Here is a 69,110-nt window from a genome sequence, read left to right on the forward strand (position 1 = left end):
AAAAGAGAGAGAGAGAGAGAAAAAAAGAAAAGAAAAAAGAAAACGATCCTGCAATCCGAGCCTGATTAAAACCTGAAACGTGAACGTTTGAACCGCCGTCCGTAGCCAAGTGGCCACCTTCTCCTCACACAGTGGCAGGACTCCATGGAGATCACTGGATATTTAACCACGTTCAGATCAATCACAGTCACCACCTGACGGACGCCAGAAACCTCTCATACTTTATCCACCGCCCACTCTTTTTCCTCCCTCCTTCTCTCTCTCTCTCTCGCTCTCCACTCTTCTCTTCAGTTTTATCGTTTTCTGTTCTATCTCTTCCGCCCATTTTTTTTTTCCCCCTCCGGTTACTTTTCTGTTTTCCACTTTATCTAGTACTATCTTCCTTCTGTGAAAACTGTTTTTTATTCTTCTTATCTGATGTAGCAACAGTACACATTGTCATTGGACCAAACAGCAAAGACCAGAGAACTCAAGGTGTAAATGTCCAAAAGATGTTCATTTATTAACAAACTCAATTTATTCATTCAGAATTTTTTTTATTATATAGGATAAACCCCTTGAGAGGAATCCTCTCGTTTTCGAGGGGGTCCTAATATACATTACAAACCAAAAAGAGACAAGACACAATCAACAATCTACAAACATACAACAACAAAGACAACAGACATAAAAGAAATGAGTACAAAAATGGACACAACCTCTCGCTGGCCGCTAATGGCCATAGCAATAGCCTAAATGAACTAAGAGAAATGTAAAATAATAACATAATATTCAAATTAAAAATTACAGTGTGTTACAAGAAAAAAAGAAAAAAAAATATTGATATAAATCATCTGAAACATGTGCAATTTAACTCAAAATAAGAAGACAGAATATTTAAACCTATGAAAAGAGGTCAATGAGCGTAAATTTAAAGGAAGATTATTCCAGTCTGAAGGCTCTTTGTACAGAAAAAGAACAATATCAAAAGTATAATAATGAAAATACAACAATGAGGAAAAATAATATCTCTAAATGAGGGCCCTAATAACTTAAACTGAGGGCAACTTAAACAAACAGCAACTTAACTCAACATAACTGACCTGACAAATGACACACTACAGGTAGGGGTTATATAGAGAACGGCTAGCCGACAGACAATAGGTGGTGGGGGGGGGGGGCAGACAACCTATCACACTCATAATACCAACAAAACATAACGTAAACAAAGACTATGAACAGTAACCTAAACATACTAAATATAAATACCCAAATTATGACATAAACTTCAAACTACAGATCTTCTCAACTTAAATAAATCTCAAAGAAAAGGCAGTCTCCCTGCTGGCACCTCCAAGTTGGCCTCTTCCAATTGACCCTTCGCCAACCCCTCCCACAAACGGCTATTGTCCAATCCTACGTTAGCAACCGTAACTATAGGCCTGGCAAGCTTTCCGCAGTGAGTCATTACGTTTGCTTTTGTGGACACATTTTGAGACTAGGACGAAAAACATTTGTTTGTTGTTTGTTTGTAGAGAAGGATGTTGTTGTTGCTGCTGCTACTACGGCGGCGGCGGCAGCAGCAATATAGAGATGTTCAGATACGAGCGGACTTTTTTTTCGACTTGAGCAAGTGTAAATATGGGGAAAACCATATGTTCACCTCCGAAATGACAGCTGTACTTTTAGGGCTTTTACCTGGGCTTTTAGGCGAGGGATCCTCCAGGCAGGGACTGCTTTCACTGACTGATACAGCGGTGGGAGAAAACAAAACAGCAGCCAAAGCTGTATGTGGTTCACAATCGCCCAAAAACTTGCAGTTTGACAACGTTTCATGACCAGTGAGATGACGTAAGTCTTGGTGGGTTGATAGACGGTAAAATGACTGGTCCTTACTGCTGCTCTGTACCTTGTCCAGTCGTGTCGTTGAACAGATGTTTTATCCTCCTGCGCGAGTCACGTCACTGAAAACTATGAATGATCTTTGTGACTTCTTCTCTCTATTATCTCAGAACAGTTTATCCAGAAATTTGCTGATATTTCCTTTGAAATCGATACCAAATACTGCCAGGAGCATGGCTGGGAGTGAAAGCTTGCCCGCCGTAGCAACAGTAACCAAGGGGCGGGGCTTACGCGAAGGGTCAATTACTGCACGTTTATTGATCGCCGCTCCCCCGGTGATGTGTCGCTTTCTGAAATGACGCGAGGCTCGGTTTTCCCGGATCAAACACGTGTATTGATTGGACTCCCCAGACTCTTAAGGTTTGGGGTTACACACTCAGAGATCATGTTTTTCTTTTAGTGGCTTGTCAGGGTGTCGTTTATTGATCCTGAGCCGAGGCCATAAGATCGGTATCAGAGACCTTTGACTGTAAAATGCATTAGAGGTTGTTTGTGTGGGCGGTGGTGGGAAGATCTTCGTCACGGAGAGAATAAAAACAAAACAATCTGAAGAGATTTTAACAAAATGTTGCTGAAATTGGCAAAAAAAAGACAACAAATCACCAAAAACACAGAACACATAAACGTGTAAGTGGATATGCACGGTCGTTGATCAATACGATGATGTCAGACCTGTCTGAACCAGATACTAACTCAATAATTCATGATCAGCAGTGAAACACAACAACACACCAGATTTACTCATGTTCGGTTCCAATCGTGATGAAACAAAAACTGTGAACATGTGTTTTTAATAAGGTTAATGATGTTTTGATATTTGGGGAAAAAAATAACTCTTTATTTAATGATAGGCTATTTCTTTTTTATTATTATTCCAATCAACATTCACAGAAATCAATGTTTTTATTTCATGTCACTCAGCTGAAGTTGTTTTCAGTAAAATTTTATAATTGTTTTATTATCATATTTTGGAAAAACTTAACAATATGGACCCAATAAACATTATTAAATTGTTAATTGACCATTTATACAACTTTCCTCCTATATTGATACTGATCAGTGTGTATCGACTATAATAAAACACCTTTCAACTCACTTACTGACCATTAGTACATGCGTAAATCAGTCTATGTATGAGTGCAGCATGAAGGTATAATACTTGATTCATAAAAAACTGTTAAAGGGCATTTCCAGTGGTAATCAATGTTTACCTCAGATATGATCAGTTCATTTCATACCATCCATACTCCCAACTGCAGCGTGTGGACGTTCATATCCGTTCTTGTTCAAGAATCTATTGTTTAATTTAATTGTAAGGCGAATTTTAAAATTTAAATGATGGTCAAAAGGACGTTACTTGTTGCGACCACAGAACAATTTTAAAATTAGTCCGGAGCCCATTATTGAACATTGAAAAAACGATAGATTCTTGAACAAAAACTAATATAAACGTCCACACGCTGCAGTTGGGAGTATGGATGGTATGAAATGAACTGATCATCATAGGTGACCTGATATCTGAGGCAAACATTGATTACGACTGGAAATGCCCTTTAATAAAATGTGAAAATACAATCATTAAACACATTTGAAATGATCATATTAATCCAGAGTTAGTAGTTCCATAAACCAAACCATAAACGGCGATTCGGCGGCGTTATTCTCATGACCCGCCGGGCAGCGTCCACGAAACCGAAAGTAAGGAAATGCTGGTCGGCTCGCCCAGCGTTTCCACCACCACTAATAATAACAAAATAACGATAGAGACAAAACGATATATTTATCGAAAATGGGCCCATTAACAAGTGGTAACGTAGATTCATCCACATGAGACTTTTTTATTGTTGCGGAAATTTTCGTTCTGCTGATGGAGAAACTCGTCATTGTTCCTTTAAACATATGTACAACCGTGTTTAGTGTCAGTCAGATTTTTGGAAATTCACAAATATTATTTTCATTTTTATTATATTTATATAACACCCGTATTAAAAAAAACAAAAAAAAATGTCAATTATAAACAATATGTACACAGTTAATATGAATTTACAGTCAAAAATGTACATAAATAATTGATAATTAACTAGTGCTTGATATTAACTCATTGAGTGCCGCGCTCCTTTCCAAAGTTTTAGTCAAGTGTACCGGCAAATTAGACCATATTTGACTTTTTATTTTAGAGCCATAGTGTATTCTATATTATTGCCACCAACACATACTGTAGCTCATTTGAAAGGTTTAACTTTATCCTTCAAATGGCCACAAACCGTTTGTTTCTACGTGCCTCCGTTCCTGAGAAAAGTCAAGCTAAACATGGCTGGGTTTCACCAAAATCCCTCCTTTTTTTCTAGAAAAGGAGATAGAGCGTCTTTTATGAAAGGTGCGCTGTTTGTGTCTGTCGCTCTTCAGACACTCGCATTTCTGGATCAAAGGGCTCGTATAAGATAAATATACACAACAATTGTTGTTCTATTCACAAAACCACCATCGGGGGCGGGGGGGGCGCCACTAAACAACAATAACACAGACGCACCGTGCCGTGTCACAGCCTCTCGCCGCGGAACGTGAGGCTCTGCCGGCCACAGCGGCTCGCGAACACCGGTCCCGCCGGTGGTCGCGGTCCGTCTGTGGTACGGGTCGGTGGTGCCGGTCAGCTTTGACCCAGAGACCATCAGATTTTACCGCGAGAGGACTTTGGGGAGGACACGGTGTTGCTCCAGATGAAGACCGGGCGGGACAGTCGGCTGAGAGCTTCCTGGTTCAGCTCCCAGCTGCTGCAGCCTCGCGGGTGAGAGCAGAGCAGCTGCGGCGCAGCTGCGCTGCATCTGCATGCAGAACTCCGTTTGCAGAAGCTGAGTTATGATAAAAACTTCCAGATCATGAGCTGTCATGTGACTTTGATCGTCATCTATTTCAGTTCTCCTCGTCGTAGAGTCCCCAAATTTACATATAATGTGTATTAAAGTGTCTATTTTCATAATTTAAAAAAAAAGCAAAAAACGAAAAATTTCGTTTTTGGCACTCAACGCATGGGAACGAAAAACGAGAAATTACGTGGTTGGCACTCAATGAGTTAAAAAGTTGTTATAAAGTGTTGGTAATGGTAATATGAAAAAAAAACAGTATAAAACTATACGTAAAAATAATAAGGGGAAAAAAACGACATTACAAAAACATTGTATACAGCATAAATGAGAATAATACTGCACAGTAACATGTATTTGTATCTTGTTTTGTTTTTGTTTTTGTTTTTTCTTCCCTGCATGTTTCTTTCTACCCTGTGTGTCCCTGTGGGAGTTAGGTGGCGCTGTTGGGCTCTTTGTTTCTTCCTCTGCTCCTGTCAGGTCACGTAGGTCTCACATCATCAAAGGATGAGCTCATCCTGGACTCACTTCACACACACTCACACACACACGCTCACCCAACATTTTTTTTTAGACATTGTTCAAGCTACTGTTCTGCACATGTGTCCAGTTGTGTGTGTGTGTGTGTGTGTGTGTGTGTGTGTGTGTGTGTGTGTGTGTTCTTACACTTCTATCTTTGTGGGGACTTCAATCAAATTCTGGACGTTTTGAGGACTTGTCTAAACAGTGAGGACGTTTTGATGGACGGTCGAGGGCAGTTTGAAGGTTACGATAAAGAAAGGTCATTGTGAGGATTAAGGCCACAGATGTGTGTGTGTGTGTGGTCATTGGTCCTCACAAGTTTAGAAATACAAAAACAGGTGTGTCTGTGTTTGTTCTTTGAACTTGGTTTGACTCCTGCACCTGCTGCGCTTCAGACAGTTCACCTGGAGTTCATGACCTTACACACACACACACACACGCAGACACACACACACACACACCTACACACACACACACACACACCTGTGGTAATCCCCACTGTTTATCTTTGACGCTATCTTCCCATCATCACCGGTGTCTTTTGTCATATAAAACTTTTTTCCTTGTTTCAATGTGTCAAGAATATTTGTTTCCTTTTCAGTCGTTATCGCTCTCTCACACCTCTTTTCTTCTTTTTCTTTTTCTTCTTCTCATTCATCTGCAGTCAATCCTGTTACGCATCCTGTCATCATGTTTTTTTTATTAATTTCTCAGAAACTCACACCTTTTTTTTATCACTTTCTTTTTCTTCCCTACTGTAAAGAGGTTAAATAAACACGACAGTTGCGATCACTATTTCACTCTGACAGCAGCAGCGGCTCGGAACCAAAACCGAAAACTATGTGATATCGAAAAGTTTTGGGAACTTCTCGGGGTCATTGGCCGGCCTTCCCACACTCCTCGGCGAAATCACAACTACTTAAATTTCCTTGTCATGGGAGAGGAATGACTGTTTTTCATTTTCACATCAAAATCTTCTCTATTATTCAGTATTATTGGAGAAAATCTTTATTTTGACCACTCTGTTTTTAGCCATTGGATTTTTTTTCCCCCCTTCATGAAAAACCAAATGACTCATAATCAAATACATTGTTATCAATCTGTAGCTGCTACAGCTGAGTTGCAAACCTCTCCAGCGCTTGGCCTTTCTTTATCGTCTACTGGAGGAAACACAAACTGTTATCTCATCATGCGAAAAAATTCTCAACCTGACATGTTAGAAATGGAAATAACTGTGTGTTTTGGATTTGGGGCCTGGACCTCTTTATTATTAAACTTTCTTCTTTTTTTAAATATATTTTCTTTTGATTAGACACGAAAGAAACTGGCAAAATCTGGATTTTATGGAGCAGAATTTATTTGAAAATCCAGAAGAAATAACAGTGTGTGACTTGTGTTTCATTCGGCGTTTATCTGGCCGCGCACCGACTGCGGAGTGATGAATGGACAGATGGATGGATGGACGGAGGGTGCAACCTTCTCAGAGGGGAGTTTCTGGAACAGAAACGTCACATGAATCAACTCGAGAGTCCTTGACATGAAACATTTTGGAACGGCTTCTGTTGTTTGATGGGCCCTGAGAGGGCCAGCGTCCAAAAAAACTTCCAACCTTCTGCTCATTTCCTTTGATAGCGACTGCACTTGAGTACCAACACTGGGAAGTCGGGGTAAGTGTTTTCTCTGGGATGTTTCAACATCTGCACGCTGCTGCTGCTGCTGCCGATGCGAGTTGCCAGCTGCGGCCGTTGGCCCATGGTGAAGAGTTCTTCACAAAAGAAATGACACACCAGGAGCAGTTCACACAGGTTTGACAGGCCCGTCGTGCAGGAAAACCCCCACATTACTGCAACTAGGAAAATCGCACTCTGAAACTCTCAAACATGTGGCAACTCACCAACAGATGTTTCTGCCTACTTGGAAATCCTGACAATTGTGCAACAAAATGCCCCCGGGCAAAATCGTCACAGGCTGACAATGAAATGAACACATGACTTGTACGTGCACCAGGAAATCTATTGCATTCTGGCAAACAAATTGCGCTGCATGTAGCTCAGTACATTTTTTTTTTTTTTTTACATTTTATTGTACGCTCATTTGTCCCCAAACTCTTGGCCTTCGTTGCTCTTTGTTGTTCTGTCATGACATTCGACATTTCCTCCTTCTGTTGGCAGCTCGGTGCCAGAAGCTTCTGCTGCTTCCGGCTGCAGCCTCTCACTTTCTTTATGATGGAAAACCCACTCAGGGTCTTTTTACAGGAAACAGTGTTTGCTCTGAGATGAAGAAATGAAACTGGATACCGTCCAAAATCAGAAGTTTCTGGATATATTTATAACCTTTGAACAAAGGTTTTGCCCCAGAGAGACACATAGAGGGTTAAAATTGCTGCCACATCTTTAGACGTACACCTTTCAGGAAGCTCAGAAACTACAGCTAAGCTCCTTATACACACGTATTAGTCCAATTTAACTTTTAATTAACTTATTGGTTATATAAGATGAAGAAAAGTCACTGTAAATGCTGGCATTTCAAAATAAAAGCATGCAGCATATTGTCTGCATAGTGATCATGCCATGGCTGACAGAAATGTATCTGATCATAAACTACCAAACTGAACCGGCCTCTGTGAACCTCCAGTCACATAACGACTCTCAAGACGGCGAAGCTGAAGTGTTTTGACCTGACGATCGACCAAATGTGTCATTTTACTGACACGTCGTCATAAATTCAGCTCTATAAAATCCAGGAAGCCCTGTCAGTGACCCCTGACAGCCAGTCCCCAAAACTGTTGATATCAAATTGAAAACACACATCATAAAGTTACTTTTGCTTTCATTTGACCCCGGTCACGTACTGAAACACTGCGACGCAGGAAAAGTCTTGACGAGCACCGAAATGTCTCTTGGATTCATGGTGTGGGAATTGTGAAAGTGTGGAAATTTAGTGTCGATCCAGGTTCGGGATAATTTTAAAACAGTGTAAACTTTGGCCTCCCACTGGAGCTGGTGGAAAATAACTCAGTGGATTCCCAACGTTGGCAAAGTTTGTCATCTGGGAACCTCAAATATCAAAAATTTGATGAGATGATCTGTGGAAAAGACGGAGCAACACGTCAACAGACCAAGTAGGAATGACGAGTTATTGAGTCACTTCAATGGATAGAGACGTAAAAATGTATGACAAATCCTTACAAGCTAATTGAACTTCTTACTTTTCCTCCTCTGATTCGACCTAATCTGAACTAAACTCTTCAGAGCCACGGGGTTTGGATCAGATCAGACTCCTGCATCAAGTTAGCGACCATCTTTATCCAGTTTCTCGTCCTCTGGTTTCCGTCTCTTTCATCCTCCTCTCATCATCCCATCTTGAGATGGATTGTCACACTCCCGCTCCCACTGAGCTCTCGTTCTGTTGATTCAGCCCGAGCACTGATTGTTTATTGTCTGTTCTGAGTCCTAATAACCTGCAGCCGACGGTCGGGCCGTGTGCTGCTGCATCCACTTCTCTGGATAATAAACCCGAGGTTTAATCCTTCAGGCGAGGACCGAGTCACATCTGAGGAGGACGCTCTGTCTCCTCTCCGCCCCTCCCCCGACTATTTCATCTTTTACATTGGTTTTCTTTTAGTTTTCTTTTAAAAGACAAACAAGAGGACAGATCAATCACCTAAAAGACATATCCAAAAAGAAAGTGTCTCATTGCAAAGACCAGGCGAAGGTGTTTGTGGTTTCACTTTAATCGTGAAGAAGATAACGATCTGAAATGTCACCGAACCTGAACCACAGACGTGCGAGATGTGGGTCAACGTTGTTATTGAAGTCTGAGGACTTGCATGGGGTTTTTTTGGGCATGGGTTTTTTTGCACAATAGTGAAACATCTTCATCATGCATCATTACTGGGAACAGATACCTAACAGGTTCAGTAGATTAACCTTTCTATCATGTTCCTGTCTCCACACCTCAAAACTGACTCGATCTGTTTCAGCCGTCCTGTTGTCCTCCTGGGTCAAAGAAGGAAGGACAAAGGGAGAGAAGGAAGGAAGGAAGGACAAAGGGAAAAAATGAAGGAAGGAAGGCAGGAAAGATGAAGGAAAAGAAGGAAGGATTAAGGGAAAAAGGAAGGAAAGAAAGATGGAGGGAGGAAGGCAACAGATTGGGCCAATTAGATCAAGAGAGGAAGGAAGAAGAAGTAAGGACGAAGGGAAGAAAGGAAGGAAGGAATGAAGGAAGGCAGGAAAGACGAAGGAAAAGAAGGAAGGATGAAGGGAAAAAGGAAGGAAGGAAAGAAAGATGGAGGGAGGCAACAAATTGGGCCAATTAGATCAAGAGAGGAAGGAAGAAGAAGTAAGGACGAAGGGAACAAAGGAAGGAAGGAATGAAGGAAGGACAAAAGGAAAAAAACGAAGGAAGGAAGGCAGGAAATTCGAAGGAAAAGAAGGAAGGATGAAGGGAAAAAGGAAGGAAGGAAAGAAAGATGGAGGGAGGCAACAGATTGGGCCAATTAGATCAAGAGAGGAAGGAAGAAGAAGTAAGGACGAAGGGAACAAAGGAAGGAAGGAATGAAGGAAGGAAGGACAAGGGAAAAATGGAAGGAAGGAAGGCAGGAAAGACGAAGGAAAAGAAGGAAGGATGAAGGGAAAAAGGAAGGAAGGAAAGAAAGATGGAGGGAGGCAACAAATTGGGCCAATTAGATCAAGAGAGGAAGGAAGAAGAAGTAAGGACGAAGGGAACAAAGGAAGGAAGGAAGGACGAAGGGAAAAAAGGAAGGGAAAAAAGAGATTGTGGAAGGAAGGAAGGAAAGAAAGATGGAGGGAGGCAACAGATTGGGCCAATTAGATCAAGAGAGGAAGGAGGAAGAAGTAAGGACGAAGGGAACAAAGGAAGGAAGGACTGAAGGAAGGAAGGGAAAAGGGAAGGAAAGAAAAAGGGAAGAAAGGAACAGATTAGGTCAAGGAAGGAAGCAGAAGGATGGGCGAAGGGAAAGATGGGTGAAAGGAAGGAAGGAAGGAAGGAAGGAAGGAAGGAATGGAAAAATGATTGTGGAAAGAAGGAAGGAAAGAAGGAAGGATGGAGGAAGGGAACAGATTGGGTCAGTTTGACCCAGAAGGACAACAGGAGGGTTTTAATATTGAGTATATACAACTATCATTAATCAAACTTATTGTTTTGTTTTTTACTGTTTTTGATCAGTAAAACCTCACTTACATAGAATGTCAGAGAAGACTTTTATTTGTTGTGTATATGATTCAAAATGTGATAAAAACCAATTATTCATTGAATTTACAGAAAAGATGGTTGTAAAACTACCTGTATTGGGACGATACCTGTGTGATTTTGGTGATATTTACACGTCTCGTCCGGTGGATTCTCCGCTCGTACGACGAACGACACGTTTAACGATCACACGATGACATCACATCACATGGAAACACAGACTAATTATATCGTAGCTGTTATAAACGTCAACGGAGGTCGGTCGCTCCATGATCTCAGAGCTCCTCTCCATTCATGAAAACCATCAAACCGTGTCGACACACACCCACAACCAACAGGACATGGGGGAAACACACACACACACATAGACACACACACACACACATATAGATACACACACACACACACATAGACACACACATACACGCTCGGTTTCCTTGAAGTGGTTCATCTTGGAGTATTTAGTGTGGCAATAAGTCTCCTGGCGGCAAAGCAACAAACAAACAGAACTGAACTCCTTGTTCTTCCCACAAGCTGTGTGTGATTTTGAGTGTATGTGTGTGTGTGTGTGTGTGTGTGTGTGTGTGTGTGTGTGTCTATGTATGTGTGCCCACAGCGTTTCATTCAATCTTATCTTACATCCACGCTGTTAGTGAACATATGTCTATGTTAACGCCTATTTCCAGTACGTGTTGCATGTGATTGTGTATATCTGTCCATATGTGTGTGTGTGTGTGTTAGTGTGTGCACTTCAAAAACATCAAAGTCTTTGAAGTGTGTGTCGTTGTGTCATTGCTCTCTCTTTCTCTCTGTGTGTGTGTGTGTCTCTGTCTTCCATCAAGCTAAAGAAAAACTCAGAGAGAACATCACAGCCCCGTCGTTTCCTCTTGATCTTCACAAACCGCTGAGATCTGTTGGCCGGGAAATAAAAACAAATACGTCGGCATTGAGACATCAGTCAGTCAATGTGCACACAGAGCAGAGCCCCGGACCAGACCACCACCAAACCTCTGTGTGTTCCCCACATGACGAGTCTCAGGCCCATTGTTGGGCTCACTTTGAAGAAGAACAGTTGGCGGTCAACAACAAAAAAGCAAGGTTTTTTATTTCTATTTCAAGCTTCATCTGCAGAGCTTTTTTCCAGGCAATATTAAGCATGTAATGTCTGGGTTTATATATTCATACTATACTATTACTACTATCAAGGCACCTGGTGAAATGTTAGCAAGGAAGGACAGTGCACGCACATCCAAGACAGTGCAGGCAGGTGCAGGACAAAAAACGACAAGAAGAAAAAACAAACGATGTCCACACCACTGCTATAATTGAGCTCCCAAAAATTTATTAGGACAACATTTTCGACCACTTGGGTCTTCATCAGGTCATCTGATGTGTAGGGGGGTGGGGCACATACCAAGTGGACAGACCACCCAGAGGTGGCAACCACGAGCGTTTGCTTCTGCAACGAGAGGCTTATCACATCTATGCTTTAAATACTCTGTCGCCTAATGGTTTAAATGAAGAGTTTGACATTAAACCATTTCTCTAAGGGTCTTTGATAGTTATTCTCTGGTAACATTTCGATTGCTGTAACTGTTCTTCTAATAATGTTGAAATAGTTTTTTATAAAATATATATTTTTTCTATATCTTTCTACATATTTTTCTATTGATTCTTCTCTATATTAGCGTATATATTTTTTGTATCTCTTGTTACTGATTGCCTCGTGTTTAGTATCTGATAATATTTTGGGCTATGTGTATATGTGGGTCCCATCATGTTATGTGCTTTGTAATCGTTCAGATTTTTGATGTACACAATCCATGAGATGTTTTTGGATGTTTTAATTGTTCCAGGCCTGCTGTGACCTGTATATGGATTGTTATGGATGTGTAAACATGTGTTGATTTAACGACTGTGATTAGGTTAGGAGGGCAACAGGTGACATTAATTATTGGCAACCTCCTATTTATCTGCCCCACCCCCCTACACATCAGATGATCTGATGAAGACCCAAGTGGTCGAAACGTTGTCCTAATAAATTTTTGGAAGCTCGATTATATCAGTTGTGCGGACATCGTTTGTTTTTTCTACCTGGTGAAATGTTCTCTTTAATTGCGAGTATATTTCATATTCAAATGCCATTCTTATTTGTAATATCTTATATCTAAAGGATAGTTCAATCAGAGACACTTAAAATCATAGAAAAATCTGCCAGTGAAAGTAAGTTTTTTGTGCTTGTAATAAGTAAGAAAAACTTGCTACACTATCAGATTTTTTCTACTTATTCCAAGTGAAAATATGCTTGAAAGAAGTAAAAAAGTGTCTAAAAACAAGCTACTTTTAATATGATGTGTCTTATTCTAAATATAATGAGATTTGTTTTGACTAGAAATTACATTTTGACTAGAAATAAGACAAATATTCTTGCTAAGATACTTGAGTTTTTGCAGTGTAATGCTGCATTAGCATCAAAACAAAGAAGGCTAAATAAAAAACGATAATACATACGTAGTCTAAGAGAAAAAAAAGGAAAAGTTAGGGGGAGGGGCCCACTTTAGTATTCCTTAAGGGGGCCCAGAATTCCTAGCAACGGCCCTGGACATAAATATCACATCAGCATGCACTTGGATATGATGGACAGGAGGTTTCTGAACCACTGAAACATGCTAACGCTAAGTCTGTGATGCTAGTAATCGGGTCTCTTCACATGTAGTCTTATGACAGGACATAGATTTAAGTATCTGAGATGTCTTGTATATTAGAACCACACAAACTTTTGTAGTTTTTCTAGATATTTCTCTCTTTTTCTGTAAGATTTGTAGAATAGATGAGTGAGACAACAATTCAGGTATCTTTTCCACTTTATAGTTTATTACAGGAGTACATTTAACAATCACGGTAACAAAATAAAAGGAGAGGAAGAAAGTAGAACAAGACATTCATATTTAAACTAAATGAACATATTTTCCTGTAAAAAGAAATACAAATATTATGTACAGAATGACATAGGACAGGTTCATAGAGAAACCAGCAGGTGAGAGGAAGGGGGAAGTGTAGTCGCATGGCACTTAAAAAATAGACATTACCTCGCAAGTGCTTTCTGTTTTCCATAATTAATATCAAATAAAATGCAGTGATAATAAGTCTGAATAACAAAAACAAATAATAATTATTACAGTAATCAAATCAACAATATTAACATTTTAAACACTGTTTACAATATAACTGAAATACATAGCATTCTAAATACATCCAATATTTACCAAAGACCTTCTCATTTAGGCTAAAAACTCTAAATCTGTAATAGAATAAAAAATAGCATTTCAAATATCTTATAACAACAATATTAATCGTACAATAACATTAATATTAGGTTATTAGTAGACGTAATTAGCTGATTTTCCCCATGGCTTGCTAAAGAAAGAAATCTTGTACAAATTAATATACACTATAACCTATAAATGCTCTTTTTGTTTTCACAAAATGCAAATATTTCAACCACTAATTCATACACATACATATATATATATAGATATATACACACATACATTCATATATGTATATATATATACATATATATGAAGAGAAAGAAATAGCAAATCTCAATCGATACAAACTATTGCAATCTAGAACTCTCAATTAGAAAATATACACAAGAAAAGCAGCAAAAAAAATCTATTTTCATATTTTTTTATCATGAAGACATCAGTGGTGTGGTTGGTAGAAAGGAAGAAAGAGTGAATATCTGGCACAGGCAGAATTCATCTGGAATTCTATTGGACAGCATCGTCCAATAGGAAGAGCCCTGTGAGCATGACCCTGCCCTCCCCTGAAAAAAAAAAAAAAAACCCTCATTGGTCCTTCGTTTCGGAACTCGGAACTCCGCCCCTTTGAGGATTCTAGAACGTCCCAGAGTTCCGCTGACGCGTCCCAGAGTTCCGATGCGGAAGCCATTTTTTTTGTTGTTTTTTTTTGTTTTTTTCCATCGATGGAGCACACAAGGCTCTGAGAGTCCTGATTGTGCAATCACCTCGGACAATAAAATCTCTTTTTAGCTAATAAAGTTGCTCAAACCGTGGACATTGTTTTGTTTTGCATTCTTAGCGTTGATTGGAGGAGCAGCAAGACAGAACGTCACCTTCGCCACAGAACTTAAAAATGACGGCCCCAAGGAGACGGGGGGGACAAAACATACACACATACATACATACATACATACATACGAACAAACAAACAAACACAGAATGACAAAGCAACACTCAAGCAGCATGTATGTAGGTCATCGCCTCTCCACCTCCACCTTATCCCTCTCCTCTTTCCTCCTCCTCCTCCTCCTCCTCCAGCTCAGGACTTTGCAAGTTCTTCATCGTATCCTCATCGTAGGGATAAAGTCACCGTCCGAGGGAGTACAATCTCAATGCAACTTAGAAGTGTACTTCATAAATCAAAGCACAGGTTGAGAGAGTTTACAAAGCAGGGCCTGGACCTCATTACTGTTTGACCTGGATTCAGTTACTTCTATCCCGTGTGATGCCAATTGGGAATTCCTGCCGGCTGATTCTGCTCACACCACCAAAATGATCTCCTTAGGTCATCACGCGAACAGAAACCCCTGATATCTTTAGTTTTCTGTTGTGAATGGGAAACAAAGTAATTGAAAGATTTTCAAAAAGTAATCGGTCCAGCTCTGAAACTACATCAGTAAGTAAGTGATAGTCTTTTTATGTGCAGTCAGTCAGAGTTAAATATATATATATAAAAAAAGCAAAGGCTTATTCATTATTCACCACTATGTCTACTCAGCACCTGAGTTCACACACCACCAAGATTACTACTTGGATATGCCGTTTTAAAATGGGCAACAATTTGAGGCAATGCAGTCGGGCAACCTGTGGGCTGCAGAGACGAAGAGGAGAGTGACGTGAGGTTTTCACCGATAGAGGGATTGCTATATTGAGAAAACCTCGGTTCAAGGTAGACTGAAGGATGTCTAAATGTTGGCTTGCAGTTTATGTGAGCTTCTCGTGAGTCCAGTTTCTGTTTTGTCTCTTTTTACAGTTTGGAATTTGGAGCTAAAAACGAAAAATGTGGTGATTGTTAAAACTCAAAAAAAAGATTGTAACTGTGTAATGTTGGTAGTTCAAGAAGCTTATTTCACTGTATGGTGCATCAATGGAAGCATTATGGAATATGGAAACCATTTCAGTTAAATATCAGTTTGTGAAATAAAAACAGCAGGCAAAGTTGTCACGAGAAACAGAACAAACTGCTCATTTACATTAAATGTTAAGTGTTCTGCCCCTTAAATATGCAGCCAGTATATCTCCCACATCAGAACTACATCCCTTAAATGTCTAAGTTCAGCCCTTCCCTTTCCTCCACTGCCTAAATTGATACTTGACCCTAATTAGCGCTACAAGTCCTTAAACCGTATTTACTGCATCATGATACAGCTAGCTTGAAGAAACAGTCGGAGCCAATCTGACAAGCCCAGCAATGCGTCTATATCTGTGCCACAACCCGCCACCCACTGTGCTATGATCCTTTCCACTTCACCTGTAAGCTAGTAAACAATTTGAATTTTGATGGAAAACCCCTGAAGAAAAAAAACCAAAAGAAGCCAGGAGTTGAATCTCGGTGGCACCATGAACAAATCCGACCTCAAATTTGACCAGTTGTTGTTTTTTTGGACCAGAAAATATCAAACTTTCTGTCTTTATATCCAACTTCTTTACCCTGCTAGACATCTGAAATGGTCCACTATTTTTTTCTTTTTGATTAAGCACAAGCAAAATGCTAAAATATCGCTTTCCTCCTATACCCTGTTTCATCCATCTCGCCATCCATCCACAACCACCCTTATACTTTTCTTGTTTCAACTCTTCATTTCACCTCAAGTACCACCATACCTCTCTTTCTCCTGTTGTGCACTACCCACATTCTCTTTCAAATTATATTACATAGCTTTTTTTTGTACATACATTTTGTTTGTATATTTCTTTAAAAAAATACACAGAATAGAGCATAATTAGGAACTTTTTTTGGCAGCTTCTTCCTATCTCAGAGGAAAGTCTCAATCGTCATCAGTTGTAAGAAGAGACGAAGACTTCTGCTTTTCTTTTAGTCTGAAAAAGAACCTCCAACTTGGCAGAACAAAGGTGGAGAAGAAAAGATAACTCTGGTATTCCTTCTTTTCCTTCAATCTTCTCCCTAAAGACCTCTTCGATCACTCACCCCCGCCTCAACCCATCAACTCTCTGCCGTTCAAACTGTCGCTCCCAGCAGCTCTTCTGACTTGGCCATGATCTCGTTCTGGTTGGAGTCCAAGCCGTAGAACTTGACCTTCAGCCCGTCGACGGGGTGGACCACGGGTACCGTGACCACGCGGGGGAACTGGCGGGTGGCCAGCTCGAAGCGGCTGGTGCTGGCCAGCTCGATGGCGAGGATGCGGAGGAAGAGGGTGGCGAGCTGCTTGCCCAGACAGGACCGGACGCCGCCGCCGAAGGGCAGGTAGTGGAAGCGTCCTTCTTTGTCTTCTCCCCGCTCCTGGCTGAAGCGGTCGGGGTCGAAGGCGTCCACGTCCTTGAAGACCGCGGAGGTGTCGTGGGTGTCCCGGATGCTGTACATCACGCTCCAGCCTTTGGGGATCTGAACTCCCTGGAGACGAAAAGACAAAGACATGTTGACATCCAGCAGGATCGTGAAGGTACAATCATAGATTCCTTCTACGACTTCTGTCTTCTGAGGAATCGTTCTTTTGGAATTAGATGGCATTTTCTTGTGTTGACACTTTCCCTTTTTGTAGTGGACTGTAGTTTGATGGGACTGTTACTAACACCTACCACTCTACAGAGAAAAGGCACTTGAAACTAGGGTTTAAGCAATTGCTGAAACGAATGGTACTTGTGCACGTGTGACTTGCAAAGAGTGTCCTTGTTATTTGAAGCATGATGAGGTATAAAAGGGTAAATACAGTCTGAGACTGTTAGTGGCCCACTTACGTCAAGTTCGAAGGTCTGCATGGCGGTCCGGTAGGCCCCTGAGACGGGCGTAAAGAGTCTCAGCACCTCCTTGATGACACAGTCCAGGTACTTGAGGCTCACGATGGTGTCCAGCCTCAGCTCCCCCTCGGGGCAGAGGCAGCCGTTGTGGAGGAGGCCCCGGGCCCTCAGCTCCTCCCTCAGACGCTCCAGCACAGCGGGGTGGCGGAGGAGCTGCATGATGAGGGAGGTGCTGGCACTGGCGGTGGTGGCGAAGGCAGCGAAGATCAGCTCGATGGTCGACTCCTGCGGGACGACAGAGAAACAGGATGTTATGTGAAGTGAAGTGACCTTTCAACCCCTTGAAGGGTCCTGACCTCCAGGTTGGGAACTACCCCTCACTTTTATTATTCCCTACATGACTAGAGGTGGGTGAAGCCAATCCCTGTGCCTGCCTGAACTAAGGGCGTAGGGGTTGATTTGCCTTCAATTTAAGCCAACTGGATTCCCCTTCAGAGTCTGGAGAGTGGAAATATAGAAGGTGGTGTGAAGTGCTACAGGGTGATGGTGGAAATTGGCCAAATCTCCACTGCTCATAGCCGTGGGTACAAGTGTTTTCTTTAAAGGTAACAGCAATATAAAAACATAGAATTTAACATTGTGTGAAAGGGGTTTTCTCACCCTGCGTGTTACACCGTTGACATTTCAATTAATTCCTTTTAAACGTGCCTTTTTTTTTCAAATGTCGTTTGTTAAGAAGCCAAACTGTGAGCAAAACACAACCCGGGACCTCAACCTTACGTTTGGGCGCAAATCCACCACCCCACACCTCAAGCCTGCCATTTGTTTCGTAACAACATCGGGCCAAAAAAAATGTCAAAAGCCAAATGCATAATAAAAGAATGTTATTTTTAATTCCTGAAAAGTAATGTGTTTGGAAATATGACGTTTAGTATCCAATAACAACATTTTGGTAGTACGCCTTACCGGGCCCGTTGTGAAGGTAGTGGAATAAATAACACGGAGGCCGGGGGCAGCACGACTCTCATTATAAACCTCTCATCTGCCATCATGTGTGTAGGGACACGCCTCCGCCTCGACCGACCGACAAGTATGTGTGTGTGCATGCATCAGAAAACGGCAGGAGAGGGCTTCAGCTTGGGCCTCCGCGACAGGGGCTCCCCAGTTCACTTTGAGTGTGTATTTATATATATATATATATGTGTGTGTGTGCGTGTGTGCGTACAGGAGGCCTCATTCAGACCCCTAGCAGGGGGAGTGTTGACTTATTTTTGGCCCTGGACTTAACCCAGAAACCACAGAGAGCAAGAGAGAAGCAGCGAGAGTTGAGTTTCCACAGAATTCCTCAGAATTGCTCTAATAGGTAAATAGAGGGTGTGCCTGTCCGAGTGTGTGTGTGTGTTTGTGTGTGTACTGTTAGTGTCTGTGTAAGGCCATTAGCTTAGCATCCCTGCTGTCATATTTTACCTAAAGATGTGGATCATAAGTCACAACGATGCCAAGACGATTTGCCAGAGAAGTTATGATGTGTATGTAGGTATGTGTGTCCAGACAGGTTCTCCTCTGGCACCACTTTCCTGGGTAAACAGCGAGTGTGTTCTTCTATATGTGTTACCGTTTGTGTGTGTATGTGTGTGTCAGCGTTTCTGCCGTCATATTTGTTCTTCTCAATGTGCGACTGCGTATGTGTTTGCACACACACACACACAGTTCGCATCAGACTTAGCATGTTTCTGCTCCGCATGTGTTGACGCTCCCACGCATGATTGACTGACTTCTTGTGTGTCTGGCTTCTGTCCAGTGTGTGTATGTGTATGTGTGTGTGTGTGTCCTCGTAGGTGTTACCTTCAGCTCCTGCATGGTGAGCTCGGTGCCGTTCTCTTTGGCGCTCTCCATCAGGACGTCCAGCGCGTCGCTGTAATCCTTCCCCTGGGAACACAGTGGCTTCTCCCTGATGGCCTTCTCTATGCTTTTCTGCAGAGTGTCTCTTGCACGGATCCCCTGAACACACCACAACCAAACCAAGTTAAACAAGAGTTTTACTGAGTGATACCCAGATATTCTCTAGGTGCACATCTATTTGAACCGATTTAGGGGGTCACATGCCATGACAACAAACAATTCAGACAGCTAATAGGGAATGATTGGACGGACTGGACGAACCTTCCTGTAGCCGCTGAACGGCAGGTCGATGGGCAGACTGAAGAGGTTGTCAACAAAGTCCTGGAAGGTGGAGAACAGATGCCTCATCTCCTCCTCCGACACCCTGAAGCCCAGCAGCACCCTCACCGCCATGGTGAACGACAACCGCTGGCTCTCCCTGAGGAAAGAGAAGAGGTGGAGGGATACATCAAGTTATGTGCATTTTAAGTTTCCTGAACCAAAACTTCTACAACTGATTAGACTTTAGGCGACTCTACCTGTGCTGATGCTTCGACTAAGGACACTTACATTCAGTAATTTGGCAAATGTTTCTATCCAAAGTAACTAACGAGTGAGGGATATCAGTAGATTCAAGATTCCCCAAAATGTCGATGCTTCAACTGGTGGTATTGTCTCTACTTTGAAGGTCAAGGTACTTCCCACGGTGACTGTCCCATGGACAGTTCGGTTGGGTTTTCCTAAGAGCATTGTCTCTACCTCTAATGAATCCGACAACCTTCAAACTCACTACGCTCTACCTGAGATCCTTGTACCATCATGATGAAGTTTCTACACACCACATCTCTGTTTCTGAATGTAGTAATAATGCCCTTTTTCTTGGAGAAACAAGAAAAAGGGAGGTGCTCTCAGAAGACATGATGACTGTTTCGGACAGTTCGGTTGGGTTTCCTAAAGGACATCGTCTCTACCCTTGAATGATCTGACATTCTACCTGAGATGTTCCTACCATCATGAAGAGGTTCTGTGTTTCTAACTGAAGTAATAGCGACCTTTTCTTGGAGTAACCATACTGATATTACTATTATCTAACAGTTCCCTGGCGTACCTGTAGACGTTGATGGGCTCGGGGTTGGAGCTCCACACTCGGAGGCTCTCCTGGATGACCTGCTGGATCTTGGGGAGGTAGGACTCCAAGGCCTCGTGGCTGAACACTTTGGCAAACACCTGGAGAGACAGAAGAAGAGGAGGAGGAGTTGTTATTTAGTGCCACTTGAAATGCAATGAAACACCAGATTAAGATCGTCCATGGTTTTTTATTAAATGCCCATAACTTGCGTGACTTGGTTCACACACAGAGGACATGCAGATATTAATTTGAGCCAGTGCGAGTGAAAGCAAAGGACAAAGCAGTGATTACACACTCTGCTGTAATCCTCCTCACCCTCCTCCCTTGTTACAATCACGGCAGCCAAACGTCTTTAGGAAACCTGGAGCGTGGCAAATCTTGACTCACAGGGCGTGTGAGCAGATGGCAGCTTGTTCTACTCTAATATTTACAGTCGTTACCTCCAACAAGGAGGCGGAAAGGTCGGACAGTGGTCAAGGTTTACCCCTTTGGGTTCAATCAATCAGACGTACTTTTGCAAACTCATTGATGCTTTTAAGTCGATTTTTTGACGTAAAACATCCCAAAAAACACTTCAACCTTATCCTGTTTGACCTTTTCCTTTCTCTTCTTTGCTTTACAACACTGAGAGTTGACTATCTTTAGGTTTTGGACCGTCATTCGTACAAAACAAGCAATTTGGTGACGCCAACTCGTTGCTCTGTAAAATTGCGACTGGCATTTTTCACTATACTTTGGCAGTTTATAACCCCACATTTTGGAGGATTGTGTAACCTTGGACCCTCTCGGTGCTTTTCTACTCCTTCTCGTTGGGCACTGCAGTCGTTCCACTCTTCATGTATGTATACATTATATTTATATTTATATGCTTTATCCTGTCGAACCTCTTCAACATTGATCCTTACTCACTGGAGCTGCACCTCGTCCAGACTTTTTCCATCTGTGGGTTCATTCTTATTCATTTTCTGTGATGCCCGTTTCCTTTATTCATCCCTCGATTCTCTCTCTCTCTCTCTCCCTCCCCCCCTCCCTCTTCTCCCTCTTTACAGAGACTTATACATTGTGGAGGTTTTCCCCTGTAGTCAGCAGAACCAGAATGACAAGCAGAAAGAGAGAGAGAGAGAGAGGGGGGGGGTTGAGTCTTTCCTGGCTGCTCGTAGTATTTCTGAGTATGAATCAGTCACCAGTCGTCAGTGTTGTTTGGACAAATAACATTCCATCTGATTTAACCTCCAAAACTGTCCTTAAAACAGTCTTGGAAATGATTTAGACGTGGAGAACATTGGAGGGAGAGAGAGAGGGAGCAGACGGGACTAGAATAGGCCTTTTATATTAATATGAATCAGTCACTAACACTTAGCTTTATTTGGATAAATAACATTCGTGTGCGTTTAACCTTTAGAGCTTTTCCGCAGAACAGTCGCATATTATTTCAAAAACGGCTGCAGGGACGCGGGAGGAGAGGACGGAGGACTGGATTCTGCTTCTTAAACAATGTGACGTGGAGAAAAAAAAACGTTTTAGTTTACACAGCTTCGGATCAGAAGTTGTAAGGTTTTTGTTTTATATCTGAGACGATGTCGTGGCGGCGGCAGCGGCAGCGAGTGCTACACATGGTTTGCATTTTCTGCTCAATGAAACGAGACTGGAACATTTGAACAAGCAAATTTTTATATTAGCAAAGAAATACTGTCTAATGATAAGTCAGCCGCTCAATCACCCGTTCAGTCCGCCCGCTCAGGATGTTGGCTCGAGCGTTCGCATGTCGACGGGTTTCCTTGTGTTATTTTCTTCCCTTATTTGTTTATTTTGAAGCCACTTTAACGTCTTTTTAATGAACTCCTTTATTATCCGACCTATAACTGCATCTCCTCTGTGGTTTTTCTCAGCTTATTTAATCGCTGTGGGTTCGTTTTATGACTTTCCTTCAGCCCTTTTTTTTTTTGTTTCGGATCAGCGCAGCTAACACTTGACACAGTGGAGATTTGTCTTCTCCTAACTCCTGCATCCGGAACACTGCACAAAGAGAAGCGTCTGTCCTGTGTGTCTTATAGGATATATTTTCCATATGTTGCCCAACACACTGGAAGAACATGGTGGTGGTGAAGACAAAGTGTTCCTGCTTCTCCTCTCTGAGACATAATAGAGGTTTGAGAGGGAAGAAAGGAGCTTCTAGTGGGGTTTGAGCTCAGGCCAGCGAGGGTACATGTGGTTCCTGAGGTCGATGTTTCAGCCACCAAACCATCAGTTGGGCACTCGTACTCTTTATTTTGTCCTCTACCTCATTTTCCTCTCACGTTCTTTCTCCTCCGTTGCCCTCTTCTTCCCTCTCTCTCTCTCTCTCTCTCTGCTCATTCCTCCAAACCCTGCATCCCTCCCTCCGTCGCCCTCAGAATGAATGAACAATAGCCCACTGAGCCGGTGCCGTGTGCGGGAATTACGTGTACGCGCCATACGGGTACATATATATATATATATGTATATGTGTGTGTGTATATATATATATGTGTGTGTGTGTGTGTGTGTGTGTTAGGGAGTGGTTAGTGCAGATCACAGAGCGCTCTAAGACGTTAGCAGCGCTACATTTCCTCTGCTGCCGCGCCCTGGGGCCCGCTGGTCACAGATCAGCTTACATGACCCGCTCGCCAACCCTGACCACAGGGGATTACACACAGCATCTGACCTCAAAACAGTCTGAGAAAACACACCAGGGCCCGTCACGGCCGCGCCTCCCTCCCTCCCTCCCTCCGTCCGCCGGGGGGGTGGGGGGGGGGGAGTCGGGCCCACGCTCGTATAGTTTGATGGGTCACAGTCGCAGCTCGGGGGGGGCGGGGTGGAGGTCAGGGGATGGGGGTCGTATCGTCTGACTGATTGGATTGATTTCTTAATCAATTACCGAGAGCCTGACTGATACCTGATCAATCATAGTTACATAAAGACACGTTTTTTACAACGATCCTCAATGTATGATTCAAACACTTGTGATAAATCCGTATGAGACGTTCAACTAAGTATATAGAGTTAGCAGTCCCCGCCCTCGTCCCTACGTCACCACATTCACGCGCATCCCTTGGCTGCACACACAGAGAGGACCGCCCCTTTATGCCGTTCTCTCTCCTCATTGGATAAAGGTTGTAGGATACAAGGAAAGTTTTCTCCTCGACTTACAGCAGAGCAGAGTGACTGACAGACCCGTGTTTCAGACCAAACACTCTATAGAAGTGATTGATGTCGGAAGATAGAACTATTTAAGACTTATATTAACACAAATATTCAGCTTACTTCTGCTTTAAAGGGGAACTATGCAAGTCCGTTCGCTTTTCCGCTGTTTCAGTTACGCTCCTCTCGCCCATGTGCATTTGTTTACAAGGAAGCCGGCGAAAAATCAAGAAATGGAGCGGTTACAATATAACATATAAGATGTTACGACGCGTGTGTTTGTGTAGTCTTAACCGTCATAAACAAAAGATCACGAAGCAAGGTTGGTTTTCAGCCATGAGATGCCAGGTGGAAGGCAGAGAGCCTCCGTTCTCACTCGTAACAAGTCACAAGTCATGTAGGTAACTATCACAATTACTCCGGAGCTTTTTAATGAAGGTAAAAATGTAGCATAGCCATGGGAGAAATCCTGCTTAGTTCCTCTTTAAGTCGACATTTAGATGCATTTCACCGGATTATCCAGCAGTAAACTCGATATTAATCAGGTTATGGTTTGATTACCTTCCACTCAATCAGCTGTTCATATCCATGGTCTATAAAAACATTTGTAAACTAGAAGAACGTGACTGAGAATCTTTGAGGGGAAGATTCCCAATCAATCAATCAATCAATCAATACATACGTAGGTAAAATGTCAACATGATGAGACTGGAAGCTGAATAATATAATATATATCGGTCAAACCCAGAGGAGGTTGTGTAACGCCGTGAATTTAGCCATTTAACCCCGTCTGTGCAGGATTACGCATAATTGGTCAATTTAGGTGAGTACTTCACCTCCACACACACACACACACACACACACACAGAGAGAGAGAGAGCAGCATGGCTGAGCTACTGTAGGACCAGTGAGTGAGTCAGTGTGTGTGTGTGTGTGTGTGTGTGTGTGTGTGTATATGAAAGGTAACTATAGGTCAGACACGCACATGGTATCTCCCTGCGCGGCGCTGGCTGTCAATCAAACACAGTTTTTTATGCAGTGTCACTCTGGGACTGTCCAAGTAAGTGTGTGCGTGCATGTGTGTGTGTGTGTGTGTGTGTGTGTGTGTGTGTGTGTTAGTGGGGGAGGGAGTGGTGGTGGATTGTTCAGTAAAACAGTCATTTTTTGCTGCACCACAAAAACGTGACTGTCTTCTGTAGCCTGCAGCGCAAAGACACAGGCTTAAAGACACACACACACACACACACACACACACACACACACACACACACACACACAGACACACACACACACTGTCGCACACACAGACACAGCCGTCCTAATAACGTCCATATGTCTTAAATTATGTGAAAGTGCTGCGAGCTGCTGGTTCCACAGACATGTAAAGACTCTTTATTCTTCTCTCTGCCCTCCTTTCCCTCCTTCTCCTTCTCCTTCTCCTTCGCTCTCTCTCTCTCTCTCTCTTTCTTTCTTTCTTTCCTTCCTCCCACCTCTTCCCGTCTCTCCCTGCCCCTTCATCCTTCCTTCTTTTAAAATACTCTCTCTCTTCTTCCTCACGTCTCCATGTTTAACGAACGTCCCATCAGGTTCGGTCTCGTTATTATTGTTCAGTTCATTAACTGAAACTTTCCAGAGGGAGGAATCGAACGTGAAGCTGCGTTAAAACTACAGTATTGGCATTAAAATCTTGAGTTTTCTTTTTTCTTTTCTTTTTTTATTAGACTTCTGGTTTCACTCTGCAGAACTTTAAAGGGAAATGCTGCTCTTTTTAAGTCTCTAAACAAACCGAGCGAATCTGCAGAATAAGCTGTTTCATGCATCTACAGTACTGTACAAGATGAGCTCATTAACTCCTATAGTGTTATATATGTATTATTATTTAACTGTAACTTCTAATGCAAACATCACAGCTGCAAAACATCCAACAATTGTGTGACATATTCACCTCTGTTAAACCGAGAGCAGAAAGCTTTTTTTAATTCCTGCATCTTTAAGTGATTAACAGACAGTGGAGCAGTGCAGTGCCCTCTACTGGTGATGAGCAGCATCACACAGCTCACACAGAGAGGAGAGGGAGAGACCTTAACAATCATTATCACACACTTCCTCATTCATCCAGTCTGTGAATGTTTAACCAGCTCGTCTATAACACAGTATACTTCATAAATGGACGATATTAGATCATTATTCAACATTAAAAAAGAGCTGGAGTTTCTGAAACAAGAAGAGACAGAGTGAGAGTTTTGTCAAAGGAGGTAAAAATAAACAAAGATGTGGCTGCGAGATGTTTCCACCGCGGCTCAGGAGGTTGTTACAACACTCAGCAAACATGAGCTTCATCTATTTATAACACAACACGAGATAAATAAAGAGGGGTTTTCTCTCCTGGGTGAGCGGAGGTGAGCGTGTGAATATTATAAACTGACCGATCCTGGGTGTATCGATTTATTTACTGTAAGAAGACGAACGAACGGATAAAAGAACGAGTCCCAAAAAAGGTGGAGAATAACTAACGTAAAGATATAAAAACGGGCAACACTTTATAATAAGTAGGCTACACGCTATTACGCATTAGTTAAGCATGAATAAATACTGAATTCATCATTTATAATGCATGAATACTCATTAGTTTGTAGTTTATTAACACAGTTACTCATCATTGATCAGCACTAACTGTGTTTATAAACTACATACTGAGTATTCATGCGTTATAAATGATGAATACAGTATTTAGTAATGCTTAGCTAATGCTTAATAGTGTGTACAGTACTTAGCCTATAAATGTTACCTAAAAATGTTTGTTATATGGAAGTTAAAGCTCCACTACATCACGTCACATCCATAGGTCTGTATTTAATCTGTATTTAGAGACAGAATGGCACTTTATTGACTTTAATGTCTCACTGAATGTTTATTTTATGATGAAATACAAGGGTTTTGTACAGTTTTAACTTGATGGGACGTTAAAAGACAATCTGTCTGTCTTTTAACTTGTAAAGCACTTTGTGTTGCATTTTATATAAATGAAATGTGCTATATAAATAAATAAAGCTTGAAGTATCTATCTATCATCCATCTATCGTTCTATCTATCTATCTCTATCTATCTATCTGTCTATATCTATCTATCTATCTATCTATCTATCTACAGTATCTATCATCATCTATCTATCTATCATCTATGTATGTATGTATGTATCTATCTATCTATCTATCTATCTATCTATCAGTCTATCATTCCATCTATCGTTCTATTCTATCATCTATCATTCTATCTATCATATATCTATCTATCTGTCTGTCTGTCTATCTATCTATCATCTATGTATGTATCTATCTATCTATCTATCTATCTATCAGTCTATCATTCTATCTATCGTTCTATTCTATCTATCTATCTATCTATCTATCTATCTATCTATCTATCTATCTATCTATCTATCATCTGTCTGTCTATCTATCTATCTTTCTATCATCTATCTATCTATCACAATATCTATTTGTCTATCTCTGTCTGTCTATCTATCTATCTATCTATCTATCTATCACCTGTGTATCACCTGTGTATCATCTATCTAGCTATCCATCTATCCATCTATCCATCTATCTATCTATCCATCCATCCATCCATCCATCCATCCATCCATCCATCCCTCCATCCCGGTGTGGCCCGGTGTGGCCGTGTAGTGGAAACCCCGGCTGCTGTGGCTCTTTGAGGCAGTTTGAGTTTCCTCGCTTTAACACGAGGTTGTATGGAAACTGGCTGTGCTGATCCACCGAAGGCGAATGTGCTGTGTGAAGATCGTTTTTCCGTACGAAGAAACCACAAGGAGGGCAGACGCACAAACACACACACACACACACACACACACACACACACGGGAGCAGTTCTGGTCCAGTGGGTCAGACAGACGACGAGCCAGTCGCTCATTCTTCTTTTTTTTTTTCTCCGTCGATGTTGTTTCGCTTCTGTCTGTTGACTCTGTTTTATTATCCAGAAAACAGGAGGACGAGCGCTGCCAACACACACACACACACACAACACACACACACACACACACACACAACACGCACACAACACACACACAACACGCACACAACACACACACAACACGCACACACACACACACACACACACAACACACACACACTCCTACATAATCCTTGAACGCCGCCCAGCTGACCTCTCGTTGCTAATCTTCACTTTATTTAACATTTCATGGCGTCTGTCTGTCTTTTTTTTAAATCTATTTATGTAATCTATCTATCTATCTATCTATCTATCTATCTATCTATCTATCTATCTATCTATCTATCTATCTATCTATCTATCTATCTATCTATCTATCTATCTATCTATCTATCTATCTATCGTTCTATCTATCGTTCTATCTATCTATCTATCTATCTATCTATCTATCTATCTATCTATCTATCTATCTATCTATATCTATCTATCTATCGTTCTATCTATCTATCTATCTATCTATCTATCTATCTATCTATCTATCTATCTATCTATCGTTCTATCTATCTATCTATCTATCTATCTATCTATATCTATCTATCTATCGTTCTATCTATCTATCTATCTATCTATCTATCATCTATCTATCATCTATATCTATCTATCTATCCATCTATCTATCTATCTATCACCTGTGTATCATCTATCTATCTATCTATCTATCTATCTATCTATGTATCGTTCCATCTATCTATCTATCTATCTATCTATCTATCTATCTATCTATCTATCTATCATCTATGTATCATCGATCTATCTATCTATCTATCTATCTATCGTTCTATCTATCTATCTATCGTTCTATCTATCTATCTATCTATCTATCTATCTATCGTTCTATCTATCTATTGTTCTATCTATCGTTCTATCTATCTATCTATCTATCTATCGTTCTATCTATCGTTCTATCTATCGTTCTATCTATCTATCGTTTTATCTATCTATCATCTATCTATCTATCATCTATCTATCATCTATGTATCATCGATCTATCTATCTATCATTCTATCTATCATCTATCTATCTATCATTCTATCTATCATCTATCTATCTATCCATCTATCTATCTATCTATCTATCTATCTATCTATCTATCGTTCTATCTATCTATCTATCTATCTATCATCTATGTATCATCTATGTATCATCGATCTATCTATCTATCTATCTATCTATCTATCTATCTATCATCTATCTATCTACCTATCTATCTGTCAATCACTCTGAGGGGGCGGGGCTTATGTCTATGTCTGATTCTCACTTCCTGTCACCTCCATCGCCTGATTGGACGGAAAAACGTTTCCACTTTCAACTGCAATAATCTGTTAAATCCACGAAAAAAAACAAAAAAAAAAAACAGTTTTGTTCTTAATTTTGAGACAAACTTTGATGTTTTGACGGCGGTTTCTCGTTCTCAGTGTTATTTCAACCCGTTTTTACGACGTGTCTTTGAACGCAACGCAGCCCTTCCAAGTGTTTCATTAACTATTAACTCTTATTGACAATCTTTCTCCCTTCCTTCTTTCCACAATCCTTTTTCCTTTCCTTCTTTCCACAATCCTTTTTCCTTTCCTTCTTTCCTTCCTTCCCTTTGTCCTCATTTCTTCTTCCTTCCTCTTTTGATCCAATTGACCTGATCCCTGTTCCCTCCTTCCGTCTTTCTTTCCATCCTTTTCCCCTTCCTTCTTTCCCTTCTTCCTTCCTTTTTCTTCCTTCCTTGAACGAATCTGTTCCCTACCTCCATCTTTCTTTCCTTCCTTTTTCTTCCTTCCTTGAACGAATCTGTTCCCTACCTCCATCTTTCTTTCCTTCCTTTTTCCCTCCCTTCCTTCCTTCTTTCCCTTCGTCCTTACTTCTTCCTTCCTTTTTGACCCAATTGACCCAATCTGTTCCCTCTCTCCTTCTGTCTCTCCTTCCTTTTCCTCTCCGTCCTTCCGTCCTTCCTTCCTTCCTTCCTTCCTTCCTTCCTTCCTTCCTTCCTTCCTTCCTTCCTTCCTTCCTTCCTTCCTTCCTTCCCTTCGTCCTTCCTTCTTTCTTTCTTTACTTCCTTCCTTCCCTCTTTCTTTCCTTCCTTACTTCCCTTCATCCTTCTTTCTTTCCTTCCTTCTTTCCCTTCTTCCTTCCTTCTCCTCGTCCTTCCTTCCTTCTTCCCCTTCGTCCTTCCTTCCTTCCTTCCTTCTTCCTTCTTTCTTTCTTTTCTTCCTTCCTTCCCTTCGTCCTTCCTTCCATCTTTCTTTCTTTCCTTCCTTCCTTCTTTGCCTTCATCCTTCCTTCCTTCCGTCCTTCCTTCCTTCTTTCCCTTCATCCTTCCTTCCTTCTTTCTTTCTTTCTTTCTTTCTTTCTTTCTTTCTTTCTTTCTTTCTTTCTTTCTTTCCTTCCTTCCTTCTTTCCCTTCGTCCTTCCTTCCTTCTTTCTTTCTTTCCTTCCTTCCTTCTTTCCCTTCATCCTTCCTTCCTTCTTTCTTTCTTTCTTTCTTTCCTTCCTTCTTTCCCTTCATCCTTCCTTCCTTCTTTCTTTCTTTCTTTCTTTCTTTCCTTCCTTCCTTCTTTCCCTTCGTCCTTCCTTCCTTCTTTCTTTCTTTCCTTCCTTCCTTCTTTCCCTTCGTCCTTCCTTCCTTCTTTCTTTCCTTCCTTCCTTCCTTCTTTCCCTTCCTTCTTTCCTTCCTTCCTTCCTTTCCTTCGTCCTTCCTTCCTTCCTTCTTTCCCTTCCTTCTTTCCTTCCTTCCTTCCTTCCCTTCGTCCTTCCTTGACCCAGGGGAGTTAAGAACATTCTCTTTATTTTTTCCAGAGCTGTATGTATACATATACATATATATGTGTGTGTGTGTGTGTGTGTGTGTGTGTGTGTGTGTGTGTGTGTGTGTGTGTGTGTGTCGGCCCCCACAGACAGAAAGCCCCTCTTTGTGCCATGTCGGGGTTTGAAGGGGGGGGGGGGGGGCAGTTGTTCCTAATCAGGGGTCATTACATGAGGTGAGTGCCGGGGTCTCCGGGGAGAGCAGAGGGGGATCAGAGCCCAGATTAGACCCAGCTCAACCCCGCACCGTCCCACACCGGGCACCGGGGCAACGAAACCTGAGCCCCCCCCCACCTTCCCCCCATTACCCACCCCCCCAAAAAATACCCCCTCCACCCCCCCCCCTCTCTCCCTCCTCCCCCTCATGGTGAATCCAGAGAGAAAGAGAGATTTACCGGAAAACACGGCAGCAGACTCTGCTTCTTGTTCCTCTCAATCTCCTCTTTTCTGTGTTTGTGTGTGTGTGTTTATCAGTGACTTTGTGTGTGTGTGTGCATGTGTGTGTGTGTGTGTGTGTGTGAGAGAGAGAGAGAGAGAGAGAGAGGGGAAGAGAGGGAGAGAGGAAGGTATGTGCCCCGGGGATAAGGGGATAATAGGAGGGAGAGGTAAGTGGCTGATTACCTGAAATGGTCCTGGCACAGAAAAGAGAGGGAGGATGAAGAGGGAGAAAGAGGGAGGATGAAGAGGGAGAGAAAGAGGGAGAATGAAGAGGGAAGGAGGGAGAGAAAGAGGGAGGAAAAAGAGAGAGGGAGAGAGCGAGGGAGGAATTAACAGAAATGAAGCAAAAAGAAGATACAGAAGAAGCAAAAGGGAAAGAAAAAAGGAGGAGGTATCGACCACCAGAATCTCTCTCTTTCTCTTGTCTCTGTGAGGAGGAGAAGAGAGGAGAGGAGAGGATGGAGTGATGGAGGAGGAGGAGGAGGAGGAGGAGGGTCGTTCTCACGCTTCAGTAGCCAGGACGCTGCTGATAAGGCCGAGAGAGAGACGGATAAGTTTACACTGATACTCTGTGTCTTTGTGTCTCCGTCCGTCCTGACGTGGACGTGAAGCTCCGAGCGCTGACGTCTGAATTTTGATTTCCTCCGTCTATTTAACAAACCCTTTTCTTTCTTTCTTTCTTTCTTTCTTTCTTTCTTTCTTTCTTTCTTTCTTTCTTTCTTTCTTTCTTCTGTTGTTTTGTCCTCGTTTCTTTGCGTCTTAATTCAGCGTTAAAACTTCTCAAGGTTTTGGAGACCGAGTCGTTACATTGATTTTGTCTTAGGAGCGAATGTCTGATCTGTTTCCTTTGTTACATCTGATAAGTTGATAATAAGATATTCATTAGGGCTGTGAAAGGTATAATAAATAAATGAACAAGGAATATGTAATGTGATTGAATGCAATTCATGCAAAACCGCTGATGCGCGTTGCCTTCAGGGACAGTTTTTCATCAAGCAGTCTCTGTATTTCCCTCTAAAACAACTCTGTCTGGTAACGTTGTGTTATTATCTCATAGCGTGGTGAATGTGCAGCTCACAACTTGTCCACCAGAGCGTTGTGGAGTTGTTGGATTGTGTATTTGATGAGTTTGATGAGGGAAACCAACAAAGAAGCTGCTTCATTAAGGTAAAAATGGAGCATAGTTCCTCTTTAATGTTGGAATATGTTTATAAGCTGCACTGGTTTTAATTCAGACCTGTTGGAACAAGTCGTTGACGTTTTACTGAACTCAACTTTTTTGACTAAAATAGACTTTTAAGTTGCAGATGTCAAACTTAAATTTCACAAATTTAAATAAAGTTCAGTCACAGCAGGTGTTCAACATTTATCGGTCGCCCTCCCTCGTGGCCCAGTTGTTGAAAAACGCGTGCTAAAGTGCCCCCTGGGAGCCAAAACGCGCGTTAAAGTGCCCTCTTGGGAGCCAAAACACGTGATTAAGTGCCCTCATGGCAGCCAAAACGTGTGCTAAAGTGCCCTCTAGGAGCCAAAACGTGTGCTAAAGTGCCCTCTTGGCAGCCAAAACACGTGATAAAGTGCCCTCTAGGAGCCAAAACGCGTACTAAAGTGCCCTCTTGGGAGCCAAAACGCGTGATTAAGTGCCCTCATGGCAGCCAAAACGTGTGCTAAAGTGCCCTCTTGGGGGCCAAAACACGTGTTAAAACAGGCCAAATCGACACTTTTTTAGTCTTAAGGTATCGATATTAAAACAGGCCAAATCGACGTTAAAAAAGGCCAAAATATTTTCACCGCCGACCAAACGCACCATGTCACTACGGTCTCACTCTTGTCATTTTCTGAAACTTGGCAGCCCAGGAAGTGCCCTCTAGGAGCGACATCGAAGAGCCAAAACACGTGTTAAAGTGCCATCTAGGAGCCAAAACGTGTGCTAAAGTGCCCTCTTCAGTGGCGAGGACGCACTATTATGTGCCCTTTTTTTTCCTTTTCGCCCCTGCCCTTCAAAAAGTCTGTGCACGCCACTGAGTAGCAATACCTAAAATAAAGGCGATCCAGTTTTGTTGAGGTTAATTTGGTGCAGAAATATGATGCCGAATAAAAACATGTTCATCTCTGCACACACAAACATGTAGGTGTGTGTGTTAGTGTGTTGACCCGTGTGTGTGTGTGTGTGTGTGTGTGTGTGTGTGTGTTGACCCTGACCTTCCTCCTCTTGCGGTGGATGTCCCCGATGCTGTTGGCCAGCGAGTTGGGTCCGAGCAGCGTGGACGTGCTCTGCGGCCAGTCCACCGTCACCAGCGTGTGCTCGCCCATCAGCACCTTGCGCACGTTCTCGGCGCCCGTCACGCGGATCAGCGGCCGGCCCAGCAGGTGGGTCTTGAACACGTTGCCGTACTTCTGCCGCCGCGACGCGTGGAAGCCCGAACCCTGAAAGAGACAAACACACAAAGACAAATGTTGTGAGTTTCAAGTTCAAATCATAATACGATTTTTTTGACTTATATTCGTATAAAATCTACTAACAATAGATGTTTCGTAGATATATAAAAAAAAAAGCTGCGGATATTTAAAAGAAACCAAACAGGGCTGGGTGGAAGTCCCTGAACGCATCGCCACCTGTTTTACTGACTCTTTCCTGTCCGTTCAGTTTCTGGAGATCCCCGCACTGCAAAAATTCAAAATCTTACCAAGAATATTTGTCTTATTTCTAGTCAAAATGTAATTTCTAGTCTAAATAAATCTAATTATACTTAAAGTAAGACTCATCACATTTAAAAAGTAGCTTGCTTTTAGATACTTTTTAATTTTTTCAAGCAAATTTTCCACTTAAAATAAGTAGAAAAATCTGATAGTGGAGCAAGTTTTTCTTTCTTATTACAAGCACAAAAAACTTGCTTTCACTGGCAGATTTTTCTACTTATTTCAAGTGAAAATTAGTTTGAAACAAGTGAAAATGATCTAAAAACAAGTTAATTTTTAGGTGATGAGTCTTATTTGAAGTGGAAAGAGATTAGTTTTGACTAGAAATGAGACATTTTGACAAGAATTAAGACAAAAATTCTTGGAAATATTTTGTGTTTTTGCAGTGCGTCTTTACTTTTAAGGAGACGTATTATCACTTTTAACTCTGTTTTATCTATTTTTATTCTACCTCGACACTGCTGTTGCCGAAAAAATTCATTCTGAGCACAGCTGTGTATGTGAATGACAATAAAGTATTTCAGATTTCAAGAGTTCACAACGTATTCTGCCACTTTTTCCACAAATTGAAATAGTTCCCAGGTGTCTTAAAGGAATAGTTCACCAAAAATTGAAAACATTATATGAGATTAATAGCGAGCGACACAAAAACGTCCATAAAACTACACAAAAACCATTTCATATTCCTCCACACTGAACTTCTGCAATCCGAAGTGTCCAGGCAAATTCAATACAGGACTGTTTAGGCTGTAAAAATGTCCTAAATTGCGTTGTTTCCAGTAAACTCTGGACTATCTCCCTTCAGGACACTTGGATTGCAGCGGACGAGCAGTGTGGAGGAATATTAAATGGTTTTTGTGTAGTTTTGTGGATGTTTTTGTGTTGGGGGGCTATTAATCTCATATAAAGTTTTGGTTGGACAAGGAACCGGCCTCCCGGGTCTCCAGATGCACTTTGAGGAATAAAAAACTACTCCGGAGTATTCATCAGCATGAGGGTGACTCACTAATGACTGAATTTCATTTTTTGGTGAACTATTCCTTTAAAGACATGTCTGTGACACGCTTTTGTTCAAAATACCCCAAGGATCAAACAACACAGCTCTATTCATACACTCACGGGTACAGTAGGGGTTGATATTATGCAAATTCATAAACTAATGACATCATTGTCAGACAACTGAGGGAACAGATCGTAAAAACCACACGACGAGCCTAAAAATTACAGATTTTTTTGTCGATTCTCACATTTTATGGGTCGGAAGGCAAGAAAAACACCCAAATATCTGTTAAAGAGGCTTCAAAAAGTGATATTTCCATCATACGTCCCCTCTAAAACCTTCTATTCAGCGTCACCGTCCTGAACAGATCTTATAACCTTCAGAAACGGTGACGATGTGTTTTTTGCGAACCGAGCAGAAAAAAAAAGAAAAGAAAAACTGAACCTGAACTTCTGACAGTTTTTTTTTTAGTTTCAGCTCCGCAGCGACTCTTATACGACTCATTTTTATGCTCGCCATTAATTTAAGCCTTTAGGATCTGACCTTCACTCCGGCTTTGATCTTCAAACCTAAAAGCTCCGAGTAAGTATTTTCTCTCTCTCTCTCTCTCTCTCTCTCTCTCTCTGTGGTTTGGGGCCCAAACAGACCGTTTCTGGTCCCTCTCTAACACCCCCCCTCCTCCCCCTCCTCCTCCCATTCATCCACATGCATAAAGTTACCGATGTTTCAATCATGTGGGAGAAAGTGAACTTCTCCGTGCTGAAGGAACTGGAGGCCACTGCAGATGTTTAAGACGCCCTCCACATACACATCAGGTTAATTCAATGAAAACTGATTTAAAGTTGCAGCTTCAGGAGTCGCGATGCCTTCAGGGGCGAGGAGGAGGAGGAGGAGGAGGGAGTTCAGCTCAGCGCAGGGTTAAAGGTTCTCCAAACATTTTGCAGCTCGCAGCTTCGAATGTGGAACTGTAAGTAGATGAGATTTCTCATCCAGAGCCGAGGAAGAAGAGGAAGAAGAGGAAGAAGAAGATCTCGATTGGATGCTGCTGCTGCTTCAGATCCTCTAGTTCAACAATTTGTATCAATATCGACATTTTACTGGACGTATTTATACATTAAAGATGAATATTTCAGCTTCAACAGAAACTTTAATCCCTCTTAACGCTTTAAACCACCTGTGACCTTCGATCAATCGCCATCGAATCTTGAAAAACCTCTGCGACGCTGCTGACATGTTTCTGTTTATATTTCGGTCATTTTACGCCGTAGAGAAGCGGTTCGCTCCTGCTCCTGTGATCGGGGGACTCTCCTCTTTCAAACACAACTCGACAACCTACGTTATTCACAGCCAGAGTTAGACGGCCAATCACAGAGCACGGCACACGCATTGTCACCTCTCATTGTGCATAACTGGTTGAACCCTCTGTCCGTCAAACTTGAGCATACGAGACTGGTTGAAACACTTGTCAAGTCAACTTCTGCCAACCAGTTGTCACTCTGGGATCAGGGAGAAATCTCGTCTATAGGGCGCAAAAATGGTACGGTTGAAAAAAATGTACAACAAATTTTTGGCGGAAAACTCAAAATCTTACCATGAATATTTGTCTTATTTCTTGTCAAAATATCTAATTTCTAGCCAAAACTAAACTCGTTTCACTTAAAATGAGACTCATCACCTAAAAATTAACTTGTTTTTAGATAATTTCACTTGTTTCAAACGTATTTTCACTTGAAATAAGTAGAAAAATCTGCCAGTGAAAGGAAGTGTTTTGTGCTTGTAATAAGGAAGAAAAACTTGCTCCACTATTAGATTCTTCTACTTATTTCAAGTGAAAATTTGCTTGAAAGAAGGAAAATGTGTCTAAAAACAAGCTACTTTTTAACGTGACGAGTCTTATTTTAAGTAGAATGACATTACTTATGACTAGAAATGACATTTTGACTAGAAATAAGACAAATATTCTTGGTAAGATTTTGAGTTTTTGCAGTGTGTGACTGGTTAAAACACTTGTCAAGTCAACTTCTGCAAACCAAAACGGTTGTCGTAACTGTAATGTAATGTATGACAAATTTTTGACGGAATAAAAATAAAGAGATAAATTCTTCTGCTTCTTTGCCACGTTTTCTTTCTTTCTTTCCTCGACCAGAGAGGAGGCAATGTTAAAAAAAAAAAAAGTTTTTAAAAAAGCCCCAGAGGACAGAGCTGGAGTCAGTTAGCGAGCTGACCTGAGTTCAGCTTTGACGCTGACCTCTAAACGGTGCGGGTCACGGCAGAGCGAGAGGGAGCCGACCCCAGAACTGTAAATGGGCTGTTTGAGTGAAAAGAATATATATCAGCCCCGGGGCCGGCTTACTGTGTTACACACACACACACACACACACACACACACACACACACACTAGCGCACACACACACATTTAGTGAATACACACCGAGCCTCACGGACAAACCCATCATTCACACACACACACACACACTAGCACGCACAGCACACACATACAGTAACAGCACAAAGACACTCAGACGCAGAAACGTGGTCATGTATGTTCTCACACACACACACACACTAAAACACACAGTTACACACACACATTCTTGTACTTGCTGCATAGTGAGGACCGAGTGAATTTCCTGCAAAGTGAGGACCGGCATTTCTAGACCTCATGTCAACACAGGAAACATATGTCTGAACACTAGGGGGAACCAACAAACTATACATTCGTTCAGATTGTGTGAAAAACAAAGTTTCAGGAAAAAAGTTTTTAACCATCAGAGTGAGGACCGATTTGAACTTTTCACCTTGCGCTCTGATTGGCTGCTGTTGATGGGCCATTAATTAGCAGAGGCCCCAGCTTCTGCTTCTCCAGCAGCTCTCAACAACTCTGTTACTGCTCTGCCTTTCTGATGAAGGCTGACCCTAACACCTGAACATATTTTCACAGTTCCAACAAGTGCATTCTCAAAAAACCCTCATATACATTTTGTGTACATATTCATAAATATGAATAAAAATATAATGAGTGTATTTTTTTTATATTTTTTTTCCCACATTCAGTCTTGATCATAAAATAATCTCCATCATCATAAACAGGATTTTAACCCTTCAAATGACAGATGGAAATTCCCTAAAATCAAAGGTGACAAGATGTGTGCATATTGCTCTCTCAGGATAACAAAACTTTTCTTCTTAAAATAAGATTTATCTTGTTATCATGAGGAAACAGAACACACTTGGCCAGCGATGGCCGGCGATGGCCGCAATGACGGCGGGGTAGCTATCCATGGCTACTTAACCAAAAGTCTTTGAACTATCAAACAAACAAGTGAACTATGGACTATGGAAGCTTGAATGGCCAAAATATGAAGTTATGACGTGAACCATATGTTGCGGTGTGTAAAAAAAAAAAAAAAAGGCAGTTGATTCGGTGGAAACCCTGCTTACAAAACTGGCAATCAAAGATGATGTGGAAATTAAATTGGAATGAGCACACAGAGCTATCGCCCCAGAATTTAAAGTTTTATTTTGATGAACACTTTCACTGCGGTGAAGTGACTTCATGGTCTCTTTGACATATAAAGAGCATCAGAGTTTCACATAACTCAAGGGGACACCTAATTAAAAAATTCAGATTAAATTTATGTCAATATTGATTTAACCTCTTGATTTATTTATTGAGGAAATGAACAAATGAGTGGAGAAACATATAAAATTGTACAATTCAGTCAGGCAACTCAAAATTAGAACAATTAATAACAATGAGCAGGCAACAGGCTCTGTCTCAGATATTCATTCCCTGAATAATGATCTACTTTGACAGACATTACAGGGAATGAAAGCAGGGCCTCGCAGGAAATCATAGAGACAGAGCCCACAGGTGGATGCTGGGGAGGTGGTGGGTTTGCAAAACCTCATGGGTAGGAGGGGCAACAGCAGTAACATGAAGAAGCAGTAAGGGTCCCAGCAGGGCAGCAGCAGTGTCGGCAGCAGCATAGCCAAGACTGACTGTTATCTGTCTTAACTAGCTTTGCATCATATGATTTAATAAATATGAAAAATAACATGAATTAACTCTGTAGCTACAGACTTTCCAGATCTCAGTCTGTTATTATCTCTTGGAGACTGTGGACCCACTTGTAGTGCTCCACCACCATAACACGAGCTACATGATATGATAAACCTCTGTTAAAGTTAATTCCGGTATCTGTAACTTTCTCTGATGTTCTTTTGTGACATACTGTTTGAGTTCACTATTCTGTCTGTCTGATATACTTTCAGCAAAAGTCTCAAATGAGATTCCCAGAGTAAATAAAATTTTGTGTTATTGAGGAGAAAATCTTGAGGGGATAGTTATCTGTCCTGTACAGTTCCATATACTGTAAAGATGATCTGTATATTGATTTTCCTCCTCCTTGCACTCTTAGCATATAACTCTTAGAATCTAAGAAAATTAGACCTCAGCCATCTCTCTAGCTGAACCGTTCTTCAGGAGCTGTATTAGGATGGGTAAATTTGAATCAGATGGAGGAAGAAAATGCATCAATACTTTACATTTCCTGAAAATTTCCAAATCAAAATTTCATAGTCCTTTGAATTAATATGATCCTCCATCATTGTTTTTATATAATGAAATTGCAGTCTTTTAAATTTCTCCATCTGTCTCTTTAACAGGTGAGAGGCAGCCAGTGTCACTCAGCCGGTGAACTCTTCACCTTGCACAGAGTGCTCTGGCTGCTGAGTTGATGGGTCGTTAATTAGCAGAGCCCCAGTCCTGCTTCTGCTTCTCCAGCACCTCACTAAAACCCTGTTAACCCTTTCAGTATTTTGCCTTACTGAAGACGTTTGACCATAAAACACAAACATATTTTCACACAATTCCTTTAACTGGATAAAGTCTAAATTAAAAAAAAAGTGCATCACTTTTTATGCCTTTAGATATATTTTCTTTTTCACATTAAGGGCTCTAATTTCGTAGCTCTCTCCCAGTCTCTGTCGTGTTTAGGCACACTTTGCAATTTTCGTCCACCACGCACCCTACTGCAAATCCTCCTCTTTCCCACCTCCGTCCCTCCAACCAGCGCAAGTGGGAAATAGAGAAGGCGTGAGAGGGTTTAGAACAGCTGATTCAAATCTACACCAAATAATTCACTAACGCTTTAAGCTAGGAGGCAGACATTTGAGTTTGTGTATCAGGAAGTGAGGCCCATCAACTGTGTGGAGTTCCGTGCGACCCTCAGACGTGTCAAAGGTCACCGTGTGTTTGTCGTTCTTGTTCCTCTCAAGGACACACAACAACACTGTCCCTTCGGACTCCTTGGTTTGTGTTTCAAGACGAGTCAAGTGCAGCAGACCCCTGGCACCTATTATGTGGGCCGATCCCCACCATGGCGACTGTCGTCTGTCTTTTTTTTTTAAGTAGCCTATATACAGTATTTTTGGCTTTTCATACCTTTATTTGATAGGACAGTTCAGAGTGTGAAAGGAAATGGGAGGCAGAGAGAGGGGGGAATGACATACAGGAAAGGGCCGTAATGTTCACTGTTGACTTTAAATCATGTTGTTTGTGCTGTGAAAACTAATGAAAGCTCAAGTCCCATTGTCATGGGCATGATGTGCATGTAAAAAAATGTGTAAAAATGCTCTGCTATGACTATTTTTTGATAAAAAAAAGTTGTTTAAAATAAATCTCCAAAGACACTAACAACACGTCCATATTTCTCCCTCATTGAAAAATTCACATCTTATTAATATGCATGATTTGCTTGGTCAGGGTTGCTAGGTAACGGCGGTGCGCGCAGTGTTGCCAACTGGCGACTTTCCAAACCCTCTTGGCGACTTCTTTTGTAAAAAGCGACTAGCGACAAATCTAGTGACTTTTTCCAGAGATATTACAAATGTTTCAGGACCTGAAATCACGTTATTACAGCTGTATTCAACGAGCAGCGGCGCTGCCGCGAGCACTCATTGGCTGCCCCCCCCCCCCTCCCCCCCGCGTCAATGCGTCAGGGGCAAGGAAGACAGACAGGTGATTTGAAAACACGAAGCTCACGTCAGGTTTCAAGTGCAAGCTTGTGTTTCCTCTGGGGAGTCTTTGTATTAAAATGCAAATTTGAATGTAAACCGAAAAGTGAATGAAGTTTAAAGACAGAGAAAGAAAATGGATCACAGGATTCGAACCCAAGTCTACAGATTATAAGTCAGCGACATTACCACATTGCCACCGCTGCCACACATAATTTTGTGGTGCATCCAGCTGTTATGTAGGAGTGAAGTGCCGCTATCGCGGTGAATTACTACAACAAACAGCGGCATGAGCTCCTGAGCCGCCGCTGCTGTGAATTATAAAGTTCTTTAGGTGCTCGCATCCAGAGGCCACGCCCACAGTCTCTGAGCTACTGGTAACAGGCTGGTATCACCGTCCTTAACCGCTCCTCACCGAGCACAGAGCAACGTCGCCGTCATCGCTGTTTAACGTACGTTACTCCAGCTTTACACCCTGTGGGTAATTTATATAATGAGATGGGGGGGAAATCAACGGGATTGGTTGCTATAGTTTCGTGACGCACGAAAACGGACTCCAATTTGAAAAATTGAATTCAGTTTTTTCAGACTCTGGTACTAAAACTGCATTTTCAAGTCTAAAATGCTCAGTTATTGCGTGGATTAGCAATTTTGCTCCTGAAATGCCTTGTAGCAGAGCCCATACACTAAATTGACATGTTAATTATTTTAAAAAGACGATTTTTGGTTTAGGGAATCTTTAAGTATTTATATTATATTAATAAATAAAGAATATAGTACTCAACTAGGTAATGATTGAAAAAGATAAAATATCAAATTTTCCTTGCCACATATTTATGGCCATGTCATGTCTTTGTATCAGCCAAAACTATTAAAATGAATAATCATTATAAAACCGTGAATTATCAACATTTTCCTGAAGTCAGACCACTTCACATATTAAAACAGATATCAGCGATCCGGTGGTTTTGTCTAATGCTGCGTTCCAGGCTTTTGAAACCGTAAGTTACAGCTTTGTTACGACTTTGTAGCGTTCCAACCCGTAGCTCGTGTTTTTACCGTCCTGTTGCCTGTGAAAGTCACTATAACGGCCACTCGTAACTTCCGACCCGTGAACTCGTACCAGATCGAACTGGTATGACTTCACAGGAAGGAAAAACACAAGTTACGAGTTTCCTTGAACGCACCATGAGTTAGCAGCCCCCGCCCTCGTCAGGCATCTATTGGTCCTCGTCCCTACGTCACCACATTCATGCGCATCCCTTGGCTGCACACACAGCCCTTCATGCCGTTCTCTCTCCTCATTGGATAACACTTGTATCCTACAAGGAAAGTTTTCTCCTGGTTTACAGCAGAGCAGAGTGACGGAGAGACCAAACACTCTATGGAAGTGATGCTGACAGAAAATAGGACTATTTAGGACTTATATTAACAAAAACATTCACCTGATATCTGCTTTAAAGGCGACTGGAAGATAGGCCTAACTATAATGAGCCATTAACTGCCCTCTTTAAAAAAAAAAGTCATTAGTTTCCGCATGCAGCAGGTAGAGTCATGGATGACATTGAGGATGGCTTCTGGTCCACAGCCTCTGATGTAGAGGGGAAACTGTAGGGTAACAAACAGTGGTCCTCTCATTGTTGCTCATCTGTTGTGATGGCACGCCATACATTGTAAAAGTAAGGAATGCCTCACCACCACTGTGCTTTATTTATGATAATGAAAAAAAAAAGACATTTTAATTGTTTTTTCCCCCAGATGTAGACCACATAGACCAGTAGTGCTCATGCAAGAAGATGATTTGTCCAAAAAGACAGTATTTAATCTAGTACCTAGTTACTAGTTGCCTCTGTATGGTGATTTTGGATATGGACCTGGTCCAACGTGGTCTACGTGTCAAACAGAAAACTGTTCTTACTGAACTATAAAACTAGAAAAAAAGCTTTCACTATTTCGGACATGAATGGTCTAGACGTGGAAAAAGAAAAACAGCAAAATGTCTCTTTATTGCATTTTCATAAATAGAATAAAGGTTTTATATAACTAAAAATTGGTAGGTCTCCAGCTTCTGTCATGATCTAGTAATGTAACTAATGATCTGTCTTGTCTAAGTAGAGTAGTTTTGGATCTGGACCATGTAAAATGAAGTCTAAACGACAATAAAAGTTTCACAAATATGACAGTGGGTTTTGGACAGCACTTAGCCTTAATTTGCTTATTATTATTATTATTATTATTATTATTAATAATAATAATAATAATAATAACATTTTAAATGTTAATCCTTTTAAATTTAAACAAATCACATGGAAAAATATTGTCATAGCACAAATTCAATAATTATCCATTGAATTAATTAAAACAATTTTCAAAAAATCATAAATGGCCATGCAAAACAAAACAAACATGATTTCTAGTAATGTCTTAGTACAGCAGCAGGAGATTAGTCCTATATGCCTAAGCGTTTGGTGAATATTTGGGTGCAGTACCAAATTTCACCAGTAGGCGGAGCAGAGAGCAAAAAGTGTGTGAAATTCTGGCGAAAAATTCTTAACTTACTATCAAACTGAGGACCCTCTGTGAAAAACAGAGGGGAGCTTATTTATAGCATTTAGAGCTAATTTAAAGCTTGACAAAGTGAGGACCGGCCAAAATGTCCTCACATCCCAAAAGTGTCCTCACAGTGTTGGTTAAAAACTCTCGCCGGTCCTCACAATGTAGTATGTACAAGAACACACACACACACACACGTTTACACACAAATTCATAAAGTTCAACCTCCCCAAAAAAATGTGCAAAGCAAACAAACACGCAGAGGCCTAAACTGCAAATTGCCGTGACAACACTAACTGGTTTGACCCCGGTTTTACTCCAGGGGAAAGAGATATGTGCGACGGTGAGGCGCACACACACACATGAACACACACATGAACACACACACACACGAACACACACACGCATGAACACACACACCCGTACGTCAACACACCGGCCAGAGAAGCTGAAGACTGAGAGGTTTAGTTTGACGTTTATACAAGAGAGAGATGAAGTTTCTGTCTCTTCATCTCTCTGCCTTTTATTCTCACCTGTGTGTGTGTGTGCGTGTGTTGTGTGCGTGTGTGCGTCTAAGTGTGTGAATCATAAGTGTATGTGTGTGTGTATGTGTGTGTGTGTTTGTGTGAATTCTTTCAGCTGCTAATTTTAGCAGGTAGTTTGTTTCCTGTTGCAGACACACCTCTCTGGTAGCGCTGGTACTTTCTGCTGCGTGTGTGTGTGTGCGTTTGTGTATGTACATGTGTGCGCATGTGTGTGTGTGTGTGTGTGTGTGTGTGTGTGCTCAGTCCTCACAGCGACTCTTCTTTACCGTCTCATCACCTCTTTCTTCCTCTGACCACATTATGAAGCTTCGCTGCTGCTTCTTTACTGTAACTACACTTCCCATAATGCAACACTCTCCTTATTTTTCTGACCCACACTTGTATGCAACATATTCCACAAACTCCAACAACACATCCCATAATAGTTCACAACATTTAAGTTTAACATGTTGCAGGTGTTGTATATGTACAGGCTGAGTAGAATGTGAGCATGTTAGCGTGTTAGCATGTTAGCATGTTAGCATGGCGCTAATGAAGCAGGTAAACTACAGGAGGACGGAGCTTTTATTGTGGCGGGGCAAGAGCGACTTCCTGTCATCGACCAGCTGTTGTTGTTTTTGTTTTATTTTTTGTTGTTCCTCTTCTATGATTGGTCGACTGAATCATTTGGTGTTTGTTTTTTAAACCTGTCGTAATTCCTTGTGAAGCCCGCGGAGCGTTTTTAACCCTTTGACACCCTGGACGTAGCTACAGGTTATTATTTCTGCAACCGTTTACTAAATACTAAAAAAAACGCAGAATGTTTTAGTCGTTGTAACAATCAGCAGCAAATTTATTCATTTTATTTTTTACAGTTTCCATCTCATTTCTGCTTCATCAAATCACGTCAAGATAAAGATAAATGTGAATCTCCTGAGGTGGAACAATCATCTTTTTGTTATGATTTTCAGCTTTGAGCTATAAAAATACAGCAAAAATCGGTCTGTTTTCTAGTTTGTTTGGTTTTTGAGGGGATTTATGGGATATAAACGCACTTTATTCTGAAATAAAACAGATTGCTGAGTTTGTTCTGACTTGAAAATAACTTGTTTATTGTTTTAAATATATAATATAATAACTATTACTTTATATAACCTTGTTTTGTCTGATTGATCTCTGGTCTATTTGTGACTATTTTGTACATTATTATACATTATTATAATTTCCAATGTAAAAAAAAAAAAAAAAAAGACAAAAGTGTGAATGTGACGTCTTCATCACAAACACCTGAGCTCCGCGCTGCGACACACCTGACAGACGACGACCACTAAACCGTCTGCTTCACTTCCTTCTCCGCTCATCTCCTCCTCTTCCTCCTCCTCCTCCTCCTCCTCTTCCTCCTCTTCCTCCCATCTCCACGTTCCTCTGTGTGAACTTGACCTAAATTGAGCACAGATGCCTCCTCCTCTGCTGCTGCTGCTGCTGCTGCTGCTTGTTTCATGTGTTGCTTTGAAAGCTGCGTTACCCAGACGGTTTTTATAGATGCAAAAAAAAAAAAGAAAAAGAAGGAAAGAAAGAAAGAAAGAAAAAAGGAAAACGCCGCTAATTAGCATTCAGACGACCAACCGACGACCTCCTGTCGTAGAGTTTTAACTCCACCTGAAGCCTTCGCACGAGGAGGTGTCGACGCCGTTACATCTTAGAGAGAGTGTGTGTGTGTGTGTGTTGAACGCATCCTGTTGCAATGCATTCTGCTGCTGCAATGCAACGTACTACAATGCAACATACTGCGATGCAACGTACTACAATGCAATGTACTGTAATGCAACGTACTGTAATGCAACGTACTAATGCAACATACTACGATGCAACGTACTGTAATGCAACGTACTACAATGCAACGTACTGCAATGCAACGTACTGCAATGCAACGTACTAATGCAACATACTACAATGCAACGTGCTGTAATGCAACGTACTACAATGCAACGTACTGTAATGCAACGTACTACAATGCAACATACTGTAATGCAACGTGCTGTAATGCAACGTACTACAATGCAACATACTGCGATGCAACGTACTACAAAGCAACGTATTGCAATGTAACGTACTGTAATGCAATGTACTGTAATGCAACGTACTATAATGCAACGTACTGCGATGCAACGTACTACGATGCAACGTACTACAATGCAACGTACTGTAATGCAACGTACTGTAATGCAACGTACTACAATGCAACGTACTGTAATGCAACGTACTACAATGCAACGTACTGTAATGCAACGTACTATTACAATGCAACGTACTGCGATGCAACGTACTGCGATGCAACGTACTACAATGCAACGTACTACAATGCAACGTACTGTAATGCAACGTACTACAATGCAACGTACTGTAATGCAACGTACTACAATGCAACGTACTGTAATGCAACGTACTACAATGCAACGTACTAATGCAACATACTACGATGCAACGTACTACAATGCAACGTACTGTAATGCAACGTACTGTAATGCAACGTACTAATGCAACATACTACGATGCAACGTACTACAATGCAACGTACTGTGATGCAACATACTACAATGCAACGTACTACAATGCAACGTACTGTAATGCAACGTACTACAATGCAACGTACTACAATGTAACATACTACAATGCAACGTACTACAATGCAACATACTGTAATGCAACATACTGTAATACAACGTACTGTAATACAACGTACTGTAATACAACGTACTACAATGCAACATACTGCGATGCAACTTACTGCAATGCAACATACTGTAATGCAACATACTGTAATACAACGTACTACAATGCAACGTACTGCAATGCAACATACTGTAATGCAACATACTGTAATACAACGTACTACAATGCAACGTACTACAATGCAACGTACTGCGATGCAACGTACTACAATGCAACATACTGTAATGCAACGTACTGCAATGCAACGTACTGCGATGCAACGTGCTGCGATGCAACGTGCTGCTGCAATGCATTCTGGTCCACGACGGACGACGAAAAACCTTGAGCGTTTTCTGGAGCTGATTTCAGTTTCTGTTTCTCTGTGTTGGTCTGTCTGGGTACAAACTGTTGACCTGAACTGTTTTCACAGCTCCTGTACACTTCCTCTTTTTACTGTGGCACGCACACACACAGACACACACACACACACACATTAACACACACACACACACACACACAGTAACACACACACACATTAACACACAGTAACACACACACCAGGTCGCCGGCTGGCCTCTGGAGCCCTCAGGGTGTGTGTGTGTGTGTGTTAGAGTGGGGTTGTTTTCCAAGCTACATTTTGCTGCCACATGGATGTAGAGTGGTTTAGTATGTCTGCCTGGCAGGCCTGCACACACACACACACACACACACACACACACACACACACACACAGACACACACACACACACAACACACATTAGCAGGGAGTTCCTCAGGCAGCCAGACAAGGCCTCCTTTCACACTCCAAGATACAGCATCAGATTGGGTCGATTGTGTACTTTCTCTGGTGTGTGTGTGTGTGTGTGTGTGTGTGTGTCTGTGTGTCTGTGTGTGTGTGTGTGTTGTGCATTTTCTTTCCATTCCTCTCTATTTTTCTTTCACACACACACACACACACACACAGACACACACACACACACACACATACACTTTGACGGCTTTCATCTGTCACACTCTGCAAGAAAACGGAAAAAAAAACTGTGCGTAAAACAAAAAAGTTACACTAAAATACAGTGTGTGTGTGTGTGTGTGTGTGTGTGTGTGTGTGTGTGTGTGTGTGCCAGGGGTGTGGTCTGGATGACATTTAGCTTAAAAGGTGAGAAGTGTACCCCCCACCCCCCCCTCCCCCCTCCCCCCTCCCTAAACCTGGCATAACACACACACACACACTGGGAGCATGGAAAAGTTGTGATGTAATGACGCCACACTTCTCTTGCAGGAGAACACGTACAAAAACCGCACACGACATCACAACCGCACACACACACACACACACACACACACACACACATACACACACACATACATGCAAAGGAGTCGTCACTGTAAACACACACTCACTCACTTAGTTTCGCACAAAAAAAAACAAAAAAACCCAAAAAACCCAAATTGCGACCACAACACTACGGCTGAGTTTTTCACCACCGACTCGAGGTCACGGGCGACCGACTCTGATGTGAGTCGTCATGATGGCGGCATAAAGTTTTAAAGCCTCACTTTGTCTTGTGGATACTGTACGTTACCTAGCAACCTAGAAGGAAGAGGTAGTACAAGCCGGCACAAAACATGATGTAGATATATATATATATAAATGTGTATTAGAGCTGCTACAATGAATCGATTATTAAATGAATCATCAAAAACAATCGGTTTGAGTAGTTTTTTTATGAAAAAAAAGTCCAAATTCTGTGATTCCAGCTTCTTAAATGTGAATATCTCTGGTTTCTTTGTTCCTTTATGACAATAAACTCAGTCTCTCTTTGGTTTGTGGACAAAACGAGACATTTGAGGACGTCAATTTGTGGTTTTATTGACATTTTTACCATTTTATTGACCAAACAACTAATCGATTAATGGTGCATATGTGTGTGTGTGACGCCAGAATTTCCCAGGTGCAGTGAACTCATCATATTGTTCTTTTTTAATGCAGCAGCCAATCAGTCGTAGCAAAAAAACGCTGAGCATCAACTACAATGTGTTTCTATGTCATTTGAACTTGAACTTGAACCAAATAAATTCAACTTCAGTGACGTTTCGGAGGCGATAATAATAATTATCCGTTTGCGAAGTTTCGAATGTCACGTCTTCGCTGGACGAACAGCAGCAACTAAAAAAGAAAAAAAAAGAGAGAAAACCTCGGCTCAGATGTGAACGGAGGAAATTTCACGGCTTCAGGATGCAACAAAGTTTGCAGCTTCACGCTTCCTCACTTTTATATTCTGCCTTAACCTCATCTAGCGCACACACACACAAAAAACCTCTCGTCTCGTCCAGAACGTCTTGATCTGTTTCTAACAAGATGAAGAAGACAAAACTGATGATGATGATGATGTCGACACAAACTGGACACAGGTGTAAAAAAAAGAAAAAACACACACAGGTTAGAATAAACGGTGGAGAGTTAGAGGTCATGTCCATACAACCGAGGGTCAGGGATAAAGTTTAATAACAAACGTCCCTCATGTGTTAGTGCTTTCAACTGTGTGTGTGTGTGTCTATGTGTGTGTGTGTGTGTGTGTGTGTGTGTGTGTGTGTCTGTGTGTGTGCAGTCGGGACAGGGCTGTGCTTGTAACCTTCCTCTACAGAGTCTCTTTATATTTTTTTGAACAGAGATTTATCAGATATTTTACAAGAACCTCAATAAAGAGGCGAGAGAGGGAGGGAGGGAGGGAGGGAGGGAGGGAGGGCTGAGGATTTTCCACACACGCCATCCAAACACACACACACACACACACACTTACACTCACACAGACACACAATCCTCTTACACACACACAAACTCTCAATTTCTGACTCCACAATTGTAGAAAATCTGAAACAATCTCAGTTTCTTTCTTGTTCCTTCTCTATTTTTTTTTTCTACACGCACACACAGACACACACAGACACACACACACACACTGTCCGAGCACTGCAGGGCTAGCTAGCGCGGCGGCGTCGGGGGCCGTTGCTAAAAATACCCCCGTCTGTTCTGTTGGGGTTGGCCTGGGGGCGAACCTGGGCCCGGGCTTATAAATGTCCTCTTTGTAGCGCAGTGGAAATGTCCAACAAATGACTCTTTTATTAGGGCAAGACAAAAAAACACAGCTAATTATGTTTACTCAGATCAATGCCGCGGCTCTCACACACACACACACACACACACACTGGGTAGCTGGGGGAGAGAGAAAGAGAGAGAGAGAGAGAGAGTGTGTGTGTGTTGGAAGAAGAGAAAGTTTACGTTCAGAGCCGTTCTTCTTTAAAACAGGAATATCGGTGTGATGCTCCGTCTGAGCAGAGAAACAAAGACTTGTGTCGTTCACTGTTTTCACTTCAAAGAGGATTAACTAAAAAAAAAGAGAAGATAAGAAGATAAAAGGATGAAAAAATGATATTTAAATGAGTGTTTTTATCTTGAGTTTGCAGCTGAACGTCCTAAAAGCCATTTTCGTCGAAGGTTTTATCGTCTTTTCTTGGTTTTCGGAGCGACGTCCTTTAAGGTTTTCCATTGACATCTAGATTTCAGTCTGAGAAGTTTAATGATTTTGGACAAAATAAGAGTCTGTAGGATCGATTAGATGTGATTGACGCTGGGTTTAGTTTAGTCTAGTCGCACATACACATGTAGAGGTAACGTACGGTTGCGTGATGCCTGTTGGGTTTCAGCTGTTTGACTGTACGATGTCTTTGATACGACATCACACCCACTTTACCCAACACTTAAACCTTTCCTTTGAATTCTGTCTGTGTATATATCGGGAGTTATGTGCAGGCTTTCCAAATTAAAAGAAAATTACAATGTCCTGACAATCTTTGTTTTGTTTTTACGGCTTTTTGTTAAAAAAAAAAAAAAAAAAAGGCGATTTTAAAGAGTCTTTGCGGAGAGTTGATGTCTGTTTGGAAAAACAACACAAACCTTGTACGTAATATCAAAAAAGGATCAAACAACAGCTGAATATTGAAAATAAATTGAATTAAAGTTACATTTATTAACGTCCGCCCTTCGCTCGGATTCAACCTTTTGTGTCAAATCTATTGCCACGGCAGCTTTTTGTCAAATCTTTCATTGATTCAAGGTTTGAACTACCGACTGTTTTTTTTTTCCTACAGTACATTAGTGCAGATCAAGTCTTTGCCGTTATTTAGGACAAACATGAAGTCGTTCCCGTTCATCGACTTTGAGGGAACAAGGTGAGTGAAACCTTCGAAGATCAGAACCAAGAAGGTCGATTAAAAGACAAACGTTAACATTAAAAAGGAACAAGACAAAGCTTTTCTCGCTGAAATACGAACGTATATCGAAACTTTAGTGGAAAAAGTTAAAGGAACTAAAGTATAAAAGGTTAAAAATGAAAAAGTGAAGAAAAAAAAAAGCAAAAGCAGCGACAGCATCAGGCGAGAGGAACAAGAGAGAGGAAACGAGGTCAAAGGCTGTGAGGGAATTCCTTCTTTCTTTTCAGCCGTCAATCATTCAGCCGGTGCCAGAGATACCAAGGAACCAGTGTGTGTGTGAGTCTTTATATGTGTGTGTGTGTGTGTGTGTGTGTGTGTGTGTGTGAGATTGTGCGTTTGAATGGTGCGATAGGTCCTCGACTTGACAATGGACCCCGTCCCTTTGCGGTCACGCCACCACATCACAGAGAGACAGAGAGGGCAGGAGAAAGAGAGGGAACAAGGGAAAAGGCAAGAGGAGGGAAGGAAGGAATGAAGGAGGGAATGAAGGAAGGAGAGAGAAAGAGGAGAAGAGGGAGAATGAATGAATGAAACGATGACACGACAATGAATAGAAACGAATGGAACAAGAGAAAAAAAAAGAAGGGTTTTGAGCGACGTTGCCGCCGCCAAAAACGGGAGCGAGAGAAAAGCGAGCGCAGAGCGTGGCGGAGGAGGCGGAGAAGGATGGGAAGAAAAGGGACGGATTAAAGGAAAGGAAAAAAGGGCTTGGGATAGTTCAGCCAAAAAACAAGGAGAATAGAAAGAGAGAGGGAGGGAGAGAGAGAGAGGCTGGCCCCTGACCCGGGGACATTATAGAAAGGGAGATTATGGTTGTTCAAAACTCTCTAAGCACTCACCCCGGGACCCCAGCTAATACTCTGACACACACACACACACACACACACACACACATGAAAGATCTGTGGCTGTTTCTTGATTCATTTTATCAAACGTGTCCAAAAAACGAACTGAACGAACCGATAGAAACTGATCAGTGAACATGAAACTGAGGGGTTTTTTTGTCTTTTTTGTGCTTTAAATTCTCATTAAAGCACAAAAACGAAAAGGTGTATCAGTCCGCAACAGGAAATAGTCCCCAACTAATGTCTCAAAACCTAAACGCATCGATGTTTTAGGAGATTATCAGGTTCATCTGCTTCTAACTGAACGTGTAGACTAGATTTGCATTTTTATTTCCTGCAGAGTGGATTCGTATAAAGTCTTAGCATGTGCACGACGTTAGCCTCAGAGTTTCAACTTGTGCTCTTGAATTGCCTCTCGGGGATAAATAACGTTTTTTGAATTGTTTAAAAAGAAAAAAAAAAAACGCAACGCGACCTCAGGTTCACACACTCACACACTCTCACACACAAACACACACTTTCATTGACAGAGGGAGCTTAACATTGGGCTCGGTGCTCGGCCCGGGACAAGAGTCCTGGACGAGGGGAGCAGCGTGTTCTCGGGGTGAAAGAAGGGGCAAGGGGAGCGCTGCCAGCACCTCCTGCTAATCTGAACAAGAAGAGGAGGAGGAGGAGGAGGGCAGGATGGATGGATGGATGGATGGATGGATGGACGTAGAAGAGAGGGAAATGAGACGGAGGGATAAAGTTAAAAGATTTGAGCGGAGAATAAAAGAAAAGCGTGGGTTTTTTTTGCTGTAGTTTCGGTGCGTCTACAGTCGTAGCGAAACCAACCCAAACTTAATGTTAAAGATTTTTGAGCGGAAGGCAATGAAAAAATAAAGAGATGGAGAGAGAAAAGAAGAGAAGTGAAACAAGACGAAGCTGAATATCGAAAGTTAGGATGAAAACGACGAAAAATAAATGAAAGAAGGCGGAAGAAAAATGAGAGAAAAACAGCGTAAAAATCAAGCGCACGAAAAATAACGACCGGATTTTATACAGAAAAGAGTAAAAAAGAGGTTTTATTTTTACTCTAAATCGATAAAACAAAACGGGACAAAGAAATCGGAGCGATGAGCAGAAAAGATGGAGGGAAGCCGGAAAGAAAAGAAAAGAATAAGAAGACGGAGACCGCGGAGGTTCAAGGGTCCTGCTCTGAATGTTAACACTGTTAAACACACACACACACACAGAAGGCTGCAGCGTGTGGCCGCTCGATGAACTATGTATCTGTCGCACAACGAGACAGAAAGAAAGAAAGAAAGAAAGAAAGAAAGAAAGAAAGAAAGAAAGAAAGAAAGAAAGAAAGAAAGAAAGAAAGAAAACGTACGTCCTCTACATCTGTGTTTGCTATGTTATATGTCTTTCTATGCACCGTGTGTGTGTGTTACTGTGTGTGTTGTGTTACTGTGTGTGTGACCACAGCTATGCAGCGCCGCAGTAATGGAGCCTCACTATAGATGAAGCTTCACAATCCCAACTCTGTCTGTCTGAGCAGCTTAAAGGAACAATCCACCTTAAAAAAGAACAAAAAAACAAAACAAAGCAAAGGTCCCCACATTGTACTATAAACCAGAATTTTGTGTCCTCGGTCCGACGTCGTCGATCGGACCAAACGCACCGACCGGTTCTGACCCGAATCTGGTCGCAATGAGATGAGAGAGTTTTTAAGAGTCCGAATTAAAGATGAATTAACCATAAAAATCGAACATTTTCAGCCGTTAACAGTTCAGCGTGTGTTGGTTTACGGACGAAACGGGGACTATGGTCTTTCAGGTCCCCACAGTTTATTATTATGGGGACGTTAACGTTATTTTGCAGCTTTAAAAAACAGCAAAAAGGGGCAAAAAAACATCCAAAACCCCCAAAAGACTGTAAATAAATAAATACTATGATGTTTGGACACACAAACCGGAGTGGTTCTCATAAATACGACTGCACTTGAAGGCACCACGGAGTGACTACAGTAATTCAGGTCCCACAGTTTATTATTATGGGGATGTTAACGTTATTTTGCAGCTTTAACAAACAGCAAAAAGGGGCCAAAAAACATCCAAAAACCCTAAAGACTGTAAATAAATACTATGTTTATGAGTGGTTCTCATAAATACAACTGCACTTGAAGGCACCACGGAGGTTCACAGTGTGATTAAAGGACGGATTCTCCCTCAGAATAGAAATAACAACTACCTGAGGTCAGTTCATCATTGAGAGAGAGTGTGTGAGTCTGAGTGTGCCAACCGGAAAAAGACGGAGACGAGGAGGAGGAGGAGGACAGGTGTAGACGGAGAGAGGGAGAGAGAGAGAGGGAAAGAGAGGGAGAGGGAGAGAGGGAGAGAGCTGTCATCGCTGTGTGTGATGAGAGAGAGTTTGGTCTGCAGGACTGTTATTACTCTGCCCACCGTCATTTACACTTCATCACTGTAAAACACACAGAGACAAGAAGAAGACAGGCTGGCACACACACACACGGACAACGCATTAGTGTGTGTCTGTGTGTGTGTGTGTGTGTGTGTGTGTGTGTGTGTGAGAGAGAGTCGATCCTAAAGTTTGTCCGACCGCTACTAAAAAGCTAAATTTGACAAATTTTAAAAGCAACAAACAATCACTGATAACACACACATAGACATCCACAGTGTGTGTGTTTGTGTGTAGGTGTGTGTGTGTGTGCCAAACTTAAATCACACACAAACACACACAAATACACAGACACACACACACCTACACACACACTGTACGGTCTGGAGTCTCTGTGCCATGTCTTCATTTCCTCTGGTCTGACCCAGATTCAGTCCAGCCTGTCTGCACTGCATGTGTGTGTGTGTGTGTGTGTGTGTGTGTGTGTGTGTGTGTGTGTGTGTGTGTGTGTGTGTGTGTGTGCGTGCGTGCGTCTGTGCGTCTGTGTGCGTGCGTGCGTGTGTGTACTGTATGTCTCACACCGAATCTCTCAAAACTGATCTGATGAACTCCATTTCCCAGAGTTCTTAGCGGTGCGCTAAAGTTTCTAAAATGTTTTTTTTTCCCCAGTTTTTATAATTGTTACATTTCCGTGTCTGTGCTCGCTGCTCTTTGGCGACTCCCGGTGGCCGACGCCGGTTTTAAAAAAGGGTGACGGAGTTCATTACCCAGAATTCCTCAGTGTTCTGTGAAAAAAAAAAGTCATTTACTCGTTTTTACAACTTTATACGAACAAATTCTGAGTTTTAAAGTCGAGTGAGTCGTTGTCATAGTTGCAGTAACGCTGGCATTTAACACGGATGATCCATGCGTTTTACAGATTTTCATTGAAAAAAAAAAATCCATGCATTTACCGCGACTCCCGAAACCATGGAAACGTAAACATAAAATTCCACCGGAAGAGCAAAACCGGCGGTGGATATACTGTACTGTAAAAAGCAACGTTCACTTTGATGCTAAAATCGCAGGAAAACAAAAACGCCGGCGTGTTCAAAGGAAACCGGAGGAATTTTTCCGTGAGTCGCAGCTGCTTTAAAGTATCAAAAACCTAAAGTTCCTTCAGTTTTCACGTGAATTAACGAAGAAAAAACTGTCAAATACGATCAAATGTCACAAAAACAGGAATTATTCTACTATATTTACCCGTTATTTACCATATTTACACTATTTTTTACATTGAACACCGTCCGACGTTAACAACAAATCTAAACATTTAGTGAGTTGTGTTCATACATGTTGTGCACCTGTGAGGAAGGTGTGTGTGCACGGAGAGCTGCAGCATGTAGTAACGGACTGTGTGTGTGTGTGTGTGTGTGTGTGTGTGTGTGTGTGTGTAGCTCCTGCTTGGCTCCTAATGGGAGCAGACGGGTCTTTGGCAGAAGTGACCATGAAACTATTTCTGAGCTGCAGATGCTTTAAAAATGGAGCCGTCACAAAAATGCGTCTCGTGTGTGTGTGTGTGTGTGTGTGGAGGTAAAAAAAAAAAAATACAGTGTATATTTATACACACATTAGGAGCCACAGTGTGTTTATGTAAGTAAATCTGGACGAGGTCGGGGGAGGAAGGAGAGAAAGAGAGAGAGAGGGATGGAGGGCAAAAAGAAAAAGATGCAACGAGATTTAAAAAAAAAAGAAAAAAAAACTCAAACTCCCATGATGCATCTGTCTACTCTAAAACGTGCGACCGTTAGCGAGCGAGCGGCTCAGGAGGTGGAGACCAAACCTGGAGCTACGAGACACTTCAGCTTCGGCGCTTTGGTCTCGTTGCTTAGTAACAGTTTGAAAACTTTATATTTTTACTATAATTATATTTTACTTTAACGATATATATTTTTATTTTTATGTAACTAGCCTATTATTAAAAATGTAGCTAAACGACGTCGTCAGCGTCGCCCCCGTGTGGACAAACAGACTCATTAACTACAAGCAGTGACACGTTAATGTGAACAATCAATCAATACGTGGTGCGTTTGAGGACCCTCGGACTCCCGTACACTGCAAAAACTCAAAGTCTTTCCAAGAATATTTGTCTTATTTCTTGTCCAAATGTCTCATTTCTAGTCAAAACTAATCTCTTTCCACTTAAAATAAGACTCATCACCTAAAAATCAACTTGTTTTTAGATTATTTTCACTTGTTTCAAACAAATTTTCACTTGAAATAAGTAGAAAAATCTGCCAGTGAAAGCAAGTTTTTTGTGCTTGTAATAAAAAAAAAGAAAAACTTGCCCCACTATCAGACTATTTTAAGTGAAAATATGCTTGAAAAAAGTAAAAAAAAGTGTCTAAATACAAGCTACTTTTTAAATGTGATGAGTCTAGACTTATTTTAAGTATAATGAGGTTTGTTTTTGACTAGAAAAAAGACAAAATATTCTTGGTTTCTTGATTTTGAGTTTTTGCAGTGTAGCATCTGGAGACAGGAAGACCGAAGTCTGATGTCTGATCTGACCCTGGATCAGCTGTGACGTCATCATCAATGGGGGAGGGAGGGAGGGAGAGAGGGAGGGAGGAGGGGGGGAGGGAGGAGATCCCCCCCCCCTCCCCTCCATATAAACTTGGCCCCGGTCCTCGGTCACATTCCGGGAACAGCAGCGTCTCGCTCGGTGTCAGATGTAACGGAGAGAGGAGCACCGCAAGTTCAAGCCCCGCACGCGGCCAAACGTGCCTTTGCTCGTCAGTTTACCCCCCCCTTTTCCTCCCCCCTTTTCCTCCCCCAGCCCCTCCCCCTCTCCCCCCTCCTCCTCCTCCCAGGGCCGTTGCATAGGGGGAGAAAGGTGGCCACAAAAAACCCTTTTGCCTCATCTTTCTATGATTGAATTATACAGTAGTTCTACATGTACACTGCAAAAACTCAAACTCTGACCAAGAATATTTGTCTTATTTCTAGTCAAAACTAATCTCATTATACTTAAAATAAGACTCATCACGTTAAAAAAGGAGCTTGTTTTTAGACACTTTTTACTTCTTTCAAGCGTATTTTCACTTGAAATAAGTCGAAAAATCTGATAGTGGAGCAAGTTTTTCTTTCTTATTACAAGCACAAAACAACTTGCTTTCACTGGCAGATTTTTCTACTTATTTCAAGTGAAAATTAGTTTGAAACAAATGAAAATTATCTAAAAACAAGTTCATTTTTAGTTGATGAGTCTTATTTTAAGCTAAAAGAGTTTAGTTTTGACTAGAAAATAGACATTTTACAACAAATAAGAGTTTTTGCAGTGTAATCTTGACTAATCTTCATACTAATGCTGCATCAGCATCAAAACAAAGCTAGAAAACATGCTATATTTTTGAAATATGCTTTATTTTCCAAGGTTGAAGGGGGTCCCCAACTTTTTCTTGAAATTTTACCACTTTTTCTAGACTTTTTTTGAGAAATTTAACCACTTTTTTCTATATATATATATTTTTTTTTTACAATAAATGCTACCACTTTTTTTTCAAGAAAATTTTTACTTTTTTTTTTTTTTTTGAGCATTTTTACCACTTCTTCCTAGAAATGTTAAAATGTTTTGGGAGAAATTGTACCACTTTTCTCTCCAGAAATGTCTCTAGGTATAATATTTCCAAAAATTCACGCCATTGGCCCTCATTTAAATGTACAAAAAAAAGTAACATTCTTCAGTCTCAGAACAAAATATTTCTGTATTTCTGGTGTTCACTTCAAAATTTGGTCCAATTTGGGCGTCCTTGATGTAAAAAAAAAAGTTTAAGAACCACTGGCAAACTAATAGCCTAATGATAATTGGTCGTTCGCACTGTCAAGAACATAGAGTAACAGAAAAATAAACCAAAAAAATGATAATAATAAAAGGGGGGGGGGGCACTTCAGTATTCTTTCAGGGGGCCCCAGAAGTCCTAGCACCGGCCCTGCCCCCTCCTCCTCCGGGAGCCATCAGTCGGCGCTGACAGCTCCGCTCGGTAGCCGGACTTGCTGCAGCTTCTCCGGGGTCAAACCGGGAGTCTGCCCCGCTGCTCGAACCGATCAGAATCAATAATAACACATTTATATTAACGCATTAATTGATTAGGCTACACATCACCTTTTTATGCAACTTCTTCACCTCCACCTCTCTACTCCTCCTCCTCCTTCACTCTTTATTTCTCTTTCTCCGGTTTAAACTTATGAACCTGAACTGAACATGTGGAAACTTTTTTTCTTTTTTTTTGCATATTTGAGGTTTGTTCTATATTTAGCTCAGAGCGACGATCAGACCGATCAGCGATCTCCTCCTCCTCCTCTCTCTCTCTCCCTCTCTTTCTCTCTCTCTCTCTCTGACTGCGGGCTCGACCCTCTCGCGCGCCGCGGTCTCTCTGACTGTGGCTCGAGACGCTGATAAAACAACAACAATAACCACAGCAGCAACAACAACAACAACAACAGCAGCAGCAGCCACTGATCAGACGGCGCCACTGATAATAACCGATAACTGATCAATGAGCTATATCAATAGTGAAGAGAAAGTCTCTGACATGTTGATGATAATAATAACAATAATAAAGATAAGTGGAGTTTTTTATAAACAGATGTGACCGCTGAGCATTATGGGATGTGGAGTCAAACGCGTAAAAAAAAGTGATAGATTGAATTTTTTTTTTTTTTTTTTTCCTCCAGAGCATCAACCAGAAGCAGCGACCAACAGAGTCAATCCAGTCCGACTTCCAGACGCTTCTCCCCGGGTCCGAGCGGCTCGGAGCCCCGGGGGGAGGGAGGGAGACCCCGGAGCTCCGAGAGTTGGTGGTGATGATGAATGAACCACCACGTCACACACACACACAAAAAACACCTGAGATAAGACTGATCTCATCATCACACACACATAAACACACTCAAACACACTCAAACACCCAGACTAGACACCGAGTCTCCTCTCTCCTCTCCTCCTTTCCTCCTCTCCTCTCCTCCTTTCTCTTACCTGTAGGAGCCAGTGGCAGGTCTCGCCGATGAACGGGAATCCCATCGACCCTTTCGGCATGGGCAGCTTGCAGTTCTTGTCCCGCGTGGCCGTCCACCGGAGCTGCCACAGCTGCTGCGACACGGCGAGCAGCAGCGCCACGGACACCAGGCAGGCGGCCAGCGTGGCCAGCGCCGAGACCAGGTCGAAGCTGTCGAACAGCATCGTGGAGGAGCTGGAAGAGTTGTTTCTGGGTCCTTGGTTCTGGATTTAGATCTGGTTCTGGATCAGTTGGATCAGTGAATTTTGGATGGAAGTGTCCTTTTCGCTCTTTTTCTTTTTTGCGTAAAAGCGCAGCGTCCTTTACGCAGCACAGACACACACTCACTCCAACAGGCTCCTGGTGTCAGAATGAATGAAGTGTAGAAGAGGAGCGCACTCACTCTTCTCTTCACTTCACTTCACTTTTTTTTTGTATAAGAAAAAGTCCCACAACGATGCGTTTGAGTGCGTTTAACAAAAAAAAAGACACACACAAAAACAAAAGCCAGAAGAGATAAAAGTGCAAATGAGGCTGTGATGGTGATGATGAGAAGAGGAGATGCTACAGGTGTCAGTCAGTCAGTCAGTCAGTCAGTCAGCACAGGACTCAGGCGCTGCTGCGTGAACGTTCATGTTGAGTTTTTGGGTTTGTGCGTAAGTGAAAAATGAAATAAAATATAAAGAATTAAATAAAAAATTAGATGCAGATGATGATTAAAAATTAAATTAAAAAAAGAAAACGTCCAAAAACGTGAAGGTGACACGTTTCTGTAGGAATCTAAAAAAGACGCGGCTGAGAGAAAAACTTGTCGCTGATGGAAAGAATAAGAAGTTGTGAAAAAAAAGTGGAGGAAAAGTTTCAAAGAGCTGCAAAACTGAAGAGAAGAGCAAAAGAGCAAAAGAGCAAAAACACACAAAAAAAAGGTTAAAAAATTGAATCTTGTTGAAGAAGCAGAAAAATCCACAAAATGTAAAAATGCACCAAAAAAAATAAAATAAAATAAAAATATATAATGATGAGGAGAATAATAATGTTTTAAATCTCAGAGGAAGAAGAGGAGAAGAGTCAGAGTCAGAGCCACCACCACCGTCCTCCTTCTTCTCCTTCTCTCTCTTTCTGTCGTCCACTCCTCTCTCTGTACCTTTCTGTTTCTGAGCCCCCCCTCCCTCCCTCCCTCTCTCTCTCTCTCTCTCTCTCTCTCTCTCTCTCTCTCTCTCTCTCTCCCTCTCTCTCTCTCTCTCTCTGGCTGCCTATACAAGTCACCCTCAGTGTGTGTGTGTGTGTGTGTGTGTGTGTGTGTGTGTGTGTGCGTCAGGCCAGAGGCACCAATGAGTGTTTATATAGCGGCGGAGGCAACTGGAAGGCGAAGAGGCGGCCAACCCCCGTCCTCACCCCCCCTCCTCCTCCCCCACTCCTCCTCACCCTCAACTCCGAGAGACTCCCCCTCTTCCCTCCCCCTCCCTCCCCTCCGCTCCACCTCTTTCAGCTCCTGGAGGACCCCCCCACCCCCTCCCCCCTCTCCCCCCACCCCCCTCTCCTCTCCCTCCTCCTCCTCTCCCTGTGTAAAGTGAGCGGCGGCGGAGGCTTGGAGCGTGCTGCAGCTGGCCGCGCGCCAGGCAGAGAGAGAGAGAGGGAGGGGGGGGGGAGAGGTGGAGAGTAATGGAGTAAATTTACTTGAGTACTGTTACTTAAGTACATATTCAGAGGATTTGTACTTTACTTGAGTATTACAGTAGATTTCTTTGGTACTTATTACTCTTACTTGAATAGATTTCCAAGACAAATATGTTTACTTTTACTTTATAGGAAGGCTGAAAAGTACTCTAGGTCTGCTCTTATAAATAATTATGAATAATATATAAATAAATATTACTAAAAAAACAAAATAATACTACAGTATTATTGTAAAAACAATACATATTTTAGGAATTGAGACAAAAATCAAAAGTTAATCAGTGAAATTTAATGTATTTTTAATTAATGTGTTGCAACGTCTGAATTCTTCCATTCAACTGCACTTAAGTACATATCCAGAGGATTTGTACTTTACTCGAGTATTAGATTTCTTTGGTACTTATTACTCTTACTTGAATACATTTCCAAGACAATTTTTTTTTACTTTTACTCACGTTAATATCTAGGAAGGCTGAAAAGTACTGGTTACTTTCAGGTCTGTTGTGCAGGTGGATTCAAACAGTTAATTCTCAGAAACAAGAGTTAAAAGCTCCTTTATAGTCATTCATTGATGTGAAAAATAAGAAATTTACTCTTACTTACTTACTTTTTTATCTTTATAATAATCTTTATTAGTATAGTTTTCATATAACAAAAACTAATTTAGACAAAAGAGAACATAGGCTACAGATATATAGAGCAAGAGGCTGGAGAGACATGAATGAATGAATGGAAGGCTATGTATGTATGTCATGTATATAAAGACAAAAATAAAGAAAGATACAGTTTCTATTCCTTCACATACTGTATATAATATGTCATTATGAGTATATAGCCTCTTGAATGTTTATATATTGTACAGTTACGCACGTCTTCATCTTGCTTTTTGCATTTTATCGGCCACATTGAATCTTTCACCTTGTAAGAAAAAGACGCCTACATGTCAATCAATATTAAAATTATATAGTCAGTCGATAATCAACTTTATCTTAGCAGAATAAGCAACACGACACATTTTCAATATCTTCTACTCTTCTTACCCAGTAGTTTGAGCTCAACTCTGTAACAATTAACATCTCAGTGTTTTGTGTAACAGTCAATGTACTCAATAATAATAATAATAATAATAATAATAATGTATGCAATAATGATAAGAATAACAAGCATAACAACTCAAATGGTGAAAATTGCAGAACAATTACAATCTTACACTATTTTCTATACATTTACTATACAGAACATTATGGGATGTTTCGCTGTACAGAGTTGATTAAGAGCTTTACCTGCTCATATACCTGCTGCTGTCTTCACTCAGGTCCTCAGACTGTGATCCGTTAGAGACAGTGAACAAGTTTCTATACTTCTTTTTTATCTCCTCTCTTCTCTTCTTTTCTTTTCTTTTCTTCCACCTTCCATCCCTCTCTCCCTTCTTTTCATTCATTCATTCTCTGCATCTTTGTCCATCCTCCTCCTCCTCCTCCTTCTTCATTTTTCTCTTTCATCCCTTTATTCTCTAAGAAGAAAGAAAGTCTCAGTTCGTTACACAGAAGAACATCGTCATCCTTCTCTTTTTCTTTCTTTTTTCTATTTCTATCCCTCTCTTTCTCTTTCCTTTCTTCCATCCCATTCTCTTTCCCTCTCTCTTTCCGTCTCTTTCCTCTCCCTCTCTCTCTCTCTGACAGCGGCTCAATGCTGCCGCCTAGAGGAGGAGAGTCACGTGGCAGCTGGCCAGAGAGAGAGAGAGAGAGAGAAAGAAGAGAAAGAAAGAAAGAAAGAAGAGGAAGAAAGAAAAGACGGAAAGTTATTTCAGTTGATGTTTTGCACATTTTTTCTTTTTCTTGTGAAGTGATAGTTTACACTTTACACACACAAACACACATTGATTTCTGCTGACACGACAAATCTTTCTCATGCTGACTCATGTTTTCTTTTTTTTTTTTTTAGTTTCATCCCTTTCTTGTTTAATCTTTCTCTTCTTTTTTTTTCTTTTTTTTTTGTCTCACATGTTGTCGATGATGATGAAGATGAGTTCACTCTTCATCACCAGTTCATTCATTCAGTGGTGGTGAAGAATGACTAAAGATCACAGGCCTCGGGTCTTTTATTGTGGCGGGGCGTTGACCACTTTGACCTCAGTCACATGTGAATCATAGAAAAAAAAAGAGAAATAAATAAATAAATACATAAAAAACTGTGATTTAAACTTTATTTTTTGTCCTCATGAAAGTTTGTTTTGAATATTTTATGGCCGATTCATTTATTTTCATTTTGTCTCATTAAAATTCTTTATATTTGAACTGTTATTTCTTTGTCTGTCACTTCTCATTTGATATAAACATGAACGTGTTTTCATGTGGCGTCGACCAAAAAAGAAAAAGGAAAGAAAAAACTCCAAAAACACAAAAGCAAAATAAATGTTTAAAACTCAAAAAGAAGCAAAAGCCACAAAAAAAAATGAAACGATAACTGGCAATGTTGAGTAACTGTAAATCAGACAAGAATAAAAATAACAAACTAACAGAGAAAAATGAAGCAAAATCACAAAAACACCAATATTACAACATAAAAAAAAGCTCATAAAGTGTTTAAAGTGATGTTAAAGCTGCTCTGTTTTCAGAATAAGAGTCCCTCATTAAAGGTACAGCGTCTATAGACCGAATCGCCTTGTTGTTTACATTCTACTTCCGGGTAGAAAACCAGCACGTAATTTGAATGAGATCAATAGTATCGAACGAGAGTTTAGCTATATATATCATATTTTTCACGCCCTATCACCGTTTAGACAAATCTGAAATGATTAAAGAAACATTACTATTTCTCTGTGTGTGTGTTTTGTGTTGCTGTGTGTTGTATTTATTCAGTTTGGGGGAATCACAGTGTCTAGAAAGCATCAGTGGCTCAGCTGACAGGGACAGCTAACGGTAGCTAAGCTAACGGTAGCTAAGCTAAAGGCGGTAGCTAAGCTAACATCAGGACGTCAGCTGTTAAAACCCTCCCGTTGTGGGACACGACATGAAACTACTCCAGTTAGCTCAGTCATGTTGTAACTCAGATATCCGCTGGAGAAAATATTTTTTCATGGACCGTTTATTGAGTCACTGAGTTATTAAAGTTAAACAGCTAGCTAACCATTAGCCCGGCTAATCTATGGTAACCATGACTAATTACAAAAATGTGCACACAGAAATAGTAATGTTTGTCCAATCATTGGTTTTATAGACTTTACAAACATCAGATTAGTCTAAACGGTGATATAGTGACATGAAAAAGTAGATATATATAGCGAAACTCTCGTCCGTCACTATTGTTCGAATGCTGGTTTTCTACCCGGAAGTAGTTGTAAACAACAAGGAGATTCGTCCTATAGAGCAACAGCCACGATGCTGCGTTCAAGGTCACGTAAACCGTCGTTCCTCCTGGTTCTGAATGATGCTCAGTTTGAACTACAATGACTAAACCCCGACGTGTGTATTCATGAGGTTCATCCGTAGGTGACGGTGAGTCGGGGGTTTTCCCCTCAGACGAGTGGGTTTCTGTGTAAAAACTCCACGTCAGAGGGGAAGAAAAAGAGAAAAAAAAAAAACGACACAAAAACTCACTTTAGGTGAAACAGAGGCAGCGTCAGCACCACGGAGAGAGGCGGCTGTTTACAACTGACACTGAAGATACTGTGTTACCGCTCCTTCACAATTAAGGTAGATGTTTATATTAAATATCCTTCAGAATAAAGGTAGATGTTTCTATTAACGCTCCTTCAGAATAAAGGTGTTTATATTAAGGCTCCTTCAGAATAAAGGTAGATGTTTATGTCAAGGCTCCTTTAGAATAATGGCAGGTGAGGCTCCTTCAGAATAAAGGTAGATTAACGCTCCTTCAGAATAAAGGTAGATGTTTAACGCTCCTTCAGAATAAAGGTAGATGTTTATATTAAATATCCTTCAGAATAAAGGTAGATGTTTCTGTTAAAGCTCCTTCACAATAAAGGTAGATGTTTGTGTTAAAGCCCCTTCAGAATAAAGGTAGATGTTTCTATTAAACCTCCTTCAAAATAAAGGTGTTTATATTAACGCTCCTTCAGAATAAAGGTAGATGTTTCTATTAACGCTCCTTCACAATAAAGGTAGGTGTTTATGTTAACGCTCCTTCAGAATAAAGGTAGATGTTTATATTAAGGCTCCTTCAGAATAAAGGTAGATGTTTCTGTCAAGGCTCCTTCACAATAAATGTAGATGTTTATATTAAAGCTCCTTCACAATAAAGGTAGATGTTTATGTCAAGGCTCCTTCAGAATAAAGGTAGATGTTTCTATTAACGCTCCTTCAGAATAAAGGTGTTTATATTAAGGCTCCTTCAGAATAAAGGTAGATGTTTGTGTTAAAGCCCCTTCAGAATAAAGGTAGATGTTTATATTAAATATCCTTCAGAATAAAGGTAGGCCTAGATGTTTATGTCAAGGCTCCTTCAGAATAAAGGTAGATGTTTCTATTAACGTTCCTTCAGAATAAAGGTGTTTATATTAAGGCTCCTTCAGAATAAAAGTAGATGTTTCTGTTAAAGCTCCTTCAGAATAAAGGTAGATGTTTGTGTTAAAGCTCCTTCAGAATAAAGGTAGATGTTTCTGTTAAAGCTCCTTCAGAATAAAGGTAGATGTTTCTGTTACAGCTCCTTCACAATAAAGGTAGATGTTTGTGTTAAAGCCCCTTCAGAATAAAGGTAGATGTTTCTATTAACGCTCCTTCACAATAAAGGTAGATGTTTATGTTAAAGCTCCTTCACAATAAAGGCAGGTGAGGCTCCTTCACAATAAAGGTAGGTGTTTATATTAACGCTCCTTCAGAATAAAGGTGTTTATATTAAGGCTCCTTCAAAATAAAGGTAGATGTTTGTGTTAAAGCTCCTTCAGAATAAAGGTAGATGTTTCTATTAACGCTCCTTCAGAATAAAGGTAGATGTTTCTGTTAAAGCTCCTTCAGAATAAAGGTAGATGTTTGTGTTAAAGCCCCTTCAGAATAAAGGTAGATGTTTGTGTTAAAGCTCCTTCACAATAAAGGCAGGTGAGGCTCCTTCACAATAAAGGTAGGTGTTTATATTAATGCTCCTTCAGAATAAAGGCAGATGAGCTCCTTCAGAATAAAAGTAGATGTTTCCGTCAAGACTCCTTCACAATAAAGGTAGATGTTTGTGTTAAAGCCCCTTCGGAATAAGAGCAGGCGAGGCTCCTTCACAATAAAGGTAAAGCTCTTTCAGAATAAAGGTAGACGTCTATTTTAAGGCTCCTTCACAATAAAGGTATATCTTCCTGTTAAAGCTCCTTCACAATAAAGGTAGATGTTTATGTTAAAGCTCCTTCACAATAATGGCAGGTGAGGCTCCTTCAGAATAAAGGTAGATGTTTATCTTAAAGCTCCTTCAGAATAAAGGTAGATCATGTTTATATCGAGGCTCCTTCAGAATAAAGGTCGGGCGGCGAGGGGAGGTTGTGATGACAGATAGAAAGGAGGAAGTGAGGTGATTTGTCGTCACAAAACCACAAAAAATCTCAGTTCCCCATTTCACGTTGACACACGACCGTGACCTTTGGTTACTGTAACCGTGACAACAAAGCTCCAAGTTTAACCTGACTGGTAACTGTGATCATCACCCAGTCATGTTGGTGATGTCATCGACCTGCTATGGAAAACTTTAACTGAATTATTGATTTGAACTTTGGTTTATTTGAATGATTATTATTATTATTTGTTGTTGTGGAACAAAAAATGAAAAAAAAAAAGACTTCCTGTTGTTATTTCATAATAAAAGCCCAGTTAAGTTTCACCTGTTGGAGTCAGGACGTTGGCCCCAGGAAAATCACATTTACTGTCTTACAGCTTACTGTCTTACACAATACAAATAATAAATATCATATATTATTATATTAAGTATATTATTATTAGATGATAGTAGAAGTTATATTCATTGAAATTTTGGTAACCCTTTAATTTACAGGACGCTAATTACGTGATAATGTCAAGGAATAACAAGAAATTGTGTAGGAAAGTCAAGAAATAGCCTAGAAATAACGATAAATTTCATATATAATGTCATGTTTTTCATAAAGGCAAAATATTACACATGCTTTTCATGCTTTGGATTTTTTGGGAAAGGCCAAAAGTCGTTTTTGCAATTGATCGTTATTTCTGGGCTATTTCTACGCAAACAATCGTTATTTCTTGGCGACATTTCACTACATTACTATGAAATCGACCGTTATTATCCATCTAGGTTATTTCTAGACATTATGATGCAATTAATTGTCATTTCTTGGCTTTTTCTCGACATTATCACGTAATTAACGGACTGTAAATTAAAGGTTTTAGTGAAATTTTCACTTCAAACTGTCTCAGAAGAAACAGTTCATTCACACATCTATTGGACTTAAACGTATTTTACACCAAAAAAATTTGATTTGATTTGATTTGATCAACTTTATTAATCCCAGAGGGCAATTCTGTTCGGCAGTCCACCAAGAACAATAATACAAGCTCACCCACAACAACACATCAATACAAACTCAACAATACAGACTCATCCACATTCGTACATATGCACAGGTGCCAGTTTGTATTTATGTCAGTGGAAGCAAAAGATGACCTTTGTCTCCCGTTTGGCCTTCCAGCGTGTAAAAAAAGAATAAAAATAAAAATAAAGATAAAAAATATTATTTCCACAAGCTTGGGTCTAGATTTAAGAGTCTGATGGGCATCAGCACAAATTCAGATGACAAGATATGGTCATGCTGATTAATAATTGCTTTTGCTTTTTTAGCCACACGTTTATCCCAAAGGGAACTCAAGTCATCCTGCTGCACCCCTATTATTTTGGAGCACACCTTTACGATCTTATTCAGACAATTTTTGTCTTTAACACCCAAGCTATTGTGCCAACAGATAAAAGAAAAGGTCAGGATACTTTAAAGGGATAGTTCACCCTAGAATGATATTTCGCTCATTATCTACTCACCCTCATGTTGACTAAGGGCTGTAAGAATTTTCAGAGTCCACCGTCCCTTCTCTGAGTTACAGGGGGTCTTGGCGTAGCAGTGCATTTCAATGCAACGGTTGCAAAGGGACACCAGAGCTCTTCGTAAAAAAACACACACAAAAAAACATCCAAATACCTCCATGATGCTCGTATGTAATGTCCGTCTTGTGCTGAAGCCCCAAATTGCGTAATTGTCCCGAAAAAAATTAAATAAGTCCACATTCCAAGCATGTTTGTAGCATTAGCTCCTAGTGTTGTTGTCCGGCTCTTCCGCTGCCAGCGCGCATGCGCAAGGTTCGCACTGAGACCGACTCGCTTCCTTGTTTACCCCGGCGAAGGACTAGAAGCAGTCCGTAATAGCCTGCCTTGCACCGGGACAACACTTTTTCGTGCAATTTTGGCCTCTTAAAACATATTTTAGCCATGGCTGAAGATTTTGATGTCGAGGACGAGCTGCATTTCTTTGCTGAGCCGTATTTGTACGAGCCAGAACCTTGCGCATGCGCGCTGGCAGCGGAAGAACAGACACTAGGAGCTAATGCTACAAACATGCTTGGAATGTGGACTTATTTAATTTTTTTCGGGACAATTACGCAATTTGGGGCTTCAGCACAAGACGGACATTACATACGAGCAGCATGGAGGTATTTGGATGTTTTTTTGTGTGTGTTTTTTTTACGAAGAGCTCTGGTGTCCCTTTGCAACCGTTGCATTGAAATGCACTGCTACGCCAAGACCCCCTGTAACTCAGAGAAGGGACGGTGGACTCTGAAAATTCTTCCAGCCCTTAGTCAACATGAGGGTGAGTAGATAATGAGCGAAATATCATTCTAGGGTGAACTATCCCTTTAAATAAAAGACTTGTAAAACAAGGACTGAATCCTCTTACTGGCATTGAATGAATTTAACTTCCTGAGTAGTCCTCTGGAAGTTAAATTCATTCAATGTCAAAAAATGCAAAGAGCTGCAGTTTTATGACAGAATATTTCTTCATAATAACGAGTATTAACGGTGGATCGACTCATCCGGTTCCGTCTTTCCGGTCAGAGTTGAGCTGTGTTGAGCTTCGATGAGTCGTGCTGGAGGAGGAAGTGGAAAAATAAAACCAAACCAAACCAAAGTGAATCAAAGTGATGATGATGCAGCTGATTCAGAGCTGATTCAGGACCAGCAGCAGCGGTGACGAAACGAGTTCACAGGTTCAAACACAACACAACACACACACACACACACACACAACCTCTGGACCTGGTCGGCTCCATCACCGCTGAGCCCGTTAACGCCGTTATGTGTGTAGGTTGGATAATTACTGCTGCAGCGTGTGTGTGTGTGTGTGTGTGTGTGTTTCTTTGTATAAGCAAAGACGCCTTATCTTTACATTCCACAGCGATGTCCGTTTAAGCTTTTAACACAACCTAAACACACACACACACACTTCCATATAGCTCAG

At 41.2% G+C, this 69,110-nt stretch overlaps 1 protein-coding gene across 1 annotated transcript; it reads right to left on the bottom strand.

The window, feature by feature from the left end:
* Window positions 1–16,153: 16,153 nt before the first annotated feature.
* Window positions 16,154–60,118, bottom strand: cyp26b1 (cytochrome P450, family 26, subfamily b, polypeptide 1). The gene is made up of 7 exons (XM_085806256.1): window positions 58,945–60,118; window positions 33,105–33,329; window positions 20,469–20,587; window positions 19,643–19,799; window positions 19,325–19,480; window positions 17,480–17,764; window positions 16,154–17,135 (listed from the first exon to the last, which is right to left on the bottom strand). The coding sequence occupies exons 1-7, from the start codon at window positions 59,146–59,148 to the stop codon at window positions 16,743–16,745; spliced, it is 1,539 nt and encodes a 512-aa protein (XP_085662382.1). The 5' UTR covers window positions 59,149–60,118; the 3' UTR covers window positions 16,154–16,742.
* Between the last annotated feature and the right edge of the window lie 8,992 nt (window positions 60,119–69,110).

This window comes from Trachurus japonicus, chromosome 18 (assembly GCF_045865225.1).
Source record: "Trachurus japonicus isolate A0001 chromosome 18, Traja_1.0".
In the NCBI taxonomy this organism is placed as follows: Eukaryota; Metazoa; Chordata; class Actinopteri; order Carangiformes; family Carangidae; genus Trachurus; species Trachurus japonicus.

Bases quoted from the DNA above. Each gene is read 5' to 3' on its own strand.
- cyp26b1 (XM_085806256.1), bottom strand. From the start codon at position 59,148: ATGCTGTTCGACAGCTTCGACCTGGTCTCGGCGCTGGCCACGCTGGCC. The intron at 33,330-58,944 runs GTAAGAGAAAGG...TGTCTCTTTCAG, and splicing joins CCTGCCACTGGCTCCTACAG to GGTTCGGGCTTCCACGCGTC. The intron at 17,136-17,479 runs GTAAGTGGGCCA...TTTCGTCTCCAG, and splicing joins TGCAGACCTTCGAACTTGAC to GGAGTTCAGATCCCCAAAGG.